The following is a 71,488-nucleotide window of genomic DNA, read 5'->3' as shown; positions in this document are numbered from 1 at the left end:
AGGAGAAGGGATTTGAACAGGCGTCTCTCACCTCTTAGGAGTAGGCTCACACCACTAAGCTAGGGGAGAGTCTGAGGTGGTGGTGGGGGGGGTCCCTTATTCTCCCCTGTTAACCCTGTTCCAGACTCGGGATAAAGAGTGATTGGAGCAGACAGACTAACTGTCACCTCGGGGCATGATGCAGAGAGATGATTTCTAGCCCCCACCTTTCACTTCTAAAAGGGGAACCACAAAACTATGTGGATGCTTGTTGGATGGAAATTGCACAGAGCTGTCACCAGGGTCAAATGTCTCCTAATATCACGGACACTCCTTAAAAACAGCATGAGAGGCTCAGACAAGGGGCTTGTCTACACTCACAGCGCTGCAGTGAAGACGCTACCTACGCTGACCAGAGAGCTTCTCCCATCAGCAGAGCCAATCCCCCTCCCCAAGGACGATAGCTATGGGGACAGGAGAAGCGCTCCCCTCAACGTAGTGCTGTCTACACTGGGGGTGAGGTCAGGATACCTGCATCACTTGGGGGGTGGATTTTTCACACCCTTGAGCAACATAGTTATACCGTCATAAGTCTGTAATGTAGACCGGGTCTAAGGGCAGGTCTACACTACCCGCCGGAAACGCAGGTAGCGATCTATCTATTGGGGGTCAATTTATCACGTCTAGTCTAGACGCGACAAATCGAACCCCAAGCGCTCTCCCGTCGACTCCGGTACTCCAGTGCCACGAGAGGTGCAGGCGGAGTGGATGTGGGAGCACCGTGAAGATGCCAAGGTAAGTCGAGCTAGATACGTCCACTTCAGCTATGCTAGTCTCCTAGCTGAAGTTGCATAGCTTAGATCGATCCCCCCACACACACACACACCCAGTGTAGACCAGGGCTAAGTGTGTACCCCAAATAAAAGAAGACAGGAGGAGGACCAAAAAAATGCTATCCTGGCTAAGCAGCAGAGTAATGGAGGCCATTAGAGGCAAAAAGCATCCTTGAAAAACTGGAAGTCTAAACCTAATGAGGAAACTAGGATGGAGCACAAACTCCAGCAAGTAAATTGTAAAGTATAAGGAGGCAGGCCAAGGAAGAGTTTGAGAAGCAACTTCCTAAAGATGCAAAACCTAAAAAAAATTAAGTACATTAGAAGTAGGAAAATATAAGGTCCCTCACCAAAGGCTTTTAAGCAAAGGAAGCTGTCATGGGATAAGGGGAAAGGTCCTCTCATGGATCAGTAACTGGTTAAAAGATAGGAAACAACAGGAATAAATGCTCTGTTTTCACAATGGAAAGAGGAAAATAGCTGGGTCCCCTAAGGATAAGTGCAGTTATATCCATATACAACCGCTTCCACCACTATTGCTTATGCCAGCTCCCCTGATCCCCCTAAGCTACACGGCTATACACACAGAGATATTGGTAGAACTGCAGTTACACTAGGGCCTTTGCTGGCACACCTCTGTTAGGAAAAATACCCTTAACCAACCTAGTTACGCTGGTAAGACTTTTCAGTGTAGACCAGGCCTCGAACAGACGTTAGACATTTAACATGAGCAAGTTATACAATGGGAGCTTTTCCCAAACATCTCAAAGAGTAAACGTCAAGCAGCACTTACCGCACTGGATCTAATGGGGAACCGTCCACCCAGGTCCATTTCCCCCTGGGAGTGTCACTTTAAGGCCAATCCAGATGTAGTTTGCATCTTGTACAACATCTTGTATGAAATCCTGTGATGTGCAAAGCAGAGGGGGTGGGGATGAGTATCCTGTAACATGCTAGAATTCCCTTAGTGATCCCATGAAGAGCCTGCTCTCTCCTTCAGTAGCTCTGCCCATAATGCCAGCAGGAGACCCCACCAGCCCCTGAGTTAGTTCACCCTCTCCCCTGGGTAGGCAGGGTCCCAGTGCAGGTGAACGTGGCTCTCTCTATGCAGACATGGTAACATCAGCACCAGTCCTTGGTGGCACAGGGTGAGCTGGCCCTTTAAGGGAGTCCTGGGTTGAGCCTCACCTGTGACTAGGTGCCCCTGGACTCAGAGGCAAAGGTGATGGAAGCAGGTGACCAGGAGCCAGGCCTGGTGGGGCTACAAGGACAGCCAATCTGGGCAGGGAGAGATTTGATGGGGTAGGAGGTTTGTGTGAGTAGCTCTATGTTGTTGCGGTTCAATGACAAGACAGGACATGGCTTTAGGCAAGCAAGCAAACTGGTCTGCTAACGGGCTTCTGCCTGTCAGCTTTCCACCTTCCCCTTTATTCTTTCTCTCCCCCCGCACATTACATTCTCCAACAGATAAAAGGAATACACTGGCTTTGTTTAACATTCTTATTTACCAAATTTCTATCTACCGCATTCCTTGCTCTCAGGCCTTGAGCCCGGTCCTGGGAGGCTTCCCACGGTTCATGTCATCTGGGTGAGATTCCAAGGTTCATGCCCTTGAGAGGAGCTGCGTGTGCACAGCTCCTATACAACACTCCGGGTGTACCCTGAATGTTGCCAAGCACATGAACCTTGTATGAATCCTACATCCCCTCCTTTTTTGTTTATTTGTGCTCAGCCATCTCATGGTAGCCATCAATTTGCTTTTGCAAGCCAATTAACTCCCGGACAGACAAGGTCATAACTCGTGGAGCCTGCCAGGGCGGTTCTCGACAAAGCCTTAACAAAAAGGAAATATATTGCACACAGCAACAGCAAAAAATAAGCTTAAGAAGGTAAAGCGTAATTGGCTGGGCCCCAATTAGCCATGTTAGAGTACTGGGAAGAGAGGTTCGCGTAAGCAGCGAGCATCGTCTCATTCCCTAATTCCTCAGGGTGATGACATACTGGAATAAGGCACGTACCTAACAATTCTTCAGCTGCTACAAAATCAAATAAACAAAAGTGGGTAACATTTGCTATTGAAGCCAATCTTTCCCATAGGTTATATGTCATTCAGGCTCGTAACGGAGGAAGCGCTCCCGAGCCAACCCCTACAGGAAATAGCAGGCACAAAAGGCATACAATCAATGCAGAATTAGCAGTAATTTGGGCAAGAATTGCCACAAACAGAGTCTCAGGAATCTCTGGCTGTTGATTTGCTGCCAGTCTGCGTTAAGCCGCGGCGACCAATACTTTTACTGCTCCCCACGTCACGGGCTGGCTTGGGACGCTACGTCTCCTCCGTCTCCGTCCTGTTGTTGTCGACCTGGGAGGCACCGCGTTCTCCTCCAAGGTCAGCTGAAACTCTGGTATGGGGTTCGACAGCCCCTGGTGCCACGCCATGCTGTTTCAGTGCCGGTTGCACACACCGGCCGGAACCCACAACGGTCCTGCAGGGAGAGACACAGCAGCATATCCCCGACCCCAAGTGATTAAAGGCACTGGGCCCAGCCATTGCGGATCGGGCAGCTGACGGTAATAGACACGCGGTCTTTCCAGTACCTCGGATTTGTGAAAATGCCGATCTGCGGGGGTCTGCTGATCTGCGTTCAGCGTTAAATTATGTAAAGTAAACAAAATGATATGCAGTTATTGCTGAATGTCCCCTAAGGTTCGGAGACGCAGCTCCCCTCGTTTTAATTGTTTATCGAGCAGGTTTTTTAGCGTGTGATTTGCACGTTCAACAATAGCTTGGCCTGTGGAATTATAAGGGATCCTGTGTTTGAGACGGACGTCCCATTGGGCACAAAAGGTGGAGAGGGGTGTGGAGCAATAGGCTGGGGCATTATCTGTTTTTATCTGGCTCGGGCGACCCATAACAGTGAAACAGGCTAGCAAATGGTGACTAACTGGGGGAGTGGCTTCCCCACGCTGTGGGGTCGCCCAGAGGAATCCCGAATAGGTATCAATGGAGACATGTAAAAATGAATAGGGGCGGAATTGTGGCACATGAGTGACATCCATTTGCCACAGCTGATTCGCTGCGGTACCTCTGGGGTTAATGGCATAAGAAAAGGTAGGGGCAGCAGCGGCACAGTGGGGTCAGGAACGAACAATAGAACGGGCATGATCAGCAGGAATGTGAAACTGTCGGGCCAAAACAGAGGCAGACTGATGAAAAAAGGAATGGCTTTCAATGGGGTTAGAAAAGAGGGAATTTACCTGACCACGTATTGTGCGATCGGCGCGCGCATTGCCCTCAGTGAGTAGCCCAGGCAGAGGGGTATGACTGCGAATATGAGCAACAAAATAAGGGAAATTATGAGTGGTGAGGAAATACTGTAAGGACAAAAACAGGCGAAGAAGGTCCGCATCGACCTGAGGGGTAATGAGGGCAAGGGGTAAATGATCAATTACCTGATAAACATAATGTGTGTCTACGATCAAATTAAAGGGACAATCAGCAAAAAGTTGAAAGGCCAAAATAACAGCAGCCAGTTCCAAGAACTAGAGAAGCTCTCCAAGCGCTGTGCATGCAAATGTTGTTGTACAAGTGAATGAAGCGCTTTCAGCTTTTCTCGGGGGAGGGGCCACTGGTCAATCCATACGGGCTCTAAGGATGGCCATACCAATGGTAATGCGGATGGCAAGGTGGGTGAGGGAGGATTTTGGGCCATTATATGTTAATATCGAGGGTGGCGTCCAGCTTTGCAAGTAAATCACGGCCCCAAATATTGAGGTGGACAGAGAGTACAAAAGGGCAGATCGTAGCAAGGGCACAGCCTCCTGGTTTAGAGACCGTGACCCAAGACAAACTTTGGCGCCCGGGTTTGCTACCCCCGATCCCCCACAACTCTTTAGAAGGAACTGCTGGCCAACCGACCGGCCACTCAGATCATGAATCACCGTAACGTCAGCTCCAGTATCCACCAGCCCTGTAAAAGGAACATTATTTAAGAGAAGTGTTAACTGAGGTTTCGAGGGGTGGACCGACGTTGTTAGAGCAACAAGTGGAGAGGACTTGTTGTGAGACAGCGACTGAGCCACTGTCGATCCAAAGCCGCCTCTGCCCCGGGCTCAATCCTCTGCGGCTGGCACCTGATAGGGGACTAAAATCAATTGCGCAATTGACCGTCCACGCGGGAGCGACTGTGGAAGATGGGTCCACACCTGAACCTTAATAACGCCGTTGTAATCGGCGTCAGTGACTCCTAGGATGACAAAAAAACCCTGTTTCCCAGCATGTGAGCGAGGGAGAACCAGATCCACAAATCCAGTAGGGAGAGGTCCCGTCACCTGTGTAGGTATGGCGCAAACCTCCCCTGGCAACTGAAAATCAGCGTCCTCCTGCATAATCAAATCAAGCCTTGCACTTCCGGTAGTCGCCGCCCTCATGGCGTCTATGGATTTTAAAGAAGAGGAACAGTTGTCTGAGTGGGAAACACCCCCGTTTGGCCCTGGGTTCTGGGGAGACCCGTCATGCGGTTTCCCAACCTGCTACAACACTGATTAGCCCAGTGATAGCCCTTCCGACACTTGGGGCACTTCTTTGAGGGGTGGGCGGGCGCCGTCGATGAGCGGCACTCCCGCTGAAAGTGACCCTCCTTACCACAGCGATAACAACCCTTCCCCTCCTTCCCGCTTTTCCGAAGGGCGGCGGCCAGAACCCCAGCTTTATGTGCTTGGGTTCCGATGTTTTGGCACGCCCGCAGCATGTCTGACAGCTCTAGAACGCCAGCAGCTTGTGCCGCCTGGAGAGCATGGCGGCAATCCTTGTTCGCATTTTCAACCGCCATTTTTAACAGGATCTCCTGAGCTGCCACAGGGTTATCCACCTGTCGGAGGATAGCCTCCTGCAATCTGTTGGCAAAATCCATAAAGGACTCTGATGCACCCTGACGGATACTGGCAAAGCTTTTGGGAGGCTTGCCCGAATCCGGGACCTTCCAGAAAGCATGCTGGGCGCAGGTGGAAATAATGGGGAAGACGGCCTGAGGGAGTTGAGACTGCATCTGAACGGTAGCAAACTGGCCCTCCCCTGCCAAGTGCTCATAAATGACACCTTGCTCTCTATATACCTGGGCTTGGCGTTCCGCCATCTGCCGATACTCACTAAGCCAAATAACATACTGACTGGGTGTCAGCAGCATGAGCAACAGCGCTTTCCAGTCTTCTGGGACCAGGGTGTACCCAGTGCCTAGCCCTTCAATGAGACCACGTATATACGTGCTAGTGGGGCCGAACTCGCGAATCGTTTTCTTTACCTCTCTGATCACCGAGTAAGGCAAACTGACCCAGTTTGCAACCTGGTTGCCCTGGCCATCATCCTGCCAGGTCACCGGACAAACTGAGACCAGATCAGCCAGCTCCTCCGCTGTAATATCTGAGCGAGTCTTCGCTGCGTGAACCATTTGTTGCGCCAGCGAAAGCCCCTGAGTAGATGCGGACGACCCCCCGGGGGGCCCCGGAGCATGGGGCCCCACGAGGGGATGGTAATCACACACCGGCTCCGGTGGGGAAGGCAAGGGTGGCGGTGGTAATAGAGGCACTGGGGGCGAAGCAGGGGGAGGGATGGCTGCAGGAGCGGACGGGGGTGGCGGGATCGGCAGCCCCTCTGTTGGCTCAGGAGAGGGCCTTTCCGAGGCGACACGCTGTGTCGCATCGCCAGGAGGGGGGATGGCTGCAGGAGTGGACGGGAGTGGCGAGAGCACCAGCCCTGCGAGGGAGGGCCTGTCCGAGGCGACACGCTGTATCGCATCGCGGCAGAGGTGCCAGGCATGTAAAGCCTGCACGGGCGCCCGAGGCTCTTTGTGCAATGTCTGGCACAACCGCTCCCAGTCCGCTAGCTTAAGGGTTCTGGTTTCAGGGTACCACGGGCATTGGGCACTCACCTCCTGTAGCAGGAGAGTGAGTTCTCGAGTGGGGCAGTCATGCTGAGCCTTACGCAGCAAATACTGTAGCTCATTGCGGTGTTGCACTTGCAAAGCAGAGAGGGAGCTTCCCATACTTACCACAATGAAAAATACTCACCGGGATTCACGAAGCGGATGAGTGACGCGTCTGAAACCCTTGCCGGGCGAGGTGAGTGCTGAGGGCCCCACGTTGGGCACCAGTTGTTGCGGTCCAAATACAAGACAGAACAAGGCTTTAAGCAAGCAAGCAGGCTGGTCTGCTGACAGGCTGGTCTCCTGTCAGCTTTCCACCCTCTCTTTTATTCTTTCTCTCCCTCCTGCGCATTACATACTCCAACAGATAAAAAGAATACACTGGCTTTGTATAATATTCTTATTTACCAATATCTATCTACTGCATTCCTTGCTCTCGGGTCTTGAGCCCGGTCCTGGGAGGCTTCCCACGGTTCATGTCATCTGGGCGAGATTCCAAGGTTCATGCCCTTGAGAGGAGCCGTGTGTGCACTGCTCCTGCACAACACTCCGGGTGTGCCCTGAATGTTGCCAAGCGCATGAACCTTGCATGAATGCTACAGGATCTAGATGAAATTACTATAAAATGGATGCAAACCTGGTTTGAAATCCATAATCAACTAGGAGTTATCAGTGATTCACTGCCAAGCTGTAAGGGTGTGTCTAGTGGGGTACCACAGGGATCAGAACCGTGTGTGATACTAATCAATATTTTCATTTATTATTTGGATAATGGAGTAGAGAGTATGTTGGGCTTAGGGATAAACGGTCATTTAGGGTTTGTCTACACTACACAGTTTTGTCAACCAATTTATTCCAACAATCAAAAACTGGTATAATTATATTGCTTCTGCATATTCACACAATGCTCCTTCTGTCAGCGGAGCGTGTCCACACTTGGTGCTCTAGCATTGACAGTGGGAGCAGTGCACTGTGGGTAGCTCTCCCACTGTGCTACTCGCCACTTCCTGCAACTAGATGTTGTGGGAAGGTGGAGTGGATCACAGTGCATCATGGGTGCAGAATCAACGTTCCATGACGTGTTTTTTTCCTTCCCATCATTCCATGGGATTCTGGCTGTGTTTCACTCCACTTTTTAATGGCCCCTGTTTACTGTGTGCCTGCCATCTCTGTCGAAAAAGATGGATCCTGCCCTGCTGTGTATTGTTGCGGTCACTGTTATGGACATATCGCGGATGGTCATGCAGTATATCATGAACTCCCAATCTGAACAGGAATCTGAATTGCTTGACCTGCTGTGTGCCATGGAAGGAAACAACACCAGATTACTTTTGGCATTCATGGAATAGCTGCACATGGTGGACCATCACATTTGAGCTCGGAAAACAAACACAGAGTGGTGGGCTTGCATCATTGTGCAGGTCTGGGATGATGAGCAGTGGCTGCAGAACTTTCAGATGTGGAAAGCCACCTTCATGGAACTGTGTGTGGAGCTCACCCCAGTACTGCAGTGCAAGGACACCAAAATGAGAGTTGCCATCTTGGTGGAGAAGCGCATGGCAGTTGCTGTGTGGAAGCTGGCAACTCCAGACTGCTACCGGTCAGTCACGAATCAGTTTGGAGTCAGGAAGTCCACCACTGGGGCTGCGTTAACGCAAGTGTGCAGGGCCATTAATCACATCCTGGTTCAAAGGACTGTGACTGTAGGCAACGTGAGTGAAATAGTGAATGGCTTTGCGGCAATGGGGTTCCCTAACTGTGGTGGGGTGATAGATGGCACACATATTCCAATTTTGGCACTGGACCAACTTGTGACAGAGTACATCAATAGAACGGGGTACTTCTTTATAGTTTTGCGTCCTTGTCTGGGGAGGCACTCTGCTGGTGTGTAGGGGGTTTCCGTGAAGGCCACATCTTCAGGAGCACAACAAACAATAAACAGAAGCATGATTGTTAGTTCACACATAGCATTGAATCATTATAGTAAAATACACCACTTTTTACATACAAATCACTTTCTCACTGTCCCCAGGCAAGCGCACATCTCGGTGAGCACCCTAATCATGGTGAGTTTGGCCAGAGGAGAGGTGCTCAAGATGGGGCAAAGGGTCTAGGTGACTTTTTTGGGGATCACTGCAGCTGACTTGGAAGAATATTGTAAATTCTGCCACCATTTTCCACAGGCAGGGGTCATTGAAACCGATATCTCATTCCCGAGGGCAAGGAAGGATGCAAGGGAGCATCTCCTGCATGCATGCAGCTTCAGACTGGGTTCCTATGCTGCTCGCCTGTGTGCTGCTTTGGTTCCTGCACAAGTGATTGTCGATTGGCATGGGAAAGTTTCCTACAACGGGGGAAGGAATAAAGCAGCTCTGCCAAGGAACCTTGGGAAGAGGATTGGCAAGTACCTCCAAGAAAGTTCCTAGAGATCTCTGTGGAGGATTCCCCTGAAATCTCGATGTGCATAAACATAGTTCTGCTGTAGTGCTTAGCTGCACAGGGGAAAGTGGAGCACATGCAAACACAGCTAGTCTTGTACATTTCATAGAATCATAGAATCATAGAATATCAGGGTTGGAAGGGACCTCAGGAGGTCATCTAGTCCAACCCCCTGCTCAAAAGCAGGACCCATCCCCAATTAAATCATCCCAGCAAGGCCTTTGTCAAGCCTGACCTTAAAAACTTCTAAGGAAGGAGATTCCACCACCTCCCTAGGCAACGCATTCCAGTGTTTCACCACCCTCCTAGTGAAAAAGTTTTTCCTAATATCCAACCTAAACCTCCCCCACTGCAACTTGAGACCATTACTCCTTGTCCTGTCCTCTTCCACCACTGAGAATAGTCTAGAACCATCCTCTCTGGAACTACCTCTCAGGTAGTTGAAAGCAGCTATCAAATCCCCCCTCATTCTTCTCTTCCGCAGACTAAACAATCCCAGTTGCCTCAGCCTCTCCTCATAACTCATGTGTTCCAGACCCTTAATCATTTTTGTTGCCCTTTGCTGGACTCTCTCCAATTTATCCACATCCTTCTTGTAGTGTGGGGCCCAAAACTGGACACAGTACTCCAGATGAGGCCTCACCAATGTCGAATAGAGGCGGATGATCACGTCCCTCGATCTGCTCGCTATGCCCCTACTTATACATCCCAAAATGCCATTGGCCTTCTTGGCAACAAGGGCACACTGCTGACTCATATCCAGCTTCTCGTCCACTGTCACCCCTAGGTCCTTTTCCGCAGAACTGCTGCCTAGCCATTCGGTCCCTAGTCTGTAGCTGTGCATTGGGTTCTTCCGTCCTAAGTGCAGGACCCTGCACTTATCCTTATTGAACCTCATCAGATTTCTTTTGGCCCAATCCTCCAATTTGTCTAGGTCCCTCTGTATCCTATCCCTGCCCTCCAGCGTATCTACCACTCCTCCCAGTTTAGTATCATCCACAAATTTGCTGAGAGTGCAATCCACACCATCCTCCAGATCATTTATGAAGATATTGAACAAAACCGGCCCCATCCCTTCACCCACTTCTAGACTATACAGAGCAAAGGACAGCTCTACCTCAGATAACTGAGCAGTATCAACTCAAAAAGATCACTTACCAAAGCTCTCCTCTCCTGTATCATGCATGCCAGAGCCAGACTGCTGGGACTTGCTAGACCCCTCCTGAGTGGAAAAGAGGTCCTGACTTGCTGCACCACAGGACGACCCTGCTGTCTGCTCCACATTGTCTTCCAATTCAAACTTCTCATCCACAACTTTGTACTTGGGGTTGAGTCTACTGTCCGCTGCCTGCAGCCCCGCTAAAGTATCCACGAGGCTCTTGGCGGTGGAGATGGGGTCACTGCCAAAGATGGCGGCCAGCTCCTTATAGAAGCAGCAGGTCTTTGGCATAGCACCAGAGCAACGGTTTGCCTCCCTTGCCTTCTGGTACGCCTGCCTCAGCTCCTTTATCTTCACTCAGCACTGATGAGTGTCCTGTTCGTACCCCTTTTCCAGTAAACCATGAGAAATCTGCCCACAGGTATCGAAGTTCCTACAGCTGGAGTGCAGCTGGGACTGCACAGCCTCCTCTCCCCATAGTACCCGCAGATCCAACAACTGCGGGGTACTCTGAGTGGGAGAATGTTTGCTGCGTGGAGCCACCATGGTCAGCTGGGGAGATGATATGTGAGCTCTCCATGCTGAGGAAACAGGAAGTGGAATTTCAAAAATTCCCTGGCCTTTAAAGGGTGTGTACCTGGGTACAGGGCGGCGGAGTTCAAACTGCTGACCAGATCAGTCAGGATGGGCATTTTGGGACACCTCCTAGAGGCCATTTCCAGCAACATAACCAAGCGCGGCGTATACATTAACACTTTCTTGATATAACTTTGTTGCAAATAGCTCTATGCCTTTTGTCGAGGTGGTTTTATTTTGTTGGCAAAGTAGGAGAGTTTTGTTGGCAGAAGGAACACTGCAGTGTGTACACCTCCACTGTTTTGTCAATGAAACCTGACTTTTGCCGACAAAATTATGTAGTGTAGACAAGGCTTTACACTAAAAATCACAATATATTCAGGTTGCTTCTAGTCCCAAGAGATCAGTCACTTCCCGCAGATCAGCTGGTACCCTTTATCTTACACCAAAGACCATTCCTGTAGCCAATCCTATAATAAACTATCTAAAGGTTTATTAACTACAAAAATGAAATACGAGAGTTATTTACAGGTTAAAGCAAGCAAATATACACACAAATGAATTACCAGCTAAGATTCCTAAAGATGACAGAGATGTAATAATCTGTCAATTTAAAATGTCTTTTAGGGCAAATGCAGGGGTAGCCCCTGGCGATCCCTGCCTTCATTTAATGTCTCTGGCCTGTGAGAGTCCAAAGAGCAAAGAGATGACAAATCTTCTTGTGACCCTGTTTTTTCTTTTACATTTGGCTTATCAGTCCATGAGAAGAGCTTCCTTGCATGGGGCATTTCCAAGGTGTGATAGGGTCATTCACCAATCCTTTGTATTGTGATGTTTCTTAATGTCAAATTTAATCTTGCTAGGTCTCCTTAAAGGGGCGGGGGGAAGGGGGGAGGGGAGGAGGGAAGTTCCCATGCTTGGGTTTACACGTTCAGAGCAAACATTTTCAAAGTTATAAAGCAAAACTGACATATTTCCTTATAGCATGGAACACAAGTATTACAAGGGAGATTAATGCATGCTGCAATTTATAAGCATTTCATAGAGTCTAAGTATTAAATACATTCATATAAGACTAATATGTATTTTGAACAAAACTAATGTACATGTGAGCTGGTTTGTTTCCAGCTATGAGTTTGTCAGTGCTTAGCTAATGCCTACTGCATTGGTCAGAGCTGGCACTTGGTCTGCCAATGTCATAAAAGGTGGATGACCTGGTTAAAGATGTGTCTTTCATACTCTGCACCCTTGCAAAGCTGGATAGGGGTGTAAACCAGGGACCTCTTGGTGCCAACAGGCAGAGGGCACAGGGGGTGCAGAGGGTTTTGCAGAGATCCTCTGGGTCAGATATAGGAATTGTAGTTAACCGAAGGGTGGCATGTGAGGTCTCTACCAAGAGCCCATTGGTTGCCATAATCATTGCAAAATATATGTCCAGACACTGTTTAAGTAGTTATATGTCTCTTCTGAAAATTGTGTTCTTAAGGATTTGGGATTAGGGTGGGTCACTAGGAGGTGATTTAGCTCAAGAATATTCCTTTCAAACAAGAGGTTACAGATACTTATTTCTCTGTCTGGTCATGGGTGCTTTGGGTATTGTATGTTTCACAATGGAGCCTGTTTGCCTACTCTGCCAAATGCTCATCAAAAGAAATCTTCAAGAGCAAAATTTTACAGAAAGGAATAAAGAGCAGGCAGGGGTCCTGTTTACAAGTAAAGACAATGAATTGTTGGGATATATCTGGGCATGACCTAAATTGGAAATGTTCCTTCCACTGGGGGAGTAACAGATACACATCTCTATCCAGATATTTGGGTATTCTATATTGTGTGCTCACACTATAGGCCTATTTGCATAGTGAGCCAGATGCTGTTTAAGAGATTTTGAAATCTACAAGAAAGGAAAATACAGGAAAAAACAACCAGTAGGAGGGTGTCTTCTTTAGGAATAAGGACAATGGATTGTCCTGATATATCTGTGTGGAAGCAGACTGGCAGCATGTTTGCCTCAGGAACGAAGGATCACAGTCAACCTGGCTGTAAATTGCTGCAAGGATTTTTGGGTGAGCAATACTTAATTAGATAGGAGAGTACCTTGTTAATTGAGACTGGGCTCTAGAGTATGTATTATGATTTTGTTTTAAATTAGGGCTCTCAATTGTAGTTAACTCAAGCAATTAATGCAAAACAAATTAACTAAATTAAAAAAATTAGTCACAATTAATGGCAGTTTTAATTGCACTGTTAAACAATAATAGAATACCAATTTAAATTTATCATAAATTGGATGTTTTCTATGTTTTAAAATATATTGATTTAAATTACAACACAGAATTCAAAGTGTACAGTGCTCACTTTATATTATTTTTATTATTATTATTATTATTACAAATATTTGCACTGTAACAAAGATAAACAAAAGAAATAGTATTTTTCAATTCCTTTCAAGTACTGGAGTGCAATCTCTTTATTGTCAAAATGCAACTTATAAACGTAGAATATTTTGTTACATAACTGCACTTAAAAACAAAACAATGTAAAACTTTAGAGCCTACAAGTCCACTAAGTCCTACTTCTTGTTCAGCCAATTGCTGAATGCTGCCCACTTCTTATTTACAATGTCACCTGAAAGTGAGAACAGGCATTTTCATGGCACTGTTGTAGCGGGCATTGCAAGGTATTTTTGTGCCAGATATGTTAAATATTTGTATGCCCCTTCATGCTTCGACTTGTAGATTGCAAATTGTACAGTGCAAATATTGGTAATAAAAATAATAATTAGGGCTGCCAATTAATAACAGTTAATGCATGTGATTAACTCAAAAGAACTCAATACTTTTTTTAATGTGCATTAATTGCATACTAGGGTGCCGTGCTCAGGGGGTGCTACTGCATGCCTCCAGGGCGGGGGTGCCCCTCCCCGCATCACCCTTCTCCACTGCTGCTCCTCCGTCCCACCCATGGAGCCACCCCAGACCAAGCTACTCCAGACTAGGAACCTGGCTTCACTCTTCTTCACAGAGTGGAAGGGGTGGGGTGGGGGCTGATGTCGGGGTTCCCCCTGCCCCCACCCATGTACCTGGTTACTGCTGAGCTGGGGTCGGGGAACAGGGGGAGCCTGTCTGCTGCTGCTGCCAGCTCAGGAATGAGTGCGGTCGACAGGAGCTGCTGTTGGCTGAAAAAGTGCTCAGGCTTCTGAGTGCTCTGCTTAAAGAGACAACGCTTCCCCAGCACACACACACACACACACACACACACACACACACACACACACACACACACACACACACACACACACACACACACACACTCTTCCCCCAAAGAGCAAAACTATTTAAATAAATGGTATTCTGTTATTGTTTAACAGTGCAATTAAAACTGCCATTAATCACAACTTTTTAAAATCTCGTGATTAATCACGATTAATGCTTTTTAGTCATTTGACAGCCCTATTTTAAATGTAACCATTTGTTTCCAATACTACTTGCTATGACTTGAATCTTGATTCTTTGTTAAATAAAAGTATAGGGTGCTTGTTTTCAATATAAAAATAGCTAAGTGCCTTGTGTCAAGCAGCACAGTGACCTGAAGTGTAACGGCTAAACTGGTGTGCACTGTTTCTTTAGAAGCAGCGAATCCGTGAGCACTACGAGTGTCCGGTGAACCAGGGGACGGACGCTCCAGGGAGATGCTTGCAGGGTTTGAGGGTTGGAATGAGTCAATCACTAACGTGAAGTGAGACTGCAGGGCCTGCGGGGCCTAGAGGGCAGTGCTTGTGTTGCCTATGGCCAATGGAATTGGGAGCTGGCCCAAGGCAGGCGCAGATATGGCTTCTCATGGTAAGACACGTGGCAGTGAAGTGCTCACAACCCTGGGTACATCTGGGAAATATCACAGGAGGCCACTGGCACAAGGGTGCAACTGTGCCAGGACCTCAGGACTTCTCTATCATGTGCCAGGCCTATACTGGCCTCTGTAACCGTTGAATAGGGGCATTGCCAGCAGATCAAGGGATGTGATTGTTCCCCTCTATTTGACATTGGTGAGGCCTCATCTGGAGTACTGTGTCCAGTTTTGGGCCCCACATTACAAGAAGGATGTGGATAAATTGGAAAACATCCAGCGGAGGGCAAGAAAAATGATTAGGGGACTGGAACACATGAGTTATGAGGAGAGGCTGAGGGAACTGGGATTGTTTAGTTTGCGGAAGAGAAGAATGAGGGAGGATTTGATAGCAGCCTTCAACTACCTGAGAGGTGGATCCAAAGAGGATGGCTCTAGACTATTCTCAGTGGTAGCAGATGACAGAACGAGGAGTAATGGTCTCAAGTTGCAGTGGGGGAGGTTTATGTTGGATATTAGGAAAAACTTTTTCACTAGGAGGGTGGTGAAACACTGGAATGCGTTACCTAGGGAGGTGGTAGAATCTCCTTCCTTAGAAGTTTTTAAGGTCAGGCTTGACAAAGCCCTGGCTGGGATGATTTAGTTGGGGATTGGCTCTGCTCTGGGCAGAGGGTTAGACTAGATGACCTCCTGAGGTTCCTTCCAACCCTGATATTCTATGATTCGATGATACTATGAATAGGGAGATCAAAAACTGTCCCCTTCTATCCCTTTGCCAGTGCAGGCATGAATCTGGCCCATTGAGCCAAACCTCTTCCAGCCTTAATTTCCAAATCTATACAATGTTTTTGTTGTTGTTTGTATTTCAGTCAATGGACAACAAGGACCACATTGTTCTGAGCTCTGTACAGATGCTGAGCAAACAGACCCAAAGAGCTTACAGCTCAGGGCCCTGATCCTGCAAACCCTTAACATTCTATTAATGGCAAAGGGCCCAAAGTAGATAAAATTATAGTCACGCTAAAGTCCTTACAGGATCTGGGTCTAGGTCATGACAAAATGCAATAGGAGAATGAGACAAATCAACCAAGGGTTGGAGAGGGAGGATGAGAGAACAGTAAACAACTCTTAGAGATTATACCTCCTAGGATGGTTGAGAGACTTAATGGATATTGATTCCATTGCTGTGAGATGCCTGAATGAAAGAGAAAATGGAAGGTTTCAGACTCGTTTGTATTAAAGACCTGTGTGTGTCTCTGTCCCTCTCTGTCTGTTTCTCTGCCACAATTAAAACACAGTCATGTGAATTAAGAGTGGGGATGTTGTTATAAATATCACAACATAAAATCTCACTGATTTTATCTTTTCTCCCTGTAGACACTCTGCCAGTTGAACTGGAGGAAAAAAAAGAGAATACTCTAGGATCACACAGACAGGGTGAGATTTCAAGGTGGAGATTATTTTTCAGTTACGAGAAAATTCCCATGAAAATGTTTTCTTGAACTTGTAGCTAAGCCATTGCTGACCATGACACAACCAGTCCTAAAAATAAAAACATTACTAAGACGTGCCCAAGTTGAAGTCGGACAAACAATCCAACCCCAACCTTAATGCTGAGTTCATGCCCACAGCAATGAACGGAAACATTCTCACTATCATCCAAACACCCTTAACTCTGACCCTGGGATTTTCATAGATATCCATACACATTATATATATTAAATTCATAGGAATGAGTGGACAGGCCACTCACCTCAGGGCTGATCTCTGGCTCTAATACTCTGCTTCCCTCTCTCCTCAGTGAATGTGACTCTGGATCCAGACACGGCTCATCCCCAACTCCTCCTCTCTGAGGGTCAGAAAAGTGTCAGACGGGGAGACAAATGGCACAGGCTGCCCAACAATCCCAAGAGATTTGATACCCTGGAGTGCGTGCTGGGCTGTGAGGGATTCACATCTGGGAGATACTACTGGGAGGTGGAGGTGGGAGGTGAAATAATCTGGGCTGTGGGGGTTGCCAGAGAGTCTGTGAGGAGGAAGGGATTGTTCTGCTTTAACCCTGAGTGGGGGATCTGGTCTATGGAGCAGTGGTGGGGTGAGTTCCAGACTCTCACCTCCCCTAAAACTCCTCTGCCCCTGAGCTGGGTCCCCAGGAGGATCCGGGTTTGTCTGGACTATGAACAGGGGCTGGTGACATTTCTGGATGCTGATAATGATGCCCCAATCTTCACTTTCCCACCGGCTTCCTTCAGTGGGGAGAGAATCCACCCCTGGCTTTGGGTTCAGAGTGAACAATCACAGCTCAGACTGTGTCCCTGACACTTGGGGAAAACATCCCTTCTAAAGACCCTGAAATCAACTTCTCTAGCCTCAGACACCCTAATTTCTATGACCCTGGAGAACGCTTGTCTTCCTGAAAGCCTTCTACCGTACAATCAGTTTGTATGACCCATAAGGCTTGATGGGGCCTCTGAATTGTTAAAGTATAAAGACCAAGATGCTACTGAAATGGAGAAACCAACCGCATTGCTCCAAGAATTGTGCAACCTGTTTGTCACTGGCCTGTGTGATCCTTGAGGAGTGTAGCTGACTGTAGGGGTCAGAGACTGTCAGATAGGAGCTCAGAGAGTGGGAGAATGAAAGTGAAAGAAAGTGACAAGGAGAGACATGAGCCAGGGTGACAGAGGGACTGGGAGATGCTACTGAACGTGATGGTGTCATTCATTACGTAATCCATCTATTTAATTCACTGGTTCATGAAAAGTGGAGCCATTTTAATGCCTTGGAAAAGTGATTTCTGCAAATGTTGCACTTTTTCTCTGTTCTGACCTTACATAATCACTCCCTAAGTGATTGAAGCCCTCATTTTTTTGTTAACTGAACCTTTTTAATAAATATAAAGCTTTTTTCTGCTTGGTGTTTTCCACTCTTTTGAGGGAGCGAGGAGGTGCAGAGGGTTTGATTCGCCACTGACCAAAACACAAGTTAAGAGTAAGGTGGGGTACACTCTATGGGGGGGCAAGTTGACTGGTTTAATCAAGGGGCTGTAGAGCTGCCACCCTCCATAAAATGACCTGCTTATGAACTTGGAAGTGCATTGAAACCCATGTGGATATATATCTTCCTTCTAAACATGGTACTCTTTAAAAGAGTCTGAAATAGAGCTTGTGAGGCTATTTTGGGGTTATTTGGTCAAGGGGTTCCCAAAACATACCCCCAAATACTCTGCTTTTATCATTTTCAGATTTTTATAACACTTTGTTTTAGAATTAGGTGTAGCAGATTTAAATTAAAGCTCAAGAAAAACTTGCTAACTGTAAGAACAGTAGGACAATGGAACAGTGTCTAGGAAAGTTGTGGAAGCTCCTTCACTGGAGGTTTTCAAAAGGAGGCTGGATAGCCGTCTGTCTTGGATGGTTTAGACACAACAGCTCCTGAATCTTGGCAGGGAGTTAGCGTGGATGACCCTTTTGGTCCCTCCTAACCCTGTGATTACCTGAAACAAATCTAGATTTCTGACCGTCCAAAAATGTGTCCCATTGGACTGCCCCTGAGATCAGCTTTTCAATGGCATGAAAGACCAGTTTAGGAATATCTCAGAATGTAGTGAGCTGCCAAAGTTCTGGTATCTATGTGAGCAAATGTTTCCTCAGAAACTCCTTTGTCAAGAACACCCATGGCACCATGTACTGATTTGAGGAAATAGGCAGTGTTCTTTGAGCTCAGGGACAAGGAGTTCATTCCTCTGCTCAGGTGATTTGCATGCTGTGCCTATTGGCACTCTCAGCTTGCCTTTCTGCTTGGTGTGCGGGTGGCACAGATGACAGTGAGCCACCCCATAGGACAGCTGGGAGGGGAATCTGCTGCTCTGGCTCGTGGGGTATTTCACGGTTACAGAGCCTGAACAGAGTCCAGCCTGTACTCTAATCTCCTAGCACACTCTTGGGGTGAAGACCTATTGTCTAATACCTCCTCTTGAGAATGGGGACCCAGTGTCTGACTGCCTAGACTCTCTGGGTGCAGTGCTGACACCTCAGCCTGCCTCATGCTTAAACGTGCCCTTTCCCAGACCCCACCCAAAAGGTTTGAGGCTCCTGGGTTACAGTTTAACTCTCAGGGGCACACCGTAGTGGTGTTCCTGCAACAGATCAGGATTCCTGTGTCACCCAGTGGTGCCCTGCTCTCACTCTGGGCTGTACAGTGCATACAGAGAAAGGCCAACACATACTTTATTTATTTAATGGTTATGGGTAGACAGCTTAGAAAGATGAAGTCCGACAGAGGAGCAAGAAGGTCAGAGGTGCTGGGATCTTACAGAGAAATCGACAACAGCTAGGAAATGTTACACTGGACAATGTTTTCCTACCACATTACTCTGGGCAGCCTCCTCTATGGGAACTGTAGTGTGAGCTCTGTGCTGCTTGGATCTGTCACACATCTCACAGTTGGGATCTGATTCTTCTCACAGAGCAGTTTGAAATCTCGCCCTTGACTCACACACTCTCCCTTCTGGCTCTACTTGCTTTTGTAAACATGAGTTCTTCCCTCAGGGCTCCTATTACTCCAGGCCCCGCCTGGAGCTGGTAGCAGGGGCATGGTCAGATAAAGGGCATGGCTCAGATGCCACACTGTGCCAGCTCCTGGTGCTGGTTTGGCCAGAAGTTCCTTTGCCCAGCAGTGTCATTGCAATGATGATGGGAGAAGTCTTGTTCTGATTCCTCTCCCCAGGACTTGGTGATTCAGGCTCAGCTCAAATGGTGCTCACAGTCTGTAGACACCAGATCCTTGGAAGCAGCTTCCACTTGGAGATTTTTGGCTGTGCTTAGAAATACCCTGGGATCTCTCTGCAGAGTGGAAAGAATTTCACTCTCCAGAGCCAGTAATGGAGCAGCAATTAGGCAGGTCCCCTCCTGCCACAGGCTTGTTGTTACTCAGCTGGAATCCCCAGACAGCTGTCCTGAGAACCTGGTCCCTCTGGCATTGTGCAGGAGCAGATTTAAAGAGACATACCCTGGGAGCCAATGATCCAGGATGGTGCAGCCTGGACTTTGTGCAGTAACAGGATGGGAGTATATAAAAACTGTAAAGTTTCTAACCTGAAGGTTTCTGCCTTTTCTTTTCTCCTTCCAGCTATTCCTTTTCTTTCCTCTCACTTGATTTCACCTTCACCCTTTGCCTTGCTTCTTTCTTTCTACTGTATCCCCTTCTTTTATTATTTCAAATCTTCCATTCTCCTGCTCTTTCCTCTCCCCAGCTGCCCTGCCTATCTTCCTCTTCTTGGAGTACAAGAAAAAAAGACTGCCTCCAGCTATAAGGAAACAAAGGACACCTCATCAACCAACAGTGAGGAAAAACTGTCTCTGACCCTAAGAAAATGGAATGAGATGGCATTGCAGTACAGAGCTGAGCAATCAGCCAGTAGGTCAGGAACTGACAATAGTGACAAAGGAACACAAAGGATCAAATGCTAAACCCCTCTCAGTGGCTGAAAGTTCATCTGGTGGCAGGTCACGGGCCACTGTGGAAGGTGCTGGAATCTCAGCCTGGTCCCTAGTGGGGCAGGTGTCACCATCATACACAGATATAACTAGCTGGGCCTGCACTGACTGGTTCCCTTTGTCATCGGTCTCAGCAACAGAGGCCAACGACTCAATGGCTAGTGGAATCAGAACTTTCATCTCAGCTTTAGAGAGAGATTTTCCCGAGGTCAGGGTTGAAGTCCAATGGCTGTGGGCAGCATGCATGAGGGGAGCTGGTTACAGGGCTCCTGCACTGCACAGTGTGTGGGATAAACAGATACGTCCAATCCCCTAGGCTCTCAGGACACTTGTCTGTTCCAGCTGCAAGATGGCGATCTGGGAACAGACTGAGGAGACCTGATAGTGTCTGGGGAGCAGCCACCTGGGACTAGGAATTGAAACTCAACTGTGGTGGGAAAGGAGCAGTGACTAGACATGCTACTGCAGATATACTTAGTTCAACTGGGTACAATGCTGTTGACTGAAGTTATGCCAACAATCAAAAACCAGTATAATTACATCACTTGTGCATGTTCACAGAATGCTTCTTCCGTCGGCAGAGCGCGTCCACACTTAGTGCTCAACAGTGAGAGCAGTGCACTGTGCGTGGCTATCCCACTGTGCTACTCAGCACCTTCTGCAGCTAGGCGTTGTGGGAACACAGAGTGGATCGCAGCGTGTCATGAGTGCAGGCTCAATGTCCCATGATGCAGTTTTTCCCACCCTATCATTCCATGGGCTTCCAACTGTGTTTCATGGCATTTTTCAATGGTCCCTGTTTACTGTGTGCCTGCCATCTCTCTCTGAAAGGATGGATCCTGCCCTGCTCTCTACCGTTGTGGTCCCTGTTATAAACACATCATGGATGATCATGCAGCATATCATGGACTCCCAATCTGGACGGGAATCAGAGTTCCCTGTCCTGCTGTGTGCCATGGAAAGGAACAACACAAGATTACTTTTGGCATTCATGGAGCAGCTGCATATGGTGGATCGTCACTTCTGGGCTCGGGAAACAAGCACTGAGTGGTGGGATCATATTATGTAGGATTGGGATGATAGGCAGTGGCTGCAGAACTTTTGGATGTGGAAATATGGCCAGTTGGTGAAGCTTCCCCTAGGGGAATCTATCCCCCTGTCCCGCCCCTTCCTCTGGTGGCCCTGCCCAAGCTCTGCCCTGCCCCACCCCCACTCTGCCCCACACCCTGCCCCTCTCCACGCCTTGCCCATGCTCCACCCCATGGCTTGCTACCACTTGGCCCCCTCGCCTGCCCCTCACCGTCACTCCTCTTGTCTGCTGAGGAGGAGAGGAGCAAGCAGAGGGCAGAGGAGGCCTAGGGGGAAGGGGTGGAGCTGTTCGGCCACCTCCCCACTGAAACCCTCTTCCCACTGCTTGCTGTCACCATTCACTCCTCTCCTCCTACTCAGTGAGCAGTATGTGGTGGGGACCTCAGGGGAATGGGCAGAGCAGAGCCAGGAAGGGGTGGAGTGAGGGCAGGCCTCAGAGGGAAGAGTGGGACCTCAGGGCGGAGTACAGGCGTGGCCATGGCACAAGTGTCGCTGTTCACGTGTGGTGGATCAGCAGTTTTGGGAGGCTTAGCCTCTCCTGGCCTATGATCCCTGCCGCTCTTGTGTGGAAAGTCATCTTCATGGAACTGTGTGCAGAGCTTGCCCCAGCACTGAAGCACAAGGACACCAAAATGAAAGTTGCCCTCTGGGTGGAGAAGCACATGGTGATCACTCTGTGGAAGATGGAGACTCTAGACTGTTACTGGTTGGGCATGAATTAGTTGGGAGCTGGGAAGTCCACCACTGGGGCCACATGAATGCAAGTTTGCAGGACCATTAATCGCATCCTGCTATGAAGGACTCTGACTCTTGGCAATGTGCATGAAATAGTGGATGGCTTTGTGGCATTGGGATTCCCTAACAGCAGCAGGGCGATAGATGGCACACTGTAATGGTCCCTCGCTCTCCCATGGTGAGGGAGGCCACTCAGTCCAGTCCTGTCTGGCCAGGACCAGAGTCCGCAGCACAGTCAAGAGCCCACAATAGGGCTGAGCGACCAACAGTCACAGGCCAGCTTTAGCCTGGGCTTGGGAGGCTCAAGCTGCCAGCCCTTAAACAGGGTCTATAACTGAACTGGGCCCCGGGCTTGAGGAGGCTCAGGCAGCCAGCAACAAACAATCTCAGGGCTGGCTTTAGCCTGGGTGGGGCTCAGGCAGCCAGCAAACAAACAGTCTGCAGGTGGGCTGGGGCCTGGGTTTGAGGAGTCTCAGGCGGCCAGCAAACAAACAGTCTGCAAAGGTGACTGGTAAAGGATGCTCCTTCTCCAGAGTAGGAGCTTCTCAGAAAAGTGTAGGGAGTTAGCCACCCAGGGTGGGGTGGCAGGGGGACGTGGCCCCACCCTGCTCCACCATGTCCCACCCCAGGGCCCTGGCAGGGGCAGGATCGGCTGCCCCTGAGTCGGTGGGGATCCAGCCGCAACACGCCGACTGAGCCACAGCCCCTGGGGCTGCCCCTGGGCTACTTCCTGCTTCCCCGGGGGTTGGTACCTGTGGCCTTCAGGCCTCTTCCGGCTCCTCGGGGTACACAGCAGCAGGCTTTCTGGGCCAGTTGGTGTAACAATCAGTGAACCCAAGTTCCCGGGTTCCCTGAAGACGTTCAATGAGTGCTACTTTTTCACCATCACTCCCAGGATCTATTTTCTATCCAACTCCACACTCACCCCCACTCTCCCACTGTGGGCCTGTATACAAAATCAAACTGCCTGCCCAGGTATCCGGTTACTGAACAGAACCGCCCCAGCACAGCTAACACCGTGGCATGGTTTGCAGTAGAATAAAGTTCTGATAAACGTTCCCCTTCCCCTCAAGTCTTGCAGAGTCCCACAGATGCCCTGTGAGGCAGTGCAGCTAAGGGCACAGATGGGACCTTGATCAGTTCAGTCTGTACTGAGGATTCTGAGAGCCACATGTGCTCAGTGGCTCCCCAAAAACAGAGAGTGCAGGGGGCACCCACACCCAGGGATCGGCACCACCATGTTATGCGATGGACTCTTTGCAAAATTACTGTACTTAGTGATGGACACTTGGGGAGGGGGGGTTATGTCGTTCAGTCATTTAACGTTTTTTGAAAAATTATCACGGACCTCAAAATTTTTACCATGGACACTTGGGTCTGTGAATGGACACATTGCCTACCACTGTTCACACCTCTCCTAACACCATTCCTCCCTTCCCTGACTTCAGCTTTCTCTGTTCCTGGATCCCTCCCTTCTGCCCACTCAACCCTTCCCTGGGATCTCCCCATCCACTTCTCAGAGCTCCACCTCCATATACTGGGGTCTCTTCTCTTTCATTTCTGCAAGGTGCTCTTCCTACTTGTGGCCTTCCCCCCCTCCATTATATACCCCTCCCCCAAGTCTTCCTCTTGTGATCTGGGCTCGTCACTTCCTACTGCTGCAGCCCCCCATCCCACTCCACCCTAGTGTAAGCGGGGGAATGGTCCCACTATTGTGGGGAACTTTCCTGGCTTATACTCTACCCCAATGGAATTGACTTGAGAAAGGATCTGAGTCCTCACTCCTAGTCCCTTTACACAGAAGCCTGCCTAACCTCAAGGGCTCCTCTTCCACTCTCCTGTGTGGCAGAGTCCTCATAACCCCCAACATCACTGGGTCAAGGATTCTTGGGGGGCTTGACCCACAATCTTGCCATTGTCACTTAGGACAAAGGCTAGAGTGTCCCCACTCTGAGGTATTCTCTCCACTCTGGACACTTCCCTGACCCACTGATCATTATATACATTTCATAGCAAATACAATTTACTGAACAGCAACAAATTAAAAAATATAAGGTGTAAAGATGCTGCCTTTGGTGTGACACTTCTGAGATTATCAATTCAGGACAAATTGCTTCAAGCAGGGGAATTACAGCCCAAGGTTGGGGTTTCTCCACTTCTAAGGCACACCAAACCAGCCAGACAAAGAGGACTTTGGTTTCACCCCACTGGCTAACCATAAGTCATACAAGCAATTCCCTTAGACACTCCAGTTTCCCAGTATCACTACCAGTGCCACTCATTATGGGGACGAATAGTTATGAAAACCAATACCCCAATAAAAGAAAAAAGGTTCTCTCGATCGCAAAGGACCAAGCCCCAGACCCAGGTCAATATACAAGTTAGATCTTACCCACAAATCATGCTGTTGCCAATCCTTTAGAATCTAAAATCTAAAGGTTTATTCATAAAAGAAAGAAATATATATGAGAGCTAAAATTGGTTAAATGGAATCAGTTACATACAGTAATGGCAAAGCTCCTGGTTCAGGCTTGTAGCAGTGATGGAATAAACTGCAGGTTTAAATTAAGTCTCTGAGTACATCCACATCTGGGATGGATCATACAGTTCTTTGTTCAGAGCTTCAGTGTAGCAAAGTTCCTCCAGAGGTCAGAAGCAAGACTGAAGACAAAATGGAGGGGTTTTCAGGGCCTTTTATATTCTCTGCCTGTGGAAGGACCCCTTTTGTTCTTACTGCGGAAAATGACAGCAGCAAGATGGAGTCTGGAGTCACATGGGCAAGTCACATGTCCATGCATGACTCAGTTTGCAGGCCAACGCCATTGTTTACGTGTTAGTTTGAATGTTCCCAGGAAAGCTCAGATCTGGACTGGCATCTCCCAGAGTCATTGTCAGTTACGTGTTTCTTGATTGGGCACTTACTGAGAACAGTCCTTTCTCAAGAAGCTGACCAAAAGCTTCACTAAGGCTACTTAGAATCAAAACACACTGAGATACAAGTACATAGCCAATATTCATAACTTCAACTACAAAAATGCTACACACATACAGACAGCATAACCATAACCAGAAAATCATAACTTTTTCATAGACATCTCACACAACAACCTTTGTACAATATTTGCTGCAAATATATAATAGTGGTTGCAACAATGATCTATGTGGTCATAGTTTATGTCAATAATGTCACATAAGGAAAAAATGGAAAAGGTTAAAGGAAACAAGTAACCCCACTCTGTGGCACGGGGACGTCACAACCAGTGTCTCTGGAATTTAAGGGCAGTTCACAGTCTGTTCCTCACACGTCCCAGGCCTCCTGCCCAGGCCCTGGCTGTGCTGCAGGGATGCTGCGGGTCGGACACTTGCTCTGGCGGTGACCGATGCTGGGGAGAAGGTGGCAGGACCCATCTCCCCAGCATCGGCCCCCACATCAGGGTTATGGTTTGCTGCCAACTCTGGCCTGCAATGCCTTTTGGCTGGTGGGGTCTTACTGCACAGGGCCCGCTGCCCAGGGTCCTCCTCGCTCTCCCCAGCTGCTCTCCGGACTGCTCCAGCCCCAGCCCCAGCTTCACTCTGCCTCATCCCCAGCCCCAGCCCCAGCTTCACTCTGCCTCAGCGCAGCTGCTGTTCTGCCTCTGGTGCAGATCTCTAGGCTGCTCCTCTGGCTCTGGCTGCCGTGGCTCTGCTCCCAGCACAGCGCTGAACCCTGGGCTGCTTCTCTCGGTCTGGCTGTTGTGGCTCTAGCTCGGCCCCTCTGGGCAGACAGAGGATGGGACCCCGCTCTCCTTACTCCCTCATTGGCCTGCCTGCTTTGTCAATCAGGCTGATCTGGAGCATTTGCCTCTCCCCATTGGCCCTGGGGACTGTCAGTCCAAGGTCTTGGTTTCTCATCTGCAATTCCCCTTTCTTTTGTTACTGGGAGAGGGCCAACCAAAAATCCTCATTGAGTTTCAGTAAGGGGACAACAGTCCCCCTTACATCAGCAACAGCAGCCACCCCTGACATTGTGTCTACACACATCTCTGCCTCTGCATGCCCACAACCCAGCAGCCTACATCCCCCCTCTGCCCCTCTCCTCTCCCCTAGCTCACAGGCTTGGTGCTGGGAACTGAGGGGGAGGCGGTGGCAGGCAGATGATTCCCCAGGCCATCCTTATAGGAACACACCTGGGGGCTGGTCAGCGCTGGGAGGGGAGAGGCTTCTCCATGGGTGTCACTGTCAGGAACAGAGATTCCCTCCAGCCTGAGCTGGGACTGGGCAGATTATCAAGGGAGATGTGTTTCTAAATCCCTCTTTGTAACCAGTATAAAAATAAGGGTGGAGCGTTCCGGAGAAAGTGTCAGTGAAAGTGAAGAGATGGGACTTGTCAGTCACATTGTAAAATGAGACCTCTCCTGCCTCATAGTCCAGGAAAATCCCTACCCGGCTGGGCCTGACGCTCATGGACAGTGGAGTTAAATGGGAGGTGAGGGCCTTGTATTCCTTATATCTCAGACACACTGTCCAGAATCCATTCTCAGGTGATAGGTAAATCTTCCCCTTCCTTGTCACAGATTCTGTACAAACCCCCAGAGTCCAGTTTGTTTTGTCTCCCACCTCCACCTCCCAGTAATGCCTCCCTCCTGTCAATTTGTTAAAGCCCAGGACAATGGGATAAGTATCAAATCTCTTAATATTGTCAGGCAGATCCTGTTGTTTGTCTTCGTATGTCACAGTTTTCTGATCCTCAGACAGGATGAGGCTGGGATGAGCCGTGTCTGGATCCAGAGTCACATCCACTGGGGAGAGAGTCACAGAGTCAGTGCTGGAGGCAGGGGCTGGTCACTGGGATCAAAGGGAAATTAACCTGTGTCCCCATTAATTGCTGTGACACAAGGTTGCTGGCCATTTAAGGGGAGTCAGGACCCCATCTAAGGCCAAGGGGGCAGGGGAAGGAGAGGAGATGGAAAGAGGGGCAGGTGCTTGTGAGGGACATAGGAGAGGGGAGGAACAAGCACCAGGGAAGGGGAGCGGATGGGAAGGGAAGGGGGAGATCTCCATGGAGTAGTGGGAGGGACGGGGCAGGCATCAAGGAATCAGAAAGAATAGGAGGGGAGTAGTGGGGGTTGCAGAGAAGAGAGGGATAAAGGCTGGCAGAGGAAGGGGACAGATGTCAGGGAGGCAGGGGGGGAAGGGCAGGCTGCAGGAACAAGGGTGGTGGTGGTGAGGGAAGAGGAAAGACAGGTGCCAGGGGGCAGAGGGAAGGTGGTCAAGGGTGGGGCAGGAGGTAGGAATTTGGGGCAGCAGCAAGGGACCTGGAGGGGTAGGTGCTGTGGGAGTTGCAGAGAGGGGTGGGTGCCAGGGGGACATGGAGGACATTGCAGTGGGGTCTAGAGGCCACTCAGGCTAGTTCCCTGTTGTGCCAGGCACTACACAGACAGAGGTGGATCTTTCCTTATGTCTGAGTGACTGAGGAGCACAGATCCCAGTGACTGCACAAAAAGAGCTTAGGCCTAAGTCCCTGGTTTCAGCTCCACTATGATGTGATCTTTGAAAAGTCATGGAAGACAGAAGAGATTCCAGAAGACTGGAAAAGGGCAAATATAGTGTCAATCCTCATCCTGTCTGAGGATCTGGGGAATTACAGACCATTTAGCTTTCAGAGTAGCAGCCGTGTTAGTCTGTATCCGCAAAAAGAAAAGGAGTACTTGTGGCATCTGAGAGACTAACAAATTTATTTGAGCATAAGGTTTCGTGAGCTACAGTTCACTTCATGGGATGCATGATGGAACAAATAATTAAACAATCAATTTGCAAACATCTAGAAGATAATTAGGTGATAAGTAACAGTCAGCATGGATTTGTCAAGAACAAATCGTTTTAAACCAACCGGATAGCTTTCTTTGACACAGTAACATGCCTTTGGATGGGGGGAAGCGGTAGATGTGGTATATCTTGACTTTAGTTAGGGTTTTGAAACTGTCTTGCACAACCTTCTCATAAACAAACTAGGGAAATACAACCTAGATGGAGTTACTATAAGTTGGGTGTGTAACTGGTTGAAAAACAATTCCCAAAAAGTAGTTATTGTTGGTTCACAGTCATGCTGGAAGGGCATAATGAGTGGGGTCCCGCAGGGATCAGTTCTGGGTCTGGTTCTGTTCAATATCTTCATCAATGATTTAGATAACGGCATAGAGAGCACACTTATAAAGTTTGCGGATGATACAAAGATGGGAGGGGTTGCAAGTGCTTTGGAGAATAGGATTATAATTCAAAATGATCTGGACAAATTGGAGAAATGGTCTGAAGTAAACAGGATGAAATTCAATAAGGAAAAATACAAACTACTCCACTTAGGAAGGAACAATCAGTTGCATACATACAAAATGGGAAATGACTGCCTAGGAAGGAGTACTGCAGAAAGGGATCTGGGGGTCATAGTAGATCACAAACTAAATATGAGTACCAGAAAAAGAAAAGGAGTACTAGTGGCACCTTAGAGACTAACCAATTTATTTGAGCATAAACTTTCGTGAGCTACAGCTCACTTCATCGGAATACATCCTATGAAGTGAGCTGTAGCTCACGAAAGCTTATGCTCAAATAAATTGGTTAGACTCTAAGGTGCCACTAGTACTCCTTTTCTTTTTGCATGTAAGCAGTGTCAGGATGAGCTCCACCCTGACATCTGGTGGTGAGGTGTGGCAACTTGTGGAAAAGAACTTCAGGGGCCGATCTCATTTGCATAGGCACACCCACCCCGCCTAGAATGAGACCGTAGCTGCCCAAATGGTCACTTTGGCTGCTGTGGGATCCCCAGTGTCTACTACAAGCTGAATTCACCTAAGAGCTGAAATCACTGAGTGTTGTGTTAAGTAGTGGGGGAGCCTGAAGATATATTGTGGAGCAGTTTGCGGGACGGTTGGAGTGCCTTGTGGACAGGCTGGTGAAGCAGTTCGACGCGGAGCAGTTTGTGGATGGCAGGAGCTGCTTGTGGGCCGTGGAGCGGAGCTGAGCAAAGGAGTTCGTGGGGCGGCTGGCGGAGCGGAGCGCAGCTATGGAGCTGTGGGGCGGTCAGCTTCAGATCATGTAAGGTGCCTCTTACCCCCGTCCCATCTCCACCCAGGTTGGGAGGTAAAGCTCCGCAGATAAACTTTCGAACTCTGGGGCTGCCCTGACCAGGGACAGAGACTTTTGGGGCATTGGACTTTTGGGAGCTTGGGTGATTTGGGGTTGCTGGACTCAAGAACCAAAGGGAAAAGGGCATGCCCCAATTTGCTTGGGGTGGGTTTTTTTTGCTCATGGGTTGTGTTATGAATCCTGTTGGTGGTGTTTCCCCAACATAATGCCACATTGTTTCTCTCTGTTATTAAAAGGCTTTTGCTACACTCAGACTATGTGCTTGCGAGAGGGGAAGTATTGCCTCTTGGAGGCGCCCAGCGGGGGTGGTATATATTTGTCCCAGGTCACTGGGTGGGGGCTCGAGCCGGTTTGCATTGTGTTATTGGAATGGATCCCCTAGATATTGAACCCGGCCCTTGTTACTGCCAACTCTGACGGGCAGAAGGGTTATATGCGAATACAGACTAACACGGCTGCTAGTCTGAAACATGAGATAACAGAGTAACACTGTTGCAGAAAAAGGAAACATCATTCTGGAATACATTATCATGAGTGTTGTAAGCAAGACTTAAGAAGAAATTCTTCTGCTCTACTCCATGCTGATTAGGCCTCAACTGGAGTATCATATCCAGTTCTGCACACCACACTTCAGGAAAGATGTGGACAAATTGGAAAAAGTCCAGAGAAAAGCAACAAAAACGATTAAAGGTCTAGAAAACATGACCTATGAGGGAAGATTGAAAAAACTGGGTTTGTTTAGTCTGGAAAAGAGAAGACTGACAAGGGAGATGATAACAGTTTTCATGTACTGTACATAAAAGGTTGTTACAAGGAAGCGGGAGAAAACTGTTGTTCTTAACCTCTGAGGATAGGACAAGAAGCAATGGGTTTAAATTGCAACAAGGTCGGTTTAGGTTGGACATTAGGAAAAACTTCCTGACTCTCAGGGTGGTTCAGCACTGGAACCCCTTGCCTAGGGAGGTTGTAGCATCTCCATCACTGGAGATTAAGAGCAGGTTGGACAAACACCTGTCAGGGTTGTTCCAGATAATACTGAGTCCTGCCATGAGTGCAGGGGACTGGGCTAGATGACCTCTCGAAGTCCCTTCCAGCCCTATGATTCTATTAGTCTATTCTATTATTCTGAAACTCCTGCTGACCCTGTTGGCACTGAAACTCACTCAGAGCCTAAGGTTGTGCAGTAAAAGTTCCCGCAGTGCCTGTGTTTCTCCCATCTCACCATGCACACAGCTAGCTCCTTCTAGGCATGTGGACGCCTATCCCCTGCCTGAGCCCCACCATGATCAACGGACTGGAGAAGACACATTTTCAGCTACCTCACTCGTGTGCCAGGCCCAGTTTGGTAGGTGTGCTCAGGGGCTGTCTATCAGATCGGGTCCCTCAGGCGAGGTCACAGAGAACAGCCGGTGGGGAAGGGCTTGCCTCATAAATTTTAGCCTAGTGGGTAGGACGTGGGGGACTCTTGGTTTAACCTCCACCTCTGCCAGAGGGTGAGAAGGGATCTGAATAGGGCTTAGGACAGTGCTCTACTCACTGGGCTATGCTGATGAGGGGCGTGCCTCAGTCTCTCCTGTTGACGATGTTCCAAGGTGGATAAATAATTAAAGAGTCATTGGAGCAGGGGCACTAGCTCCTTGCTTTCCTACCTCACAGATGGGTGCCCAAACCACCAAGCTGTAGATTCATTCTCAAATTCACTCTCTGGTCCAATGACCTTTAATTATTTAATCCACAGTGCAACAGCTTCAACAAGGGAGAGTGAGGAAGGCCCAAAACAGCCTCTCTCATACCCAGAGGGTTAAGGTAACTCACCTGAGAGGTAGGTGATCCCTGTTCAAATCCTTATCTCCCCCCAAGCAGATGGGGGAACTGAACCAGGATCACCCACATCCCAGGTAAGTGCTTTAAGCACAGGGCTAAAAGTTATAAGGGAGGCAGCACCAATTGAAGCTCTTCTGGCTGTTTTATGCGGCGTGAAGAAGGCATCCAATTCATTCCCACAAGAAGTGGTGTAGGTGCCTAAGCCGCCTGACTCCAGTCGAGGTGTTCCCTTTTGTGGCTGACTAAGCAGAGGTAGATACCCGTCTCTGTGAGAGTGACAGGTCTTAGCAGACCCCCTTGTCATCAGTATCTCTCATTGGTTAGCTAATGTAATAACTAGCCTAGTGTGCTGGCATTTGTGAATCAGCCTGAGACGCCAGTCTCTTACCATTTGTTCTACAGGGAGCCTGCGCACCTAACTAAGGCTTTGTGAGATGCAGTGTTGTTCCTGTGATTAAAAATTAGGCACTGGAAGTGCTCAGCATCACAACACCTGTGTCTCTTTGGGGATCCGGGCCTTTGGGTTTAAAATACAAGACATTTCACAAAGCCAAACACTCTATTTTCTCCCTGTGCCCGGCCAGATTGGCCTGCAATGTCCAAAGTTTTCTTCCCAGGCTGGAGCGCACTAAGGAAAAATTGCAGGTGGGAAGCAGTTTAATTTCACAGTCAGAGGGGGTCAAGATCAGAGTTAATATGGGAAGCATCTTCATAGCTCTGAAGTCACAACCACAATCAAAAAACCCTTGCTCCTCCCTTGGGATCTAGACTCCCCAGCTTTACCAGCAGAGTGTGTGAGTCCTCTCCATGGAGATCTCTGGGTTGTGGCACTGACATGCTGCCCGGTGAGTCTGCAGGGCTCGTGTACTCCTCAAACAGCTGCTCCAGGATGGGGCTGCCCAGACACTCCCCTCAGAGTTTACAGGCTCCGCAGGCCCCGACGGAAAGAGGTTTCTCTGAGACCCTGAGCTCTGACAGCATTTGTGCTCCTGGCCCAGCTCACTGTGCCCCTGTGGTGCTGACAGGCTGCACACACTGGGAGAGCTGGGTCTGCCCCTCACAGCACATGCAGGGTTATTGTCTGTGTCCACGTCCCCTTCCCCCCATTTCTGGGATGAAGAACAGCAGCCCCAGAGTCCCTCCCTTCACTCCCCAGGGCAGGGGAGTGAGAGCCCTCGGCCTCTTGGTCAGTGGGGTCTCCCAGCACTGATTGCTGAGCCAGTGTGAAAGTGTCTCCACCCAGAGAGGTCTGCGCACCTGGCAAATACACAGATGTTCCCTGGGGATCAGGGGCCAGGGCTGGTACTCACCCCCCTCCCACCCTGGGAGGAGAGGGGACCTGTGACCCACCCATGCTGCTCTCCGGCCTGGATGCAGCCAGCTAAACAGGTGACAGAGCTAGTGCCCTGAGCTGTCAGAGCCATCAATGATGGGGCAGGAGCACTGGGAGCTGTGTGCACTGCTGGGACTGTTATGTCTGTGATCTCGGTGCAGGACGTCACAGTGGTCAGTCTTGCTCCAGTCCAGTCTGACCCACATGGTGGCTGTGACGTCTCTGCACTGCTGGAAGCATGAATATGTGGGCCTGAGGGATGGGACAGGCCAGATTTCCATGCTGCAGACAAGCAGGCTTATGAGGTTTCGGTCCCCACAGAGCCTGCTCCACTCATGGGGCCCCAGGGCTTGGCCACAGGAGGAAGCATCACAGGGTTAATTGAAATCACTTTGAACACTGCTGTAGTGATCCCGGAGCAAACCCCTGTGTGACTGTCTCAGTGTCATGCGGACGTGACTCATTGGGTTTAACTTTGTGGCGGAGTGCTCTCCATAGACTCCGGTACTCCACTTCTCGGAGAAGAGTAAGGGAAGTCGACGGGATGCCACAGTGCAGTGAAGACACCGTGGTAAGTCGACCTAAGCTATGTCGACTCCAGTTACGTTATTCACTTAACTGGAGCAGTGTAACTTGGGTCGACTTATTGGGATAGTGTAGACAAGGCCCTAGATGTGACACCCATGGCAGCAGCAGGGCAGAAGCCTCGGTGACTGCATCTGGCTGGAGAAAGCAACTGTAGGTGAGAGCTGTAGAGAACAAAGATACAGTCTGACCTGACCCCAGATCCAGGAAGGAGGGCTGAGGACTCCTGACTCAAGGAGAGGGAGGAGTTAGAGTAAGAGCCGGGGCTGAAACCGAGCAAAGAGTAAGAGTTGGGGCTGAAACCGAGCAAAGAGTAAGAGTTGGGGCTGAAACCGAGCAAAGAAATTATCTTATTTTGATGTTTATTTGGACTCAAAGTAGATGCCAGCAGGGGATTTTTGTCTCAGACCTTTTGGATTGTAATTTAAGGAGCGCTGAAGAGGGGAAGCTGAGGGAAGGCACTTGTTGCAGGGTCACCAGGAGCCAGCTTGGGGGGCGTGGTTCATGGTCCTACCCCATAACGAGTGCAAAAGTGGCCCCTGTTTAACTGAACTGTTACCACTTCCCCATGCAGACAGAGCCTCACTCTCTGCAGTCTGTCTGTGTGGGCCCCTCACTACAGTGTCTGACCCCAGCAGAGCCTGTGTCACTGAGTGAGAACCTGGAGTGAACACTGAGCACAGGGTGCTGTGCCTCCCGCCTGGTTCCCAGAGTCCCTGTTCCAGCTCTCAGGCTGCTCCTGCTCCCCAGCAGCCTCCAGCTCCCCCCGATCTCAGGCTGCATCTGCCCTGCACCATGCCCTGGGGGTACAGAGTCCCCTGCTGGCTGGATGCTGAACTGAGGGTGATGCAGGGCCCAGTATGGAGCCAACACTGTCACTACAGTACTCTCTGTCAGACCCAGAAAGGCAAAGGACAGGCCCAGGGACTGGGTGGCCCCACACTGGGACCCTCACACCAGCTCCCCCTAGCGTTTGCTGCTCCCCATGCTGAGCCTTGTCTGCATTCAGACTAGGAGCCCATCCAGGGCCGGCAGCCCCTTGTTCTGTCTCTGCAGTACCTGGCTCACTCGTGGGCACTATATCAATAATGACTCTTACTGCCCAGCCCCTAAGGGCTGCATGACAGCGAGGGGCCTTACCCATTGCAGATGGGGACCCTGGGGCATGGGGAGTGTGAGGTGCTCGGGAGAGGAGCAAGTAGGCGGCACTCGGGAGAGGGACGAGCAGGGGGCGCTCGGGAGAGGGGGCAGAGAGGGGCAAACAGGGAGGCTCAGAAGAGGGGGTGGGCGGTGGAGCCTTGGTGGGGTAGGGCCGCAGTCTGGGCACTGTTGCCCCCACTTCTAGGAAGTTTCTAGTGCTTGTGTGTAAGCCACCCCAAATAGAAGACTCACACATTGCCTGTGTCAATTCTCCTCCCCACCCACATGTAAAGGAAACCCAGGACAGTAACTTTCACTGACCAGTGAATCTCTCCAGCATTTCCTTCATGTCAAGGCAGATTTTATACACATTCTTCAGGGCAGGAGAAACAGCTTCTGGATCCTGGAGTGTCACATTCTCACTCCTGTGAAGAAAACGTCTCATCATCACTTGGCTGCTCTGCGCACACATTGCTCACAGGAATAGAAGGAGAAATGGAAATGGGAACACACCTGATCAATGTGCTTTTCACATCCTGAAAGGAGACAGAGAGTCAGAGAGCTGGGTTAACACCACATGCAAAAATCCTGAGTGACTTTCCACACTTGATCAGAATTAATTCACAACATTTAACACATCAGGGCCAGACTCTTTTGTGTAGGATATTCAGCAGTGATCGCTGATTTCAGGTGCCCAGTCTACCCTTGTTCTGATTCTCAAAGGAGCTGGGTGTCATGTGACAATGGCGAAGAATGTGATGTTTTGTGAACACTGAACAAGCAGCTTTGTTGGAACAAAAGCAGCAACATCCCTAACGTGCCTCTGTCTGTCCTTCCACTTCCCTGTAGAGCTTCCACCCAAACTGTCTCCAGTCTCCCTCCTGTCCAGCTTCCTGCTGCAAATCTAAGGAGACAGTGAACAGATCCTCACCCTGAGCAGCTGCAGCTCTCATCGCTTCAGCTGGCGTGTGAGTGCTCAGCTCTTCCCAGTATCAGGACCCAGGTGTCTCAGGCTGGCACCCATTGATGGAATCTCGACCCTTTCATTTCACTAATTTGAGAGCTCACTCTGGGTTGTGGCTCCCCCTTCTGCCCCCCCCCCCCAGCCCTCCTCCCCACATGGCTCAGAATCTCTGCTCATCAGCCACATTGGGTCAAGATCCAGCAGTCACAGAAGGAACCACATCAGCCCCCTGCTCCTTCCGTTCCATCCCTTTGACTGGCAAAGCCCCCGTTGCATCTCTCTTTCCCTCTAACACAACTATGCGTGTCAACGCTGACAGGGCCTCATGCCTGGGCCTCTGTTTGTGTTGGGAAACTGTCAGACCAGGCACTGGAAATAGGATTTGTCACTAATTCCTGGGATCTAGTCACTGACTGGAGAGTTTAATGCTGCAGGGGTGGATGGGGAGAATGTTAACAGTCCCACCTTCAGCAGCTCAGCAGCCGGTTGCTGGCATTTCTCTTCTACTTCTGTGATCAGCTGCTGCAAAGCGGCACTCTGCTCTGAGAGCTTTGTTATATTGTCCTGTAGTCTCTGCAGAGTCTCCATCTCCTCCTCCGCCAGTTGCTGCAGTAGCAGCTGCTCTTCCTCACTCAGAAACTGGTGCAGTTTCTTAAATTCACACATGATCAACTGTCTCCGATTCTCTACTTTTTCCTTTAGTAAAAAATGGAAAAGGAACAAAGTCCAAGAGTCAGAACTGGGCACATGGCGTGCCGAGTCTGCCTCACAGATTAGGGAGCAGGGCTGCTAGAGTCATGAGCTGCAGGGATCACGCACATGGGAAGGTTTTCAGTGTAATGGAATTGCAAAATCTCCTTCTTACAAAAAGTTACTTGGTCCCACCCCAACCATTGCTCCTGTATCCCCTTCCCACCTTCAGCCTCTCCTGCTCTGTGGGACGGGGGGTCTGAGCAGCAGGGCGGGAAGACTGTGTCCTTTGTCCTGAAGATCCCAGTGCTCTCACTGGATTAGGGCAGGCAGTGACCCCTTGAACACTGATGCTTGAGTTGGAGCTTCTGGCAACTCCCTAAAACCACTGTCCTGCCCCAGAAGACTCCTGTGGTAAGGGGAATCTGGGGGTTCAGTAGGGGGTCAGATCTGGGGAGAATAGGGGCCAGTACCTGAAGACAGTGATACATGAAGGGTAGCGGTCAGTGCCTGGAGGCAGTGGTGCGGGGCAAAGGGGGGGGGAAATGGACCAGCACACAGAGGCAATTGTATGGGGGGGGGAGACAGGGGGCAGCAAATGGGGCAGCCCTTTATGTACCTAGGAAGAGGGAGCTCTACCTGCTACACAGGCTGAGAGACCAGGCTGTCCAGCAGCACACGTCACAGCTCTGATTGGCTGCCCATCACTATCAGCCAATCAGAAGGGCTTTCCCAGCAGACTGGGGTGTTCCATTTAGAGTTGGCAGGTGTCTCAGCATAAGGACTGTGACTCTGTGGTGTGTGTGTGTGTACAAAACAGTTGTTGGGGGGTGTAGTGACAATGGGTGTGGAATGAGTGTGGGTTGGGTGTATGGAACGAATACCAGAAGTGGGGGTGAGTGAACAAATAGAATATATATATTCTACACAAATGCCAACCTTCTACAACTACAGTATCTGCTTTGTGAATATTGGCAGGCCGGCTGGCTGCCCACAGCCATGTAGTTATAATTGTAGGAGGCAGCAGCTGAGGATTAATGAGTCAAGTGGCCCCATGATGGCTGCAGAGGATGGCAGAGAAGAAGGGCTGTCTCTGTCTGCTCAGCTGAGTGAGTCCCAGGGCTGCCCTGAGCTCTGCTCCCTTAGGGCCAAACTCCTAAAGGCCAGTGCAACATCTGCCCACACTGAGCCCGGTGCCCTGGGTGTGGATGTGCAGAGAGCACCTCTGAGGATCTGGCACTCCTGAGGGCTGTCTGCGTCTGCAGTTACTCAGCGTGGTTTGTGGGTATGATGGGGCAATGGACTCACATGCAAACACTGCACACCCATTGTAAGAGTATGTCATCTCCTTCTTGCCCCCAGAGAGCCCGGGGGTGAATCTGTGCCACGGACCATGGGACAGGAACTGTCCCCTGGTATGCTTCACTGTGATCCCCACCAGAAACATTTCCCGCTCCTGGTACCATGGCACCATCTCGGAGCAAACAGCCAGAGGAGATTGTAATGTCAGCCTATAGCTTTTTGGCCCCTCACCCTGGGAACACTGCAGGGGGAAGGGCTCGGGGAAGGATAAACCCAGACACCCACCTGCCACTCTGTGGTTTTCTCCTCCTCTTCAGATATCAGCTCCAGGGCCTCCTCCAGCTCCAGCCTCAGAGGGCCCAGGGCTTCCTGGAGTTTCACCTGCAGGGGCACCATGTGTGATAGCCATTAATCTGCACATCTGATGGGTGGAGATTGCAGGAGGCAGGGCCAGATGAAACAGGGGCACTACAAACCCATGTCTAGGCCCCAGCTACTGGAGTTATGTGATAAAATCAGGCTTTTGGCTTTCATTAAAAAGAGAATGTTTCAAACCTTCTGGGTTGCAAAGAAAATATTCAAAACATGCCCCAAATGTGACAGATACAGCGATTCTTGCCTGAGTCTGTAGAGAGCCTGAGCCCAGTGTCATGAGAGGGGACGGCTCCATTTATGTGTATGGAACATTGACACCAAGCCTCACTGCTCTGGGGCCAGCCAACCCCTCCGCAAAAAGAGGGGCTTTGTGTGGCAGCAGGGGGTAGGTCATATGACTCAGCTCCCCCATCCAATCATAGACACCTTGGCTAATAGATGGGGGGGGGGCTCCCTGACCCTTTTCGAGTATCTCTCTCTCTCAATGGGAGGGAGAGGATTCTTGCTGTTGATCCTGTGGGGAAAAAGGACCCCCAGCCCCTGGGATTCCCAAGGGGAGGGAGCCCCCAGCCTCTCCTCCTGCCTGTCTAATAGGTTCACAGGCTCCACCCGCAGCAGACAGCCCTTGTGTGGGTGGCCCCTTCCACAACCACTGCTAATGGGGCCAGGGCCGTGACAGGGCCCCTTGTCAGAATGTTGCGGCTGGGGTGCCTCAGTCCAGCCCTGTGAGAAATGCACATTTCAATAGCAAAGCCAGGAGAATAACCTGGGCAGAGGCAGCAGCGTCAGAGTGGCATGTTCTGAGGCACTGTCTGGCTGAGACACTGATCCTGGGGGAGACTCTTCCCCACTTGTCTGCTCTGCTCCAAGATTTCTCAGAAACGGAGGCGTTTAGCTGAAGTTTGAGGACACTGAGCCAAGCTGCAGCCTTTCAGAACCGAGTGCTCACCTGGGCAGGGGAGGCCTCAGAAGGGAGATGAATGTATGTTTATGGGCATTACCAATCAGTCACCATTGGGCCAAGGATCTGGCCCCTTCTTGTGGTGTGCTGTCCCTTTAAATGTTTGAGCACTCCCCTCTCCCCAGTGCAAAGCCTCACTTGCACAGTTTCAGTTTTTCAGCTGACAATAAAACCACCAGGGCAGAAGCTGTTTTTCCATCAGCTCGCTTTTAGTGTAAGGGGACTATTGTCCCCTTACTAAAACTCAGTGGGGGTGTTTTAGTTGCTAGCTCCCAGTACCGAAAGAAAGGGGAAGGGTCGATGGGAAATCAGGACCCTGAGACTGACAGTCCCCAGGAACAATGGGGAAAGGCCAATGCTCTAGGTCAGCCTGATTGACAGGGTGGGCAGGCTAATCAGGGAGTCAGGAGGCCAGAGGGGTTCTGCCCTCCATGTGAGCTGGAATTGCCTGGGTCAGGCAGAGTGGGGCTGTGCTAAGGAGAAAGCAGGGGCTTGAGCTGAGCTGGGGAGCAGAGCTGGGCCAGATCCAGAGGAGCCAGAAAAGCAGCGCAGGAAGCAGGTCGGTGCTGGGAGCAGAGTCACAGAAGCAGCCCCCAGAGTAGACCTGTCCTGGGGGGAGAGCTGCAGCAACCAGAGCCAGGGGGTCCAGAGAAGCAGCCCAGGGAACTGGAGGCAGAGCAGCAGCAGCAGCAGTGCTGAGGCAGAGTGGTGGAGCTGGAGCTGGGGCTGGAGGAGTCCGGAGCCGGGTGTGGTGAGCAGCTGGGGAGAGCAAGGGGAACCCTGGGCAGCGGGCCCAGTGCAGGGAGATGCCCCCAGCCAAGAGGCCTTGCAGGCCAGACTTGGAGGGGGGATCGTAACCCCGACGGGGCAGATGACACTGGGAAGAAGGGTCCTGCCACCTAGAGCGTGTGGCCACCTCCAGAGCAAGTGTCCTGCAGCACAGCCAGAGCCTGGGCAGGAGGCCTGGGATGTGTGAGGAACAGACTGTGAACAGCCCTGATATTCCAGAGACGCTGGTTGTGACGTCCCTATGCCACCGAGCGGGGTGACATGTCTTTTCCTTTAGCCTTTCCCATTTTTTCCTTATTTTTTAAAATTGATTGCTGTTTAATAAATTGTATTTGCTTTGAACTGTATGTAATGATCAGTGGGTCAGGGAAGCATCCAGTGTGGAGAGAGCACCCCGGAGTGGGGACACCCTAGTCCCTGACCTGAGTGACCACAACAAGGTTGTGGGTTGAGCCCCCCAGCCTTGTTGGGGTCCCAAGTACTCTGCCACATAGGAGAGTGGAAGGGGAGCCTTCACCTGCTATGAGGGTCGATTGCTAGCAGAGAGAGCACAAGCGCAGCCAAAGGCAGAATTCTGCAGTTTGCAGTGTGGACACACAACCAGCGGGGGAGCGTGTCGAGCACAGACAGTGCAGTAACAATGGAAGAATTTCTCTGTGGCAGAAAAGGTCATCCAGGAGGCTTGAAGAGCAGGGGAGCAGAGAAATGGCACCTTTTGTGGGCAATGATGATGAATTTGTTGAAAACTAAAATCACAGGTGGTGTGCCTCAAATTTTTTGAGCAATTTGTAGCTTGCAGGGTAATTTGTAGTTTCCCAACAGACAACGAATTTCAATCTTGCTGACAGTGACTGGTCTGAAGCCACATGGACTGCCACATGATTTATTGTCTCCAACTGTGCCAAGAACTGCCAAGTATGCCACAATTACTGCCACAATGTGGGAACACTTTTCTCCTACATCATCAGTGATAGCAGAACAATTTCAGTTCCATCAGCAAGATCAGGGAACTGGAAAATCAGTAGCACAGTTTGTTGCTTCTCTAAGGATGTTGTCAGAGCACTGTCAGTTCAGACAAACATTAAGTGATGCCTTGTATGACCAATTTATCTCTGAATTATGCAATGACCAGGTTCAGAAGACGTTACTATGTCACCGTTCACATTCAAGAAGGCTGTTGAGGTGACTGTTGACATGGAAACTGCAAAGAAGGATTTTCTGGACATTAGTATGAACTGAGGAGTTCATATTCTGAATTAGTGAGACAGAGGACCATGGGAACATGAAGAATTTCCATGGGGCTATAGTGCACAAACTACACATGCGGAGAAGGATTACTGGGCATGCCAGGTCATTTGTTAGAACTGCCAGAAGAGAGGACACATCGCTGTGACCTGTCACACAGTTCAGAGACCAGCAACACATAGTAACTGTACATCCAAGAAGACACCTATGAAGACTGAACCTAAGAAATGATGGAAGTTGGGAATTCATAATGTGGAAAAAGACAAGAGCTGTAGGGACACTGATCAAGAGTTCAGAGTGGTAGCCGTGTTAGTCTGTATCAACAACAAAAAAAACCAAGGAGTACTTGTGGCACCTTAGAGACTAACAAATTTATTTGGGCATAAGCTTTCGTGCATGCATCCGATGCAGTGGGTTTTAGCCCATGAAAGCTTATGCCCAAATAAATTTGTTAGTCTCTAAGGTGCCACAAGTACTCCTTGGTTTTTTAAATCAAGATTTAGCACTTCATGTTTTATCAGAAGCTGGAGTCAAGGATGTCATCTGACTGAAGGAGTTCCCACAAGAATGGAGCTTGATACTGTTTCATTGATTTCTGTATCTGCCTATCACTAGATATTGCCACAAGTTCCTCTGGAAGAAATGTCCACTTTAAAGACTTATACTGGGGAAAAATTAGTCCAAAAAAGGGATATGCCAGGTAAAAGTTCAACTAGATGGCCAATCAGTTGTTTTACCTTTTTATGTGATTGAAGGAAAGTATCCACCATTATTTGGAAGATCTTGACTTGAGAAGCTCAAGATGAATTGGATCAAGATCAAAGTGATCACAGAAGTACCTCAAAATCTTCAGGAAATACTGGACAGACATTCTAAAGTTTTTGAAAGAACTTAGACAGATAAACGTCTCAGGGAAGATCACTGACAGCCAGCCAAAATATTGCAAGCCCAGAGCTGTGCCTTATACTCTGAAGCATCTGGTGGAAGCTGGTCTGGACCGCTCAGTGAACATTGGTATCCTGTCACCAGTTTCACACAGTGAGTGGTCTACACCCATTGTACCAGTGATCAGGAAAGACTCATCTTAATATGTGGAGATTTCAAAGTGATGCTTAATCCAGTTTTATGTGCAGATTAGTAACCACTACCTCACACTGAAGATTTATTAAATACTTTTAGTGGTAGACAGTGTTTCAGTAAATTGGATTTGCTCAATGCATACCTACAAATGGAGATTGTGAGATATTTGCAAGATGCTGGCTCAATCAACACACAAAAAGTCTTATTTTTGTTATAAAAGGTTGCCTTTTAGTATCACATCAGCACCTGCCCTGTTCTAGAAAGCCGTGGATGAGATTCTGAAGGGACTGAATGGAGTTCAGTGTTACTTGGATGACATCTTTGTTACACGAAAGGATCAAGAGAATTATCTGTGAAATTTGGGTTCTGCTTTGACACATTTGGAAGACCATGGACTAAGGATTTTTCAAGACAATTGTGAGTTTTTCAAATCTTCAGCTGAATACCTTGGATATGTAATTGATGCCCTGGGCTTAAGGAAATCGCCAGAGAAGAGGAGATGGTTCTTGAAGCACCACTGACAGAGAACATGTCACAGTTATGTTCATTCTTAGGACTGCTTAACTGCTGCAGTAAATTTCTTCCTAATCTGGTGACAGTTTTGGCATCTTTAAGAGTGTGTGCATGCATTTAATGAAGTAAAGAAACTGTTGACGTCAGTTTACGTTCTAATGCACGTTGATGTTTTGATTCCATTGCAAGTGGTTTGTGATGCTTCACCATATGGAGTGGGCACAGTTCTCGCCAACATTTTTCCTAATGGTATAGAGAAACCAATTACCTTTGCACCACAAACACTCATCACTTCTGAGAAGAGCTATGTGCAAATAGAGCTAAGAGCTCTCAGCATTATCTTTGGTATTTGGCTGTTCCATACCTACCTATATGGTAGTCTGTAGTGGGTTAGCAGGGGTCCCTCTCCCTCTGGGTCAGTGGGAGGCCACTCCGCCTCACTACATAACTGAGCGTCACCCACAATCAGGGAATTAGCAGAGCACTACACAGACTAGATGGCTCTGGCCTGCAGTCTGGGCAGATCCACAAATGAGTCTCGGGGTCCCAGACCCCCAAGTAGGGCGGGTCAAGAAACTGTCTATGCCTCTGGCCTGCAGTCAGGGCAGAGCAGCAAACAGTTATGAGCCCAAGCCCTCGGTCAGGGTGGGGCAGCAAGGAGTCTGTGGCTCTGTGTAGAACGGCAAGAGGGTTGGGTATCCGAGCTCCAGCAGATGGCCAACAAATGCAGGCCTCTTGGCCTAGCAAGGGGAGACTGCCACCTCAGGGGTGAAGTGGCAGCGGGGCCCAGGCCCACCCGACTCCATCAGGCCCCGACCCAGGGCCCTAACAGTGGTGGAGTATTCCACCACTGGGTCAGCAGGGAATCCAGCTGCAACTCGCTGAGCAGGTCTCCGGCAGCAGTACAGCCAGACTGGGGTCGGCTGCCTCTGGGCCACTTCCTACACTCCCCGTGGGGTGTACTTGGATCCGCGGGTGGTCCTCCAGTTTGTTGGGGTAGAAGTCCAGTGCCAGTCCCAGCGACTCTTCAATGCCTTGGTCAGTGCATGGCTCCAGAAGCTCTGGTCACTCCTCAGCTCAGCAGCGGTCCGCTGAAGTCTCCCAGCTCAGGAGAGTTCAAGAGGCATCTGTCTCCTTCAGCAGCTGCAGCCCAACTGAGCTCCACGACCAGCCCTATATATTTCTTGTTCCACCCCCTGACTTCCAGTGGGAGGGGTGAGCATGGTCTGGCTCTGCCCACCTGAGTTTGGAGAGTGGTCCCTCTGCCTCTGGCTCAGTGAGAGGCCACTTCGCCTCACTACACACACACACCCCTTAAGTCCATCTCCTGGTCTTCATGGCTGCCATCCTGACTCACCCCAGGTCAGACAGAAAATCTGTGTTAGTGTTATCCTTACCTGCTGAGCGTCAGACAGTAAAGGCAAATTGCTGGAGGATGCGATACCATCTCATCAATTTGGCATTGGTACTTTTCGTGGTATTTAGCCATTTTAAGGCTTTGTGGTCGGTGATCAGTATGAAAGGGAAGATAGCCCATTTAACAGCCAGGGCCTCCTTCTGTATAACTGAATAGTTACATTCTCGGGGCGGGGAGAGCTTCCCACAGATATAGAGGGTGGGATGCTCTTCTCTATCCAACTCCTGGGAGAGGGCTGCCCTGAGCCCCACCTCTGAAGCATCGATTTGGACCAGGAACTCACAGTTGAAATCGCGGCTGAAGAGCATGGGTTCCCTACACAGGCTTTCCTTTAGGGCTCAGAACATATCTTCACATTCTGCTGACCAGCGTACCGACATGGGCGGTCCTTGGTTAAGAATGCCATGAGGGGTGCTGTGATGGATTCAAACTGGGACACAAAGTGTCAGTAATACCCAGCTAAGCCCAGAAACTGTCATACATGTCACAACAAGGTACACACCTGATGGATCAGCCGGGAAGTGAAGTTGGTCCCTTGATCCATGAGAATCTCAGGGGGAAGGCCCACACAAGAGAATACCTTCACCAGTTCTGCTGCGATGGAAGTGTTCCATAGTGGGATGGCCTCGGGGAAGTGAGTGGCATAATCCATCAGTATGAGGCTATCCTGGAACCCCGCATTACTCTTAGGAGAGGACCCACAGGTCCATCGCAATTTGCTCAAAGGGATCCCTGACCATGGGTAAGGGGACCAAGGGTGCTTTCGCCACCCCGACAGAGACAGCTAGTTGGCACTCAGGGCATAAGGTGAACTAGACCTTTACCTCCTGATGGACTCCAGGGCAGAAGAAGCATGACAGAACTCAGGCCAGATTTTTCTCTTGTTCCAGGTGGCCAGCCATGGAAATGTCGTGGGCAAGCTTCAAGATGGCCTTCTTATGATTGTGGGGGACAACCAACTGGGTCCAGACTTCCTGAGTTTGGGAGTTCTGATTAACATGGTAGAAGTGATCGCCTGTCAGCTTGAATTGGGTCCATTGTGCAGCCCTCAGGAGATCAGTCATGGCTCGGTTGACCTGGCCTACCTGTTTGTAGGCCCAGCTCAGTGTGGGCTCATCCCTCTGGTTGCAACAAAAATCTGTAAAGGGGGGTCATCATGGGACTCTCCACAGGGAGGCCCAGCATCGTCATTGGGACTGGGGGCTCATCAGGGTGTTCTCCTTGGGGTTCTTCAGCCTCCTCCTCATCTTCCGAAGAAGGCTGTCAAACCCCAGCCAGTCTCATCCCAGGATGACCGGATAGGTGAGGTGGAAGCCAACCCCAGTGTCAACACCCACATCAGTCTGTTAATAGTCAGAGAGATCTAGGCACTGGGATACGATTTTACATCCCTGTGGATGTATTGGAGGTGTATCTCTCAACATGCTTGTGTGGGGTCAGGGGAATTCGTGTTTTTGGTCTTAGTCAACGCCATTTGAAATGACCAGTAGTTTTCAGCATGACTTTTGCTACTACTGCTAAGATCATTGGACATCTTTGCACCTTGTTCAGATAATTTGGTTTACTGTTACAGTTAGTGAGTGACAATGGACCTCAATTCTGTTCTGCAGAATTTCAGAGGTTCCTAGCTTCAAATGGAATTCAGCACATATGCTCATACTATCCGGCTTCAAACTTACTAGCAGAACTCTTTTTGTACAGACACTTAAGCAACCCTTAAAAGCAACAAATCTATTCTGAGTCAGAGACTGGAAAATTCCTTGCTCATCTACAGGCACACACCCCATACTACTACCCAGGAGCCAACGGAAACTCTTTGCTTGAAGCAATCTTTGCGTCCCTGTTGGGACCTGCTACATCCTGATATTGCCGCACTTGTAGCCAAATCCCAATCTATGCAAACTGATTATGTGAGATGCATCATCATTCTTTTCAAGTTCGAGACTTAATGTGGACTCGCAACTACAGTTGTTGAGAGAATGGGTGCCGGGAGAATGTGTAAAATGCACAGGACTTGTATTGTTTTTGGTAAAACTAGCCAATGGTATTTTATGGAGATCACATATGGACCAGTTGCAGCCTCAACAAGTACCAAAGTCCAAGGATGTCCCAATAGGACTTTCTGTTGCTCGATTGAATCTTCTTCCATTACAACTCCTAGTCTTAATGACTTGTTAAGAGAAACTTTGGTACCAGATCCAGGTGATTGCATACCATATCCAGTTGATTCCTTACCACTGACTGTTCCAGTAGTTCAGGACACTGCCACACCACCATCACAAGAGAATACAATAACGAGCTGTGTACTTGAACTTATAAATTGTTTAGTTAGAGTGTTGCTATTCAACGGAAGCATGATCGCTTGAGATTTAAAAGTATGCAGTAGTCCACCTGCAATTGTTACTTAGGTTATACAGTGTTTCATGTTAGCCATGTAATTGATAGTGTATATGTGTCTGGAAAGTTTTTTACAGCAGGGTGGACGAATGTGATGTACCGTTCCTTTCAATGTTTGAGCACTCCACCCTTTCCAGTGCAAAGCTTCGCTTTCATGTTAGTTTCAGATTTGCAGCTGAACAATAAAGCCACCAAAGCAGAAGCTATTTGTCAGCTCCCTATGTCTGTCTATTGCCTTCTCTACTAGTTCAAACATAACATTTCTCTATGTCCCTTCTCCCATTGTCTCAGCTCTCAGGTGATCCATGTTTGGGGGAAGTCACTAATCTCAGGGCCAAAGTTACCTATTTCCCACACTGATTGGCTCCCCTTCCTTTGTCTGTTCCCTACAGGCTCCACTTCTGCTCCATTTAGCCTCTAATCAAACAACTTCATGGATTTCCACAAGCCACATACACATCCTGCCTAGGCTGGGGAAAGCTGAACTGGGACATGCCTGAGCCTCCCTGGGAGACATCCATGTAATGCAGAATCCATGGTGCCAGCTTCCTGATGTTGCAAAGGTGCCAACAAGCCCTAAACCCACTGTTTGAGCCAACCCGTCAGGCCTCACCCACACACTGAAGAGGGAAGGGCACAAGCCCTGGTTTTCCCCACTCAGGTTCTCTAAGTTGGCTGTGGTCACCTGGCACTGGAGGCACAGCCTGGCAGAGAGATGGACATGGCTGGCTCCACTCTTCACTACCTGTCTGGGGGTTGGGGGAGGCAGCCGGACCCCTCACTGTCCAGCCTGGCAGTGCCTGGCTCCACCTCTCTTAAGCCATGAGAGTCCCCACTCAGCCCCCAGCAGCTGGTTCTGGAGAGAAACACAATGGGGTCTTTAAGGGATTCCTTCGCCAAGAACAGCAGTGATTCTCACCTTGTAATCCTGGGCAGCCTCCTGTATGGAGATCACAGCATGAGTGTGATGAGTCTGGGACTGCCTGCAAACCACACAGATAGCTTCTCTGTCCTCCTCACAGAAGAGTAGGAGCTTCTCCTCATGTCTCTCACAAAGATTCTCCTTTTGCACATTTCCTGACTTTAACCCCAATAGTTTGATGTTCTTTACAATATTGGCGAGCTGCCTGTTGGGCTGGAGTTTCCATTCCTGGAACGGCACTCGGCACTGGGGACAGGGGATCTTCGTGCCTGATTGAAGCTCCCCATGCTCACTGTACTGGATGATGCAGTCTCGGCAGAAGTTGTGCCCACAGTCTGTGGTCACCGGCTTTGTCAGGTACTCCAGGCAGATGGAGCAAGTGGCTTCTTCTAACGCTTTCTCTATGGAAGGTGCTGAGGCCATGGCTGTCTGTGTCTTGTTGATGTCTGGTCCCCTCACTGCTTGGATCAGCTCTTCACATGCACAGAATGAGGTGAGGGAAGGGTAGGGGGGAGTGTCACAGAGTAGGTGGGAAAGTGAAACGGGGTGAGATGTAGAGAACAGATGAGAAAAGTTTATTGACCTTCTGTAGGTTATTGATCCTTATATGGATTTTAGAGCACTTATCATAGAATCATAGAATATCAGGGTTGGAAGGGACCTCAGGAGGTCATCTAGTCCAACCCCCTGCTCAAAGCAGGACCAATCCCCAATTAAATCATCCCAGCCAGGGCTTTGTCAAGCCTGACCTTAAAAACTTCTAAGGAAGGAGATTCTACCACCTCTCTAGGTAACGCATTCCAGTGTTTCACCACCCTCCTAGTGAAAAAGTTTTTCCTAATATCCAACCTAAACCTCCCCCACTGCAACTTGAGACCATTACTCCTTGTCCTGTCCTCTTCTACCACTGAGAATAGTCTAGAACCATCCTCTCTGGAACCACCTCTCAGGTAGTTGAAAGCAGCTATCAAATCCCCCCTCATTCTTCTCTTCTGCAGACTAAACAATCACAGTTTCCTCAGCCTCTCCTCATAACTCATGTGTTCCAGACCCCTAATCATTTTTGTTGCCCTTTGCTGGACTGTCTCCAATTTTTCCACATCCTTCTTATAGTGTGGGGCCCAAAACTGGACACAGTACTCCAGATGAGGCCTCACCAATGTCGAATAGAGGGGAACGATCACGTCCCTCGATCTGCTGGCTATGCCCCTACTTATACACCCCAAAATGCCATTGGCCTTCTTGGCAACAAGGGCACATTGCCGACTCATATCCAGCTTCTCATCCACTGTCACCCCTAGGTCCTTTTCCGCAGAACTGCTGCCTAGCCATTCGGTCCCTAGTCTGTAGCTGTGCATTGGATTCTTCTGTCCTAAGTGCAGGACCCTGCACTTATCCTTGTTGAACCTCATCAGATTTCTTTTGGCCCAATCCTCCAATTTGTCTAGGTCCCTCTGTATCCTATCCCTACCTGCCACTGTATCTACCACTCCTCCTAGTTTAGTATCATCCGCAAATTTGCTGAGAGTGCAATCCACCCCATCCTCCAGATCATTTATGAAGATATTGAACAAAACCGGCCCCAGGACCGACCCTTGGAGCACTCCACTTGATACCGGCTGCCAACTAGACATGGAGCCATTGATCGCTACCCGTTGAGCCCGACAATCTAGCCAACTTTCTACCCACCTTATAGTGCATTCATCCAGCCCATACTTCTTTAACTTGCTGACAAGAGTACTGTGGGAGACCGTGTCAAAACCTTTGCTAAAGTCAAGCAACAATACATCCACTGCTTTCCCTTCATCCACAGAACCAGTAATCTCATCATAGAAGGCGATTAGATTAGTCAGGCATGACCTTCCCTTGGTGAATCCATGCTGACTGTTCCTGATCACTTTCCTCTCGTGTAAGTGCTTCAGGATTGATTCCTTGAGGACCTGCTCCATGATTTTTCTGGTGACTTTGTGACAATAAGCTCTTTATTGCTGGGGGAAGAGCTATATCTGAACAATGCCCTCACCAAATGATCACAACTTGCACCACTAACTCTACCCCTGGCCCTAATATGACACAGCAGTATTTAAAGGATGCATGTGGATTTTAGAGAACTTTGAAATATCGGCTCTTAAAGAAAAAGCGCTGCCCTTCAGACAGTTTCCAACAGAAGCCCACTTCCTGAGGCACAGCAGACAGGCAGCCTCAGTACTTTGCTAAGGAAAGGACTCCAAGTTAAAGTCTCTGGGTAATTGCTCTTCTCTGATTCCTGCAGCATGTTGCCTTGAGCTACCCAGTGACCAACACCAGCTGTGCTTCTACACACTCTCCTGTGACACAGAGCAGCAGCCCTGCAGCACATGTCTCTGCAGCACCCAGGCTTGAGACAGTTACTAGCTGGAGCTAACTTTAACAATTATTAACTTTTACAGTATTGCTTCCCCAAAGGGGCAGTGGTGCCAGGCATTAGCTGAGATCAGTCCTCAGCAGCTGGTATCAGTTTGTGTAGAATCAGAGCAATAGGCTGAGCCCCAAGTTTGTGCAAAAATATTTAAACCAGAAAATGTTACTGTCACTTTTTTGAGGGGGTGGGGCCCTGCCTCCTGGGAAGCCCTTACTCAGATCACTTTAGATTTGAACAATGAACTCTAGCCCAGACCTGCAGAAGACACAGCAGTTTTCAAGACAACCCACAGCAGCATTTAGATCAGGGGTCGGCAACCTTTCAGAAGTGGTGTGCCGAATCTTCATTTATTCACTCTAATTTAAGGTTTCGCGTACCAGTAATACATTTTAGAAGGTCTAAAGTAATACAGTTTTTAGAAGGTCTTTTTCTATAAGTCTATAATATATAACTAAACTATTGTTATATGTAAAGTAAATAAGGTTTTTAAAATGTTTAAGAAGCTTCATTTAAAATTAAATTAAAATGCAGAGCCCCCCCGGATGTGTGGCCAGGACCTGGCCTTTGGCACATGTGCCATAGGTTGCCTGCCCCTGATTTAAATTATATAGCACTTAAAAGACCAGCTGTTAAATATAAGCTTGTCTCAACCTTATCTGTAGAGTGCTGTCACCCAGTGGAGGAAACCAGAAACAGAAGATTAGATATTGGGTGGAGTCAGCAAGATTGTCAGCACCAAGGGAGGGATTCTTAAACTGAAGCCACACCACTGACCCCAGTCCCTGCCCTCCTCTGGGAGCCAGTGGCAGCTTCCTTCCATACTGGCTTTCACTGGGCATGGATCCAAGCACAGATTTTGGAGCAGAGGCCCCCAGCACCTCCTAGCAGGGATGGTTCATTCCATGATTTTTGAGAGAGGCTGAGACAGGGGAGCCGGACAGGGGGGAGAGGAGCAAGCAGGGGCGGGGTCTTGGGGGAAGGGGCGGCATGGGGGCAGGGCCTCAGGAGAAGGGGCATGCAAGCACAGGGCCTTGGGGGGAATGGGCAGCATGAGGATGGGGGCTCACGGAGAAGAGATGAGGCAGGGGCAGGGCCTTGGGGGAAATGGGCAGTGTGGGGTGGGGCCACATTTGGGAACTGAGGGTCCCCCCACTTTTAGGGAGCTTCCATCTCCCCGGGACATGAACCTGCAGTTCACCTTGGTTTCAGTGGGAACTGGGGCCACTCAGCACATCTCAGGTGCTGGGACAGAAAAGGGGGTTGTGAACTCCTGCCCCACATCTGAAGACTCAGACTGGTCTCAGCAAATTTGCAGATGATACTAAACTGGGAGGAGTGGTAGGTACGCTGGAGGGCAGGGATAGGATACAGAGGGACCTAGACAAATTGGAGGATTGGGCCAAAAGAAATCTGATGAGGTTCAATAAGGACAAGTGCAGGGTCCTGCACTTAGGACGGAAGAACCCAATGCACAGCTACAGACTAGGGACCGAATGGCTAGGCAGCAGTTCTGCGGAAAAGGACCTAGGGTGACAGTGGACGAGAAGCTGGATATGAGTCGGCAGTGTGCCCTTGTTGCCAAGAAGGCCAATGGCATTTTGGGATGTATAAGTAGGGGCATAGCGAGCAGATCGAGGGACGTGATCGTCCCCCTCTATTCGACATTGGTGAGGCCTCATCTGGAGTACTGTGTCCAGTTTTGGGCCCCACACTACAAGAAGGATATGGATAAATTGGAGACAGTCCAGCGAAGGGCAACAAAAATGATTAGGGGTCTGGAACACATGACTTATGAGGAGAGGCTGAGGGAACTGGGATTGTTTAGTCTGCAGAAGAGAAGAATGAGGGGGGATTTGATAGCTGCTTTCAACTACCTGAGAGGTGGTTCCAGAGAGGATGGTTCTAGACTATTCTCAGTGGTAGAAGAGGACAGGACAAGGAGTAATGGTCTCAAGTTGCAGTGGGGGAGGTTTAGGTTGGATATTAGGAAAAACTTTTTCACTAGGAGGGTGGTGAAACACTGGAATGCATTACCTAGGGAGGTGGTAGATAGAATCTCCTTCCTTATTGGTTTTTAAGGTCAGGCTTGACAAAGCCCTGGCTGGGATCATTTAGTTGGGGATTGGTCCTGCTTTGAGCAGGGGGTTGGACTAGATGACCTCCTGAGGTCCCTTCCAACCCTGATATTCTATGATTCTATGGTCAGTCTGAATCCCCTGAGCTTTACTCACAATGAGCCAGTCCCAGGAAAAACAACTTCCACAAAAATTCATAGCTCTTATGGGTATCACTTATCCCTAGCATGACCCCAAACAGGGTTCCACTGAACCCAGTGCCGCGTGAGAGCATCTGTCTCTCCTTGGGCTGGCACTAACCCCAGCCCTACTCTTAGAGTGCATGGGGCTGCATTCCCCATCACTGGCTCCTGGGAAGGAGAGAGAGAATCTGCACTGCCACCTCTGCAATGTGGGGAATCAGGCCCAGTGACGCCAGTGAGTAAATCCTGATTTACATGAGGCCTATGTGTTTTCCTGTCCCTGCCCCTGACGTGTGTCTGTCACTCTCTATTTGTCATGTGTGGTGTAGGGTTTGCTGTTCCTGCTCCTGGTGTTTCAGGCACAGGCAGATCCCTGGATCTCTGAATGACTTCCTGAGTCGGAGCCCCCAGGAAAGTGACTCTCCACAAACGGCCCCTCCTCATCCCATCTCTGCTCCCGGGCGGGGGTCTGCGAGTCCCAGAGCTGCTGCCCTCCCTGACCCGACCAGTCTCTGCCCCCTGAGCGCCTGCAGGAGCCGAGCCAGCTCCGGGAGAGCGACCGCCCCGGGACTGGGCCAGGGACAGAGTCTCCCAACCCGATGGGAGAGGAGAGGGGGAAGGAGAGATGGAGACTTAAAAGGGCAACAGGGGACTGAAGTGGGGAGGGAGGTTCCCAGATCTGCCTGGATCCATGGGCGATGTGATGGGGAATGCGGGGGAGGTATCCAGTCCCTCTGTACAGATGCCCCAGGGCCCGAATGAAAAGATGGTGGGGGTAGGGCCAGTCAGTCCTTACCATCAGTCTCTGGCCCCAGCTCTGTCTGTCCCTGGGAGCTGCCAGCCCCCCTGTGCTTTCCTCAAGCTCGGTGCCGCTCTGGAGTGAGCAGCCCTGTGCCCTCTCCACCCACAGACACCACCTACCATTGGGCCTGGGGAGAGAACCGCCCACAACCACAACAGCCCGGCCCTGTCGGGGTGTGTCCTCCCCCCACCCTGCTCTGAACGGAGCAGCTGCTGTGCAGACTTGTCAGATGACACAGGCCAATTGGCAGCTTCCTCACCTTCACTTGGCCTGATTTTCCTGCTTGCCCCTGTGTGAACCAGGAGTGACAGGTTTAATTTCACTTCCTTGTTCCCCTAAAAGTGCTGCCCTAACAGCAACTGGGCATTTCCCTTCTGCCAACTGCCTCCTGCTGCGGGGTGAGTTGAGAATAGTCATTGCAACACGGAGCCATGGGCCACCCTCATGTCAACCAGTTCCTGAAGCTTGGCCTCTCCTCAGCTCCAGCCAGTCGCTCCATCTGCTGTCAGTGAGGACGCTGTACAGGGAGCATCACATCTCTCACTCTCACTTATACACACACACCTGGCTATCCCTGAACACACCTCCTGTGTCTATGTAGCTACAGACTCTGGTGTCCATCACCACAGTATCTCGACTGCAAAGTTACAAAGCAACCACCCAGTCTGAGGATCAGGATTCTCCCCTTGTCCCATCGTGTGCTGAGAAGTGTGAACACTAATCTCCCCCTCCCTCTGACTCCCCTCTAAGGCCATTGTTGGGTGGGGAGAGGGGTCCAGAGCTGGGCACCTGCCATTGAGAAGACCCCACCCCCAATTCAGTGGGTCCAACTGCTGCAGCAGGTCAGGTGCATGGTGGTGGTGGTGGGGGAGGTTCTGGGAACTGGGGCCTGATTCATTCAGGGTTGTGGATCCGGCCCTTGCAGTGGGTTCAGTGGGAGTGGAGGCAGGCAGTGGGTATGGCAGGGTGATGGGATCTTATCCCCAATGTTAGGTAGAAGATGGGCTGCCACATGCTGCATCATCTGGAGTTTTCTCATGGTATTTACTGGCTAGAGCCACCAGAATTGGGGCCTCCTTTCCCACCTCTGATCTGTATTCCCTGCATTCCTCAGGCATCTGACAGATTCCCCCAGGCCAGGGGGAAAGTGAGCAGCAGAACTACTGGGCCAGTGCTTAGGGTCTATAAGCTGCAGGGCACTGTGCACAGTGTGGATTTTAAGTCTCCAGAAAACTATGGGGTAACAATAAACATAATGCAATAAAATGAATAATATTCAGGGATGGCATTTTTTTCCAACACTTTCACCTGTTTTCCTTTTTCCACTTGGTAACTCTTCCAAAATTGAGGCAGTTGTGGTGTGCCGAGGACTGTGCTGGAATTGCAGCTATCACGTTAAGAACAGAGGATGGGGGGTCCCCTGGTCCCACATGCAGGTTGTACTATAGCAGTCAGTCAGCAGACTGCGGACCCAGAGGACAGTGAGGTGTTAGCCAGACTGAGTTAAAGCTGATGGCTAGAAATTCACAAGATGTCAAAAAAGACATCTTAGACTCCAGTGTGTCAGGTGTCTCAAATTATAGCAATGTCCTTTTCCGTGCCCTTGATATATTCACTCTTGCCCCACTTACATCCATTCCCACTGCTGCTGCAAAGATCATTTTCCAAGCTGATTGCTCTGACAATGTCACCCCCTCTATGAATCCCTTCACTGGCTCCCCAACCTCTATTGTAGCCACATAAGCTACTTGTCTTCAGTTTCAAAGTCCCGCATGCCCTGTCCCTACCCTTTCATCTCCCATTCAGTATTGAAACGATTCCTGCCTCCAGTCATCCCATGATCCCAGCCTCCATCGAAGGCTTGTTAAATATACAGAGAAGCCCCTTCCAGTTCCTGCTTTCTCCTGTGCTGCCCTTCATGCCTGGGACAAGCTCCCCATAAACATCCGCAAAACTAACACATTATCCTTCCCCTCCCACACTGCAAATACACAGAGAGCAAACAGACCCATGACTTCACAACCAGCAAATTCACCCGGCCGTGCCACCAGCATGCAGAATCTGAGCTCTCATTGAAAAAAGAACTAATGGGTGGGATTCTCCCACTTGGCCCAGCCCACTTGGACACTGTACAGGGGTCATGTGTGACAGAAACAACCCAGTAAGGTCCTAAATATTGGCTAACTACTTAGGCCAAAGAGGGAGCAGTCACTTATGGTGTGATTGCCTCAGTGCCCCTTGCAGGGGTTCTCCCATTCTGAGCCTTCATTCTCTTCCTGTGGCCCCTGCTTCCCCAAGCCTTTCTGCCCCAAACAGAGCTCCCCACAGCCCCAGTCCCTCAGCTGTCCCTTCTGCACCCCCAAGAACCCCCAATCCTTTCCCATCCCACCGTCCCATCCGTGACATTATTGACATAATCTGGGACCGTATAGATCATTGCTGCAACCAAGGTCCTGTAGTGGTACCAAATCTTGTATAAAGGGGGTCAAATGAGGTGTCTAAGACAAGGTTATGATTTGCTGGTTATGATTATGCTATCTGTTTGCATGTATCATTTTTGTATTTAAAGATATAAGTATTGGCTCTATACTGTCTGTATTTCAAACTTATGCTATGCTTCTGGGTGACACCCCAGACAAGTTGGTGTCAGCTCTGCCTAGCCTGCTTGTTAGGACCATCAGCTATACATTTGACCCATTGAGAGAAGGCAGACACACCTTGTGGACTCAGCAAGTTATGCAGGGACATGCCTATGGAGAGAACTCTGCGGTTTTTCCATGCCATGTGATGGACAGCTTGTCTTTGGAACAAAGAAAGAAAGACCACATGACAAGAGAATATAAAAAGCTGCTGCAGCTCCTCCATCTTGTCTTCAATCCTGCTTCTTACCTCTGGAGGGACTTTGCTACACTGAAGCATTGAACGAAGGACTGATAACCCATCCCAGCTGTGGCTGTTCTCCAGAGACTTGATTTGAACCTGCAGTCTATTCTATCACTGCTGCAAGCCTGCCATCAAGAACTTTGCCATCACTGTATGTAATTGATTCCATTTAACCAGTTCTAGCTCTCATCTATATCTTTTTCCTTTTATGAATAAACCTTCTCTCCCACATCTCTCCCACAGCACCTGCAACAACCCCATACTCCTCCTACCACCCAATAGCCCCTTAGCTGCCCAGCCCCTCTGTACCCCCAGCTCTGCTGCTCCCCTAAGATCACCCAGAGCCATTCCTCTCCTGTCTGGGGGCTGGGCTCAAAACATCTGACTCTGCAGTAGTGATGGTACAGGAGTTTCTCCAAACAATCCATCCCAGCAAGGGCAGGGTTATTAATTAACTCTGCATTTACAGGGGGAGGATTCAATCTGAGGCAGAGCTGCAATGGCCTTGTTAAACCAGTGACAAGTGTATTGAACACACAGTTTGCACTGGGAAGAGCAGCTGATAGACCTGCTCTTATCTAAACAAGAGTGAGCCCTGGAAAGATGGGCTGGGATGACACAAGCTCTAAGATCAAAGTCTGAGTGTATTCAAGGGTCCCATCTTGCAGTCCTGGTGCTTTCTACATTTTCACTGAGCTCAGTAGATGATGTGACTTGCATGCAAAGACTGCAGGAGTAGGGCTTGATCCTCCACCCCCTGGAGTTAAAGGCAAAGATTCCATCGATTTCAGGGGTGCAGGATCCAGCCATTCATACCAGCAAAATTTCTGCATTTGAGCAGCATCTGCTGGTGTTTCCAAGGCCACAGGTCAGGGGTTTTCCCCCTCCTGCCAGCTTAGGAGTGAGTGGATGTTAAGTGAAGAATGTGAAGGGCCTTTAACTAGAAAGGTTTCATGAGTACCTGGATCCCGCATTGCTGGGCATTTCAGAAATACAGATGGACAGAGAATTCCCCTGACAGAAGCAGGAGTAGAACAAAGATGGTGATCCAGGGGTTGAGGACATGGGCCGGGGGCTGCTTGGGACCCCCATGCTGCTGGCATATATGTTGTATTATATGTTGTATTAATTTGTATGGTGTAGGTGTAACCCTGAGGTTTTTTTCAGGAGTTAAAGTCCATTTACAGACTATGAAGAGCCAATAAATGTCCAATCCTGTCCACTGATGGCACCACCCTCCTGACTGAGCCCAATATGATACTAGAAAGATGGAAAGAACATTTTGTGACTCTCCTCAATCATGAGTCAAGTGCAAATGATCAAATAGTAGACTCAATTGAACAAAGACAGTTTGATTTGAACTCAAACATCCGCCAACTTCAGAGGAGACTAAGAACGCACTTATGGAAATGACAAATGGAAAGGCAGCTGGAGCTCACAAAATCCCAGCTGAAGTGCGAAAACATGGTAGTCCTATACTTCACAAAGCTTTGCTAGACCCAGTTACTTTCTGCTGGGAAAATAAGGTTTTACCCCAGGATTTCAAAGTTACCAAAATCGTAATAATCTGCAAGAGCAAAGGGGACAGACATAACTGCAGCAATTATCGTGGCATTTTGCTCTTCTCCATCACTGGTAGACTCCTTGGTAAGCTGTTGCTGAAAAGGTTTCAGGTTATTGCAGATGATGTACTCCCTAAATTCCAGTGTGGTTTCCATTCATCACACAGCATGGCCGACATGATATTTTCCCTATGCCAGTTACAGGAGCAAGCTGCTGAACAAGAAATGTCCTCGTATGTTGCCTTTGTTGACCTTAGTAAGGCATTCGACTATGTCAAATGCTCCACTGTCTTCTTGCAAAGTTTAGCTGCCCAAACAAACTAATCAACCTTATTTGCTGCTTCCATGCCAACATGCAGGCCCATGTATCAGTGGGTGCCGACTCATCTGATCCCTTTCCTGTAGCCCATGAGGTTAAAAAAGGCTGTGTGCTTCCCTTACATTATTTACTTTCAGAGTAGCAGCCGTGTTAGTCTGTATTCGCAAAAAGAAAAGGAGTCCTTGTGGCACCTTAGAGACTAACCAATTTATTTGAGCATAAGCTTTCGTGAGCTACAGCTCCCTTCATCGGATGGATGAAGTTTGTTCCTGGCTGGAATGACATGTACAACCACTACAGATGTCACTCTAACAACACGATTCGATGGCAGATTTCTAAACCTCTGCCCATTCAAGGCCAAAAGCAATTCCCAGAAAAGTGAAGTAAAGGATCTACTGTATGCCGATGACTCAGCGTTTGTCACCCTTTCCGAGAACAACCTGCAGCATTTGCTGAATTTCTTTGCCTGTGTTGTATCCCTGTTTGGCCTCTGTATTAATGTAAAGAAAACAGAAATCCTGTACCAACCATCTGCTGGCAGAAACCCATCACTTCCACCACCACCAGAAATAAAATTGAACAGCTGCCAATTAAACAACATCAAGTCCTTCTGCTGCACAGGTAGCAGTTACCAATGACACTAACATTGACAAAGAACTTTCAGCATCCTTAAAGTCAGCTGTCTCAGCTTTTGGTTGTCTACAAAAAGGACTATGGACAAGACAGGGGGTGGGGGTCAAAGTGTCCCCAAAATGCCAACTTTACAGAGCTGTTGTGCTCCCTTGTCTTCTATACTCGTTAGAGACCTCCCCCCTTTATCGTTGCCACATCCAAAAACTTAACTGTCTGCAACAATGCTACCTACGCAGCATACTGGGAATCAAATGGTCTGACAAAATCGCCAACAACAAGGTACTACGGCAGGCAGCCATGTCAAGCCTGGAAGCCATGCTAGCACAGAGGCAAATGGCCTGGGTCGGCCACGTCATATGTATGGAAAACAATTGACTGCCTAAGAGAGTTCTGTGCAGTGGACTTGAAAAAGGCAGTAGGAAAGCTGGCCATCCCAGATGCTGTTACAAGGACTGCATCAAGCAGCACATACAGTCTGCTGGTCTGCACTTAATGACCTGGGAAGATACGGCCAAGGACAGGTGAGCTTGACACTCTGCTACGAAGGAAGCAGAACGAGCAACAGAATATCGTTGTGCCACCTTGGCCAACAGTAGGAGGGAATATAGACACCAAAGTGCCCTGGCACATCTCCTGAACCCTACATGTGGAAACTGATTTCCAGTCATAGTCGAATACAAGCAACAGATGGAATAAATGAGCACAAAGAGTCAAAGGTGTTAACATGACCCTGTCACTGTCTAACATTAAACAGTGTTAAACAAGGTTTGGGGGTTGGTTTTCAGAGACCTCAGCCAGCGTTGTCTCATGGCAAACACACCATTGAAAAATCCCTTTAACCTTTTATTAAAAATACAAAAAAGAAGATTAACAATTGAAATATTTGCAAAAGGAGAGGGATAGGACAGAATAAAAATAAGGTAGGGAAGGAGAACTGAGAGGGGGGAGGAGTGACTGTCTAGGTCCCAAGTGGGGAGGAAGGGGGAAGGAAAGGAGGGACACCCGCACTGAGCTGGGAAGGGACGGGCAGGGCCACGGGCATAAGAAGTGGGATGGGGGGCTAGCCTCCCCGAGTGGAAGCTTCACCCTCCGCCCATGGTTAACTTTTCAGCCACAAGTCTTGCATGTGTTTGGAGGGTGGGGAATGGGAATGAAGAATATTTCAGGGCACTAGAATAGATTAACATGGCCACAGAGTCTAGTGGCTGCTGAAGCAGACTTTGGTCCAATTCTTTACACAGGGTGGAGATAATTACAGTGACTCCTGGAGCACAAGGAAAAAAGTCTGCAGAACTGATTGTGTCACCAGTCAAAAGAGCTGGTTTGCTGGCACCACAGCTGTCTTCTCACTAGCACTGTGGGTGTGTCAGAGGAATTTGAACTTTGTGCCATAACCATGCTGTGAGAAGGATCCAGTTACAGTGACGTTCCAGGCGCTATTGTAGTTGCAGTTTTGAAGCTGATGGATGTTCGAAGAGAGGACGGTGCTTCCATTTAATATAAAATGTATTAACTTAATGAAAACCTGAGGAGCAGGCTGGAGTTAAACCCTGTGGCTCCCTGACCCCTCCAGCAGGATGGATGTTACAGCCTGGGGAAGGGAAGCAGTCACTGGAAGCAGGAGCTCTCTCTAGAGAGAATGGCTCTGGGTGCTAGCAAAGCAGGGAACCCCCTGGAGAGATTGGAATGGCTCAGGAATAACTGCACAGGATTCTGCAGGTAGGGGGTTCACTCACTGCAACTCCCACTAAATTGCTCCCCTGAATATTTCCTGGCTTATTATGCTGATTAGTCAGAGGAGCTGCTGCTATCAACAGGCCTCGCTCCTGGGATTTGGGGGATAAAGTGTCACTTCACTACCAGGAAATCAGTTGTGAGTGTAGAAAGGCCCACACAGATTCAGAGACCTGTTCAGTCACTTCTCCACTGCCAGGTTCACATTTATTTGCTGTTCTGCTTTATTTACTGACAGATGTAGGAAACGATCACCATTTCTAATTTTCCCTTGGGGCGTTGTTGGGAGTGTGCAGGTATTTTTATCATCAACTCACTACTGTCATGCTCCAGAGTGAGAGGGTGAAAGATGGAAGGGAAACACCTGGGGCCAGATTGGGTGCAACTGATGGAGGGAGAGGGAGATTTTCTAAAGCTCCTAAGGGATTTAGGAGCACAAGCCCCATTGATCCTAACTCCCCTGTGTTTATGAAAATCTCCCCCTCTGAGTGTAAATGGCACCTGTATGTGTCCATGAGGCCTCTTGTATACCAGATGGGCTCACTCCATCAGCATAACGTGGTGTGAGCCCCGAGTGAAGTCAGCCCTTGTTGGAAGCCCACTACCCTTTAAAACAACATAGCCTCTTGCAGGTGCCAGGGGCCGTAGAGCCATAGGACCATGTTTCCAAAGGAGCTCAGCTCTGAACTGCTACATGTAGGCACCTGTGCGACATGGGCAGGTTTCCAGGGGCTCTGAGCAGCTTCTGTTGTTCTCAATGGGAGGGTAAGGAGAGCAGTCTCCATTGGTTTCAGCTGGAGCTGCTGTACGGAGCACTGTGACATTCTTCCCATTGTAAGCGATGACCAAATCCATCCCTGACATCGCCTTGACCCTGGGGACACTGAGGCTGGGCCACAGACACAGAAAGGGAGTCCCAGGCCAGGTGTGAGCTGTTGTGGGGGGAAAACCATAAAGAACCCTCCCCTGGGATAAGCAAAACTGGGGCATGGGTCACTGTCCCCCACCAATACCTTGGTAGTTATTAGGGACAGGGCTGGAAGGGGAGGGGCTATGTCATGCCCACTCTGAGGTCTGGCCTGCACCGGCCTTTCCCCTTGAACATTTCCAAAGTTGCTGCCAGAGCAACACCTAAACAAATACTTTACCATCGTTTTTAATAAGGGTACTGAGGTGCTATGGGGTAGTGGCAGGGAATGGGAATTAGGACATGGAAATTACCACATCCAAGCTGGAAGCCAAACTCAAGCAGCTTAATGGGACTAAACTGGGGGCCCCGGATAATCTCCATCCAAGAATATTAAAGCAAGCCCAATAGCTAGGATTTTTAATGAATTTGTAAATTAGGGGATTGTATCCTATGACTGGAGAATGATTAATATAGTTTCTATTTTTAAGAAAAGAGAAAAAGTGATCCAGGAAACTAGAGGCCTGTTAGTGTGACTTCAGTTGTATGCAAGGTCTTGGACCAAATCTTGGAAGAAAAAGTAGTTCAGGACAAGAAGTAAACAGTAACTGGGATAAAATATAACATGGTTTTTAAAAAGGTATATTGTGCTAAACCAACTGGATCTCCTTTTTTGAGAAGATAATTGTTTCTTTAGACAAAGGAAAAGCATTAGATCTAATCTACCTGGATGTCAGTAAGGCATTTGATACAGTTCCACCTGGGAAATTATTAGTTAAATTAGAGAAGATGGGGATTAATATGAAAATTGAAAGGTGCATAATGAACTGCTAAAGGGGCAACTATAAGGGGTCATACTGAGGGCTTGTCTACACTAGAAATGCTACAGTGGTACAGCTGCACTGATGCAGCTGCGCTGCTGTAGTGCATCTGGTGAAGAAACTATGCCAGCAGAAGAGAGCTCTTCCATTGTCATAATACCTCCACCTCTGCAAGAGGTGGTAGCTATGTCGGCAGGAGAAGCTTTCCCACTGACATAGCGCTGTCCACACCAGCGCTTAGGTTGGTGTAATTTCTGTCACTCAGGGGTGTGAATTATTCACACCCCTGAGTGATGTAAATTATACCAAAGTAAGCTCTAGTGTAGACTAAGCCTGAAAGGTGAATTGTCAGGCTGGAGGGAGGTTACTAGTGGAGTTCATGTATAAGATCTAATGCTTTTCCTTTGTCTATACGTGACATGTATAAAGCTGATACAATGGTCTGTGTATATCCCATGATACAATGGCTCTGTTCACAGGCTGGCAGTCCTGGTCATTCATTCACACTTACCTGACTTTGCCCCATCACTGCATTGCCTGTTCTGTTTCTATAAAGACATTAACCCCTGCACATCTGGCCATTAACAATAAAAGATGAGAGGAGATACCAAGTGAGCTGTAGCTCACGAAAGCTTATGCTCAAATAAATTGGTTAGTCTCTAAGGTGCCACAAGTACTCCTTTTCTTTTTGCGAATACAGACTAACACGGCTGTTACTCTGAAACCTATCATAAAAATAAACCAGAACTTTCCCAGCTCTCTACAGATGCTGTAATGAGACTTTTGGCACATCTGGGTACTGTAGAATTAACACCTGTTTATTCCATTTTCCTCTAGGTGTGGGCTCTGATCCTGACATCCCTGTGGAAGGTCACCAGGATGGAGGGATCCGGGTTGTATGTCGATCATTTGGGTGGTACCCAGAGCCTGAGGCTCAATGGAGAGATCTCCAGGGGCAGGTCTTACCATCAGCCTCTCACAACATATTGCAAGAGGCCACTGGTCTGTTTCAAACAGAGATTGCTATTGTTATAACAGAAGAATCCAACCAGAAAGTGTCCTGCTCTGTCAGGAACCCCTGCCTGAACCAGGAGAGAGTGTCAACCATTTCCATAGCAGGTCAGTGCCCATCCACGCTGTATGTGGAATAGACTGAGCTTCTGCAGTTGTTAGTGTGGAACAATTCTTATTGGGTCTCCTATTTACTGGCCTGAATCTTCAGCATTATGAGCAATTCAGCTACATTCACAAAAACACTTAGGTGTGCTGATGCTCAGCACCACAAACGCTAATTATATAGTAACCAGCGGTGAAAGTAACTTAAGGGACTTACCGAGATGCAGGGAGGCCGGGGTCCTGAGCGAGGTTGGTGGGAGGAGGTGGCTCTGGGCCCCCGGAAGGGGTGGGCCTTGGGCAAAAGGGGCAGGACTGGGGCCAGACTCCCACAGCCAGCCTTTCAGCGCTGCCCAGCCCACGCCACCTGGAGCTCCAGCAGCAGTTTAAAGGGTCCGGGGCTCCCGTCTGCTACCTTTTGCCACCACCCCCCCTCCTCCCATTAGCATCCCTGCCGGTATGGTTGGCTGTGTATCGGCTCTTACTCGTATGCCGTACCATACCGGCTTACTTTCACCTCTGGGTGTAACCTGGAGTCAGTGAAGTTACTCCAGATTTACACTGGTGTAACAGATCTTAAGGAGAGTCAGTATTTGATACTTTGAGGTACCTAGAAAATCACTGGGAACAACAAAGCCTGAGTTAGGTGCCCAGGCTCCCTGTACAACAGGGGCTAGACTGCAATTCACAGAAGCCAGCCTGCTAAGTGCCACCTCCTCTTGGTGTGTGTTAAGTCCCCTTTGTCTCAGAGATAGGTGCCTAAACTGGAGTATTGTGTCCAGTTCTGGGTGCCACATTTCAGGAAAGATGTAGACAAATTGGAGAATGTCCCGAAAGAGCAACAAAAATGATTAAAGGTCTAGAAAACATGACCTCTGAGGGAAGACTGAAAAAATTGGGTTTGTTTATTCTGGAGAAGAGAAGACTGAGTGGGGACATGATAACAGTTTTCATGTACATAAAAGGTTGTTACAAGGAGGAGGGAGAAAAATTGTTCTCCTTAACTTCTGTGGATAGGACAAGAAGCAATGGGCTTAAATTGCAGCAAGGGCGGTTTAGGTTGGACATTAGGAAAATCTTCCCAACTGTCAGAGTGGTTAAGCACTGGAATAAATTTCCTAGGGTTGGTGGTGGAATCTCCATCACTGGGGATTTTTAAGAGCAGGTTGGACAAACACCTGTGAGGGATGGTCTAGATAATACTTAGTCCTACCTTGAGTGCAGGGGACTAGACTAGATGACCTCTCGAGGTCCCTTCCAGTCCTATGATTCTCTTATGGAGCTGCGCCAAGCCCCATCCCTGATATTCCCCTTTTCAGTAATTAACCATGTTCAGTAACCAGATTATTGCTTTGACTTTCAATGGCTTAATAATAAAGCACAGAGGAGCCACATCTCACCATGTATTTCCCTGTGAGATTCTTTTAACTGGTCACAGTGTCACGATTGTTGCAATGTCCTTCTTTTGACACATGTTTGTTCCTAAGTCAATGACACTTTCTCTTGCAGATCTCTTTTTCACATTTCACATCTGGGTGGTGGCTCTGGGTGTGATCCTGGGTGTTATCTTCTGTGTTCTCATTGCCCTGGCCAGTTACTGCTCCTGGAGTCAATGCAGAGCAAAAGGTAAAGTAACAAGAAGGGTGTTAGGGTTCCCTTCCCACTCTGAACTCTGGGGTACAGATGTGAGGACCCCCATGAAAGATCCCCTAAGTTTATATTCTACCACCTTAGGTTAAAACTTCCCCAAGGTACAATTCCTTTCCTTGTCCTTGGGTAGTATTGCTGCCACCACCAAGTGATTTACACAAAAATTTGGGAAAAGGGTCACTTGGAGTCCCTATCCCCCCAAAATATTCCCCCAAGCCCCTTCACCCCCTTTCCTGGGGAGGCTTAAGAATAATGTGAGTACCGACCAGACTCTTTGTCTCTAGGACACTGAAAATCAATCAGGTTCTTAAAGAAAAAACTTTATTTAAAGAAAAAGTAAAAGAATCATACCTGCAAAATCAGGATGGAAGGTAACTTTACAGGGTAAAAACACAGAGGATTCCCCTCTAGGCTCAGCTTCAAAGTTACAAAAAACAAGAATAAAACTCCCTCTTAGCATAGGGGAAATTAACAAGCTAAAACAAAAGATAATCTAATGCATTTCCTTGCCCTTACTTACAATGTTTGTAATCTTAGATGAATCATTTCAGGTATGTTTTCAGGAGATGTTTTACTTTCCTGGCCTCTCTCTCCATCTAGAGAGAGAACAAACAAAGAGAAACAAACACTTCCCCCCGACCTCCAGATTTGAAAGTATCTTCTTTTCTTATTGATCCTTCTGGTCAGGTGCCAACTAGGTTATTTGAGTTTCTTAACCCCTTACAGGTAAAGTGTTCTCTGTTCATCTGGCCAGGAGGGATTTTATGCTATTGCATACATAAAGGTTGTTACCCTTCCCTATATATTTATGACAAAGGGAGAACGCAATTTGACCAGTCAGAGATTTAAAAACAAAAATGGAGATGCCAGGATTGAGGTGCTTTGATTAAATGTTTGGAAGAGTTTGGGGCAATGGAGATAGGTTGAGGGCGAAGGGTGCTCTGAATACATTATGATTTCACGTCTGAACTCACAAGTGTCAAGTGGGTTCATCCTGTCAGATCTCACTAACAGGTCCCAATGGAATGTGATTCTGAAATATTCCATGGGGATCAGCATTGCTCAGTTTGAAACACCCATGTGAGGCTTAGTAAGCTATGCTTGGAGCTGTGACATATCTAACTTGTTTGCTTGCAGACAAAACAATGCAAAGTAGGAGAGAAGGAAGTTTCTTAGGGCCCAATTCTGTGCACATGCACATCCCTTCTGTTGAAAAATTGTATAGTCAATCGTTTAACCACACTCTGTTTCATTATGAAATATATTCAAGAGACCAAATAACCAGTATCAGTCAGGTTTATTGCTAAAGCTCAATAATAGTATAGTAGAGGAAGAAAGGTTCATTACGATACCTGTGTCCAGGAAGCCGTCTTGTGCAGCGTTTTTAAATTCACCTTACACAGAAGGTGTGCACTCAAAGTTACTCTCCCAAAGTTATCCTTTTTATATCCTGCCTGTTCCTAAGTAAAAGGTACTGTATGTGTCCTCTGAAACTAGATTTATTCAATCAGTTTTTCTGTACCAAAGTGTACTCCGTATCTTGTTGTTCTCAGCATGTGCATTCCAGGTACCAAGGGGCTTGAAGGCACCTCCTAGGTTTGTACTAGGGTAGAACAATCATATGTCTTGTCCTTTTCCCTTGGGACCTTCCAGTGGTGGCCTTTGACTGTGTGGAACAGTTACATTAGCCATGGGTTTGCTGTTATAAACACAACAGCATGAAATATCGCCTCTTGCCTTTTTCTCCCTCTAGAGACTCTGCAATCTGCGATGGAGAGGCAGAAATGTCAGTGTCTGGGACCAGTGGGATGGGTTGAAGATTTCATGTCATGATAGTCGAGTTAGCTCAGTGAAGCCAACTTAACTCAATTGAAAGACACATTTGATGCAGAGTAGTCACAGTTTACCACCTTTAGCTCAGTTTTAGCTGATGGAGTTACAGCCTGTTTTAATGAGTAATGGGGAACGTCTCCATATTGGCACCAGGGCCCAAGCTGTGAGCTCAGGGGCTGCTCATGCTCACACAAATGGGCTCTGAAGGCGAATAATAAAGCCCATGGGAATTATAGAAATGGTTCTCTGAATCCAGGGCCCTGAATAACACTTGCCATCCTGGGCCGGTGTCATTGCTGGAGACTGGGTACGTCTATACTGCAAAAAACCCACCCACGACAGCAAATCTCAGAGCCTGGGGCTTGCACTGCATGGCTAAATATTAATATTGTAGACATTCCGGCTTGGGCTGGAACCCAGGCTCTGAGGCCCTCCCCCTCACTGGGTTTCGGAACACAGGTGCTAGCCCAAGCAGGAATGTCTGTACTGCTATTTTTAGCCCTGTAGCATGGGCTCCCCAAGCCTGAGTCAGTTGGCCTAGTCTCTGGGCCCCACTGTTGTGTTTTGTTTTGGGTTTTTTTTTGCAATGTAGATGAACCCTGAGAGACTTGTCCAATATTTAACAGGATCCCTCACTCAGGATCCCCCTGTGTTGTGGCTCTTCCATACACATGTAATGAGGGAGAGGGCAGGATTTCACCTGCAGTGAGCATGTACACCCACAACCTCAGCTCCACTCTACAGCGACTCTATGCATTAACCATACAGCTCTGATCAGTGCAGAACAGTGTCTGTGGTTCTACATTAAATGAAACTGATTTTATAGGAACACAATGTTTTGAGGGTTTTTTTCCAATTTCCCCCCTCATGATGTTACTACAGGGCAGAGTTAAGGTTGTTTAGGTGCCTTAGCTGCATTTCGAGACCATGGAATGTTTGGATTTCTTTTAAATATAACCATAATTCTGTATTGTCTGGGTATATAACATTTGGTTTGGGGATAATTACAAGATTCCTGTAATGACTTTTACCCTTAAGTTACAAGTACGTGTCCTCTCAGTTTTAACTCCATATTAAGGGGAATTGCATTGTGCATTATGGCACAGATCTGCAAAGAGACTTAGGCACCTAAACCCAGAGACAGGCATCTCAATCCTAGTTTTAGGTACCGTGATCCACAAGACCCCTCTTGGCTGATGCATAACTGTGTGGGTGCCTAAACTCACTCGGGACAGAAATCTCTGCTGTAAAAATTCTCTCAGTGTCTAAGTTTCTGCCTCTGGGCATATACATGGCTGCCTTGCTCTAGACGTTTAGGCACCTATCTCCCACCTGAGCCCCAAAGTGACCCACAAACTGGAGGAAGGAGCATCTGTCTCACCTATGAAGACTGATCCTGTAGACATGCTCAGAGGTCACCCAATGACACAAAGAACAGAGGTGGGAGACTGGGAGGAGGCAAAACTCTCTTATAACCTTTAGCCTAGGGGTTAGGGTACCCACCCGAAATGTGGGAGACTCTGGTTGAAGTCCCCTCTCTCTGCTGATGAGGAGAAAGGATTTGAACAGGGGTCTCTCAACTCTCAGGACAGTGCTCTAACTACTGGGCTATGGGATATTCTGGTATGAGGCTCACTCTGTCTGTTTTGTTTAAGGTGTTAAACTTTAATCAAATATTAATTGAGAATCACTCCATAACCACCTCACCCCGCTCCCCAGCACAACAGACATCATTTCCCCTGAGCTGGGATCTTCTGCATGGGCCTAGCCCCTCCCTGCAAGATTGTACCCCACCAGCTGTCTGCCTGAGAATCATACAGGAACTGGGCTCTTTTCCCTGCCTCAGGGTCTCCTCCTGGAGTCTTCCTGCTCCCTGAAGCTCTCCCTTAGCTGAAGAACTTGCTGGCCAGGCTTTTATTAGGACCAGGAGATCTTCAAGCCATCACTTGATCCCTGGCCTCAGCATCAGCTGATTAATCTCAGGGTGGAACTGGGCCCCAACTCTCCTTAAAAGACCAGCCACCTTGTGACACTTAGTCTCTCCCATCCTAAAACTTTCCATCCCTGATCCTAATTGCCTCTCTACCTACTGTCCCTTCTCCCTTCTCCCTCTAAGCTCAATGAACACTCTGTCTACAATCACAGTCTGGAGTTTCTCTCCTCCTGTTCCATCCTAGACAGGGGTGCTGGAATAGGGGGCACCAGGGGGCCATGGAGCTCCACTTTTTACCTGCCATAAGAACAAGTAATGGGGTGAGGGGGCACAAAGGAGCAAGCGGGGAGCGGGGTCTTGGGAGGAAGAGGCAGCGCAGGGGCTCAGGAAGAAGGGGCGGTGCGAAGGCGGGGCCATGGGAGAATGGGCACTGTGAGGGAGGGGCCTTGGGGGAATGAGAGCTGTGAGGGGGAGGATCCATGGTTGGGGTGATGGTGGGCCCCGCACTTTTAGGAATCTTCTGCCGCTCCTGTCCTAGACCTAGACCCTCTCCAATTGAGCTTCTTCCCCATTCACTTCCCTGAAACCACTCTCACCAAAATCTCTAATGACCTCTGTGATGTTCCCAGCTCAGCCTGTTCTATGGCCTCCCAGACACACCCACTGTCTCCCTTCAGTCCACACAAACTCCATATAACAAAGAAATACCTGCCCCAGGGAGCTCACCCTCTGCATGACAGACAGGCTATAATAGAGGGATGAAAAACACAAGGGAGGTGAGGGGTTGGGAGGGCAAGCAGCGAGGTAATGATAAAAAGAAACCAAAGTCCAGTTCATCACTTGCCCAGCCAGTTCCAGACAAGAGAGATTACTGGGGCCACAGCATATATGTGTTTGGAGGAGGGATTTAAGAGAGAATAAGGGAGCAGCTTTACAAATATTGATGGGGCATTTTCTCCATGCACGGAAGGGGAGAAAACACTGAGGTGCTTGAGGGAGAAGCAGACAGGTGGGTGACCCAGCCTGCCAGGAGCAGCCCTTACCATTTTGCCCAAGAGAGCAAAAAATGTTTTCTATGCAATGGGAAGACAGTGTTGACAGCTCAGTAAAGCTGGTGGATTTGACAGACAGGGAAGGGCTGAATGGTGAAGGGACTAATGGCAAAGACTATTAGCTTGTGCTGGTGTGGTGCTGGGTGGGGCAGAGGGTCTTAGTGAAGGGACAATAAGACGGTGGGGGATGTGGTAGCAGAAACAACCCGGAAGGGAAGATGGGGCAGTAGTTGGAGAGGTGTGGGGAAGAGAAGCAGGTTTGTGAGTAAAATTATACCTGGGCTTTTGCATGGTCAGGACCCTAGATTGTAAACTCTTTGGAGCAGGGACTGTGTCTTTTTATAGTCTGGAGTGTGTGTGTGTACAGAACCAAGTGCAGTGGGGGCCCAGCCCTGAGTGTATGTGTACAGGACCTAGCACAGTGGGGCCTGGCCCTGAGTCGGTGTGTATAGGATCTAGAGCAGTGGGGCCCGGCCCTGAGTGTGTGTGAGTGTACAGGATCTTGCGCAACGGGGCCCGGTCTTGAGTGTGTGTCTACAGGACCTAGTGCCGTGGGGCCCAGCCCTGAGTGCGACCTCTAGATGCTACTGGAATGTAAATAATAATGTGCAGTGGGAGCAGCAGACCAGCATGGGATGTGGAGATATGGCCTGGGGTGGGGCTTAAAGGCATGTGTGTCTGTGCAGAGGATGGGGGTTGAAGAGTGGCAGGTGGGGAGGAGGTTGCAGGGATCAGTGTGGGAGGGACGTGGAGCGGTGACTTGGAGCCAGCAAGCCCTGCTCTCTGGTCCAGGTTTATGTGTGCAGTATCTGAGGTGTATAAGATAGTACATGTAACAGCTGGGACAGGACAGCTTGGGTCCCTCTCCCCATAAGAAGCTCTGCTCTGCGCTCTTCTCTGCTTAGCGTCCTATGGACAGATCTTTCAGAACATTCGTATCATCAGTGAGGGAGACGTCATTCTTAGTTCGACTATTGCCCATTAATTTTGGTGACTCAACATTAACTGAAGGTGTCTTTTACCTTCCAGCGGAATATGAGGCAGTGAAAGGTACGTGCATTTTTACTAGTTTTGATTAAGCTCAAACTTGGAAAGTGAACACTCAGAGCTGTGTGTGCAAAAGAAATGTTAGTGTAAAAAACTGAAGCATGTTACTGTAACAGTTAATTTACAAGACAAGGGAAAATCCAGAGGAAGGAGTGATAAGAAACAAATATACAGATATTACCCAGAAATAATAAATAGAAAACCTGTGGCATTGAAATATGCATATTATCAGTTTTATTTTTCATATTAACCCTTGAAAATACTTGTAAAAACAAACTTCACTTACTGACACCAGAGAGACAGTGTAACAAGAACAAGAATTGTTTTATACAAATAGGGCCCAGCCCTGTGAGCTCTCCGCAGATGTTGGTTTCCTTGGGGGAGGATTGGGCCTGCTGAGTCCTGTGTGGCTTCCACACACCACAGCTGTAGGATCAGGCACATGGGTCTGACCCACTGAAGCCGGCAGGAGTTGCAGGCACTCAGCACCCCTTGGAGTCAGGCCAGCATCATCCAGATTATGGAGACACTTATACAGGAAGAGTTCTTTGAACTGGAGGCCCAGATTCTCTGCGGTGCCAAGATCTGCTCAGGGAGGGGGATGAGGACAGTGAGGGAACTGGTGTTGGCTCCCTGATTATCAAGCTGTCCCAGGGGCTGCTCTAATTTACTCCAGTTGGCTGTGGTCCCTGAGAATTGATGATGTGCTCTTCTCTGGTCCAACACACATCCTCCCACAGGATTAAAAGAATCGCACAGGGAAATACATGGTGAGATGTGGCTCCTCTGTGCTTTATTATTAAGCCATTGAAAGTCCAAGCAATAATCTGGTTGCTGAACATGGTTAATTACTGAAAAGGGGAATATCAGGGATGGGGCATGGCACAGCTCCATTAGAGAATCATAGAATCATAGGACTGGAAGGGACCTCGAGAGGTCATCTAGTCCAGTCCCCTGCACTCATGACAGGACCAAGTATTATCTAGACCATCCCTGACAGGTGTTTGTCTAACCTGTTCTTAAAAATCTCCAGTGATGGAGATTCCACAACATCCCTAGGCAATCTATTCCAGTGCTTAACCACTCTGACAGTTAGAAAGTTTTTCCTAATGTCCAATCTAAACCTCCCTTGCTGCAATTTAAACCCATTGCTTCTTATCCTATCCTCAGAGGTTGAGAAAAACAATTTTCTCCCTCTTCCTTGTAACAACCTTTTACGTACATGAAAACTGTTATCATGTCCCCTCTCAGTCTTCTCTTTTCCAGACAAAACAAACCCAGTTTTTTCAGTCTTCCCTCATAGGTCATGTTTTCTAGATGTTTAATCATTTTTGCTGCTCTTCTCTGGACTCTTTCCAATTTGTCCAAAACTTTCCTGAAATGTCGCACCCAGAACTGGACACAATAACCCAGTTGAGGCCTAATCAGTACTGAGTAGAGAGAAAGAATTACTTCTCATGTCTTGCTTACAATACTCCTGCTATACATCCCAGAATGATTGTTTTTTTTTGGCAACAGTTTTACACTGTTGACTCATATTTAGCTTATGGTCTACTATGACCTCCAGATCCCTTTCCACAGTACTCCTTCCTGGGCAGTCATTTCCCATTTTGTATGTGTGCAACTGATTGTTTCTTCCTAAATGGAGTACTCTGCATTTGCCCTTATTGAATTTCATCCTATTTAGTTCAGAGCATTGCTCCAGTTTGTCCAGATCATTTTGAATTTTTATCCTATCCTCCAAAGCACTTGCTTGCTATCATCTGCAAACCTCATAAGTGTACTCTCAATGCCATTGTATAAATCATTG

General features: G+C 48.8%; 2 protein-coding genes across 2 annotated transcripts; one reads left to right on the top strand and one right to left on the bottom strand.

Annotated features, from left to right (window-relative positions):
* Positions 1-14,733: 14,733 nt before the first annotated feature.
* LOC144275011 (butyrophilin subfamily 1 member A1-like) lies at positions 14,734-17,627 on the top strand. Its single transcript, XM_077834088.1, has 2 exons — positions 14,734-14,746; positions 16,552-17,627. Exons 1-2 carry the CDS (start codon positions 14,734-14,736, stop codon positions 17,067-17,069), a joined length of 531 nt encoding a protein of 176 aa, XP_077690214.1. The 3' UTR covers positions 17,070-17,627.
* An 8,663-nt stretch (positions 17,628-26,290) lies between these two features.
* LOC144275207 (E3 ubiquitin-protein ligase TRIM39-like) lies at positions 26,291-47,154 on the bottom strand. Its single transcript, XM_077834377.1, has 6 exons — positions 46,729-47,154; positions 37,318-37,413; positions 35,506-35,736; positions 34,590-34,612; positions 34,398-34,501; positions 26,291-26,850 (listed from the first exon to the last, which is right to left on the bottom strand). The coding sequence occupies exons 1-6, from the start codon at positions 47,152-47,154 to the stop codon at positions 26,291-26,293; spliced, it is 1,440 nt and encodes a 479-aa protein (XP_077690503.1).
* Positions 47,155-71,488: the final 24,334 nt, after the last annotated feature.

This window comes from Eretmochelys imbricata, chromosome 14, assembly GCF_965152235.1.
Source record: "Eretmochelys imbricata isolate rEreImb1 chromosome 14, rEreImb1.hap1, whole genome shotgun sequence".
Classification (NCBI taxonomy): Eukaryota; Metazoa; Chordata; order Testudines; family Cheloniidae; genus Eretmochelys; species Eretmochelys imbricata.
This window is presented reverse-complemented; position numbering and strand designations above follow the sequence as displayed.

Bases quoted from the DNA above. Each gene is read 5' to 3' on its own strand.
- LOC144275207 (XM_077834377.1), bottom strand. From the start codon at position 47,154: ATGGCCTCAGCACCTTCCATAGAGAAAGCGTTAGAAGAAGCCACTTGC. The intron at 37,414-46,728 runs GTGAGAATCACT...GTGCCCCTGCAG, and splicing joins AGGCTGCCCAGGATTACAAG to GTGAAACTCCAGGAAGCCCT. The intron at 34,613-35,505 runs GTGGGACTGTTA...GTCTCCTTTCAG, and splicing joins CGGCTGCTGAGCTGCTGAAG to GATGTGAAAAGCACATTGAT.